Source organism: Gymnodraco acuticeps, unplaced genomic scaffold, assembly GCF_902827175.1.
Source record: "Gymnodraco acuticeps unplaced genomic scaffold, fGymAcu1.1, whole genome shotgun sequence".
In the NCBI taxonomy this organism is placed as follows: domain Eukaryota; kingdom Metazoa; phylum Chordata; class Actinopteri; order Perciformes; family Bathydraconidae; genus Gymnodraco; species Gymnodraco acuticeps.
In genome coordinates, this window is record NW_022992111.1 from 364,288 (window position 1) to 433,921 (window position 69,634).

General features: G+C 40.1%; 1 protein-coding gene and 1 pseudogene across 1 annotated transcript; one reads left to right on the top strand and one right to left on the bottom strand.

Annotated features, from left to right (window-relative positions):
* Nucleotides 1-4,358: 4,358 nt before the first annotated feature.
* Nucleotides 4,359-16,780, bottom strand: LOC117537748 (probable E3 ubiquitin-protein ligase HERC4). Its single transcript, XM_034203080.1, is given in 25 exon segments — nucleotides 4,359-5,182; nucleotides 5,306-5,408; nucleotides 6,005-6,188; nucleotides 6,569-6,639; nucleotides 6,740-6,797; nucleotides 6,888-7,054; nucleotides 7,463-7,606; nucleotides 8,161-8,199; nucleotides 8,201-8,264; nucleotides 8,300-8,409; nucleotides 8,549-8,668; nucleotides 8,996-9,147; nucleotides 9,611-9,791; nucleotides 9,987-10,083; nucleotides 10,206-10,265; nucleotides 10,386-10,477; nucleotides 10,616-10,674; nucleotides 10,919-11,073; nucleotides 11,232-11,359; nucleotides 11,461-11,552; nucleotides 11,896-12,123; nucleotides 12,497-12,576; nucleotides 12,679-12,826; nucleotides 13,788-13,827; nucleotides 16,595-16,780. Coding segments are annotated over 25 exon segments (2,988 nt in total). The 5' UTR covers nucleotides 16,775-16,780; the 3' UTR covers nucleotides 4,359-4,946.
* A 9,467-nt stretch (nucleotides 16,781-26,247) lies between these two features.
* Nucleotides 26,248-50,336, top strand: LOC117537747 (annotated as a pseudogene).
* The last annotated feature ends 19,298 nt before the right edge of the window (nucleotides 50,337-69,634 follow it).

Sequence of the window (69,634 nt, forward strand, 5' to 3'; positions counted from 1 at the left end):
AACTGTAATGGAAACGCTGCATAAAGTGAGCCTGGCCTAACAAGGCCTAACGAGGCCTAGCCATACCGTACTAAGCCGAGCGAGGCCCTGCAGTGGAAATGCGCCATAAGTGACTAATTGGGGTGTGCTGCTATCACCCTGGAGTTAAATAAGTCTTTGATAATTGACAGTTTCTGTTTTATTCTTATCTAAAAACAGATGGACGATAGCCCATATGAGATTTCAAAAGTATTTTATTTTGAAACTCCTTAAGTTTTACATTCACTCAGTTATAATGTGGTAGTTATACGTAGTTTGTTTTAAATAATTGTTGATCACATTATATAGTAGGCTACATATTTCTTAATTTAAAGTGGACCTATCATGCTATATTTGAAACATATATTGTAGGGCCATACCTATACAAAACATGTCTGTGAAGTTTTTTTTTCAAAATACCAAACAGTTCACCCATGCCGCTTACTGCTCATACCCCTCTTTTGCAGCCCTGTTAGAGAAACGCGGATTTTGGGTCCTTAGCTTGAAGAAAAGAAAGAAGAGGAGGCGGAGCTAATGCCTGATCAGAATTCTACCGAGGATAAAGTTAAATTCTGCTGAGATAAAACGCCATCCTTTTTAAACCACGTCAAGGATTAATTCTGAAATAGTATGGAGCTCAAATGCTTTTTCTCTTGCAGATTTATCACAAGGTGCATTCTTTTTCTATTTCCTGCTTTTTGTGCTCTACACAGTACAGGTTAGCTCTGAGTGTTAGCAAGGCTTGCTATTGTCAACAAAGACGTGATTATGTCCAAAACACGTCAGGCATTGTTTCTGATAGCAACTTTCTGTGGGTCCGCTGCCGATTTTGACGTCAGTTCGGATGGAATCTGTATCCACTCGAAGATTTGGGTACGGAGGAAAAGAGAGAGGGTTTTATTTTCTGACGCTGCGTGAGTTCCCCGAGGCACCGGAGACACATATGTATGTATAAAAGACTCACAAAGTGCATTTTGCATGATAGGACCCCTTTAAGCTCCAGTATATGACTATATTTGGTATGTTTTGTAGGTATATTTGTTATTGACCGAGTAAGCGTTTTTATTTTGAAGGCAGTTTTTCCAGGCCTCTACCGTAATGCATAGGATATTCCATATTCGTGCACCGCAATACAACGTGCGGCCGTATTCCGAAGTGGAGGCTGGTGGCTTGAATGCACTGATTTTGAGTGATTAGGTCACGGAAGTTATTGAAGAAATAAGCTAATTTTTCCATTAAAATATTAATATAAAATATTTAAAGTATTGAAATGCAATAAAAAGAGGTGTGTCCTATGCAGCAAGTGTAGTTATTTGATCCAGCACTGATTTTGAGTAATTAGGTCACATGACCTAGCAGTTATTGAAGAAATATGCTAATTTTTCCATCAAAATATTAATAAAATGTATGTAAAGTATTTTAAAATGTAATAAAAAAGGAGGTGTGTTCAATAAATGTATGCTCTAGAGCAGGGGTGGCCAACCAGTCAGAGGTTAAGAGCCACATTTTTTCTATGTTACTGCAAAGAGCCACATCAAACACACAGTCACTGATACCGCTTGTTTCTGTTTTTTGTTTTCTGGAGACAAGATTTCAACCACGTCACTGATGCATTTTTGTGGCATTGGGATATATATTTTTTAAATCCTCTGGAGCAGAGAGAAGAGCTGTGGATTATTGTTATTGATTATTGCATCAGTGTTTCTTAGGGTCAAAAACACTAAACTCACAACTTCAAATGAAAGCGTTTAGTTTATTTAATAAAAGAGCACATGTTCAATGTGAAAAGTGACAGTAGTTATAGATTATTTGAAATTTGGTGCTATATATATATTTAAAAAAAAATTATATATATTTTTTAAACACCTTGAATTTCAGGGGGGGGCGCGGGGCTCCGTTGGCGGGGTGCAAGACAATGGTATGGGAAACACTGGATAGTAGTGTTTAATCAACGATAGGTTTTCCCCCCCTTAAAAGGTGATTGGTTCACTGCATCGCAGGTATTATTGTGATTGGCTCTTGGGCCACATCAAAATTAGACGCGCTGTCATCCTCTCATACTGACACCTGACACCACACATACACACGTAGGGAGAGCCCGGACGAAAGTAACACGGGACGAAAGTAACACGGAACGAAAGTAACGGAGCAATTTTATCCGAGCCCAAACAACTTTGACCGGCCAAATTACGTCAGAATGATCAGCATTCAATACTTAACAGACCTACTAAATATCAGGTTTAACTGTCAGGAGTAGCTGGTGTTGTCACGATACCAACATTTTGGTTTCGATACCAAGTCAAGAATTGCGATTCCGATTATTTTTCGATACTTTTCTTAAAAAAAGGGAAACAGTCTTAAATGTAATTATTGTGCTTTATTTCACACCAGAACCAGAACCATAACACAAACTTTTAAACAATGAGAACAATAAATAAAATAAATGACAAGAATTCGTATTAAATACAATTAATACATCTCTTACAGACAGGCCTCGTGGTGTCCGTAGGCTTGCCCTCACTGTCAGAGATATAGCTCAAATACATCAAAAATGTCGCTTCTGGCGTCTTTTTTGTCAACAAGCCGAGGCGCAGCGGCAGTTGCACTCCCACTTGCAGCCATGCTTCTCGTTTTCTCACATGCTCTGGCAGCTAGCGCGTGCACGTTAGCGGGGAGGCACTTGAGCGTGCTTGAGAGGGGCGGGACTGCAGGCACGGCTGCAGTGCAGGGAGTGGAAGCAGAGCGCTGAACACACACAGCTCTTATTTAAACGGCGCTTTCTCACCGTCATTCTTAAACGGAGGAATCGTAACTTTTTTAACGGCAGGGTATCGCGGTATACCTTTCAAGTATCGGTACACCTTGCACCACTAGTCAGGAGTCAGTGTCTCTCCCCCAAACTCACACATATAAAATTCAATATGAACTGAAGAGCCGCATGAAACTAGGCAAAGAGCCGCATGCGGCTCGAGAGCCGCAGGTTGGCCACCCCTGCTCTAGAGTGTATTTGCTTCACATTCACACGATCGGGAAGCTGTCGATTTATTAAAAAGAACATTGTTCTTGTATAATTGAAAAGTCATTTGTTGATGGTCCCTAAGTGAAAGCCTCGTTTCACGGAGAAGATCTCCCCGTCGTAATACAGCCAGCAGCAGGGGAAACTGACGCTGCTGGCAAGTCCGCGAATGTCTGTCGAATATCCAACCTAAAACTAACTTCACCGCGGTGTTGAACAAGGCTTTTTAAGCTGAACATCGCCACAATTGTTCTGTCACAGCTGAAGTAAAAACAATAAGTGTGGCTTGATATTGAGTAAGAAAAAGGTTTATAACGCTGTGAGAATGGGTCTGCGGAGAGCATTTCTCCGCGATCCCAACTTAGTAGCCCGAAAAACATTTACCCATTTAAACAATCTGTTTTAAACATCATAAATACAAACAACAATGAATACTTACAGGTTGTGTACCCGAATCTCCCGCTGGTCCAAACAAAGTAGGAACAGCATCGTTCTTCAGTGCCCTGCGCTGTACGTATCTGGCATGAATCGCTGAAAGGTTTGTGAAGCTTTGTTTCGTGAAATGCTGGCAGAGGGTGTGGCCTCTGGGTATTCACACGTCACAGTTCCCAGGAAGTAAACAATGGAAAATGAGAAATCTCCAACGAGGTGTTTTGGGGCAGCATAGACTGTGTTTTACTCACTACAGGGTGTACTTTGAGGGTTTTTGACTCAGACCGTTTACATGCATAAACCCTTCATAACACACAAGGGGACGGGTAATAACCGGAAAAGCATGACATGGGCCCTTTAATTATTGAAAAAATATGAAAAACTCTAGTCTAAATGACTCTTTATGTGTACTTAATTATACATATTTGTTCCATCTCTAATGTCTGTTCATATAATTAATTTCTGTTGTTGGATATGAATTGGAATTCAAATCTAATGTGAGTGTCCCATTTCACTTCAGTCCACTGACCTGTTGAGTTGAGCACAGTGTGCCATCAGAACGGTCTTTCCTGTGCACGGGCCTCCTGTCACCACTAGGGGGCGCTGCTGTTCACTCTGCTCCACATAGGCTCTGACTTCCAGCAAATACAAATACCATCCTGTAATGCAATGTGACTGCAAATGTTGTCTATATCAGAATGTCACAGGGAAAATAGATCATACAATATCCCCAAAAATACATTTAAAGTAGTTATAAAAACGTAATTGACTAAATTGTAAAGTAATTATTTGACTTAGAAGAGATATTCCTTTGCTCTTAATCCTTTACGATGCCAAAGGTAAGATAAAACAGAACAAGTAAAACATATATTGAATAAACTGGAAACCGGTATTGAATAGAAAACACATTTATTTAGTTTGTTAGGTTACAAAGTTAAGAAAATACATTTCCTGATTAACAAAGATTTTGTTTTACTTTGATCACACAAACATAAAATATTAACTTACATTTTAAACTTGTACAACGTGAACGGAAGAAGTCTTTAATGCTAAGAATGTCATCATAATGTTTCAAAAGCATGGTGCTCAATCCAGAGTGGACCTACTGTAACAGTGACAGAAATGGCAGTAGCCTGATTTCTGGACACACAATTTGTGGAGAATGATTTTAAAATGTTGGCCCACTATACACTTTAAAGTGTTGTGTTACGTCAGGCAGTTTTTATTTATTTTTAAATCTTTCTTCCCTATTCAAATGTGTGTTTATGCTAAAACACCGGTCATACCTATAACAGAGTTCCCAAAAAACTGATTTCTTAATATGTCAACATGTTTAAGTACAATCAAATAAAATACATGCATAACTGTTTCTCAAACTACTGAATAATAGAATATGGACTGCTGATGAAGCTTACATTTGGCAGATTATTCCGACAAAAATAACAACTCTTTAAATGATAATAATGCGGACTTCATTACTTCATTCTGTAATGTCTGCTTTCTTTCAGAAGCCTCTGTTGTGATTAATAGCCTGGAGGAGCCTGGTGTGCATGGTCCTCTCGGCCGGGTACCTCTGGTAGACAGGCAGTAACAGCAGATGGTGGCAGGTGAGGGATTCTGGCTTATCGATCTCGGTGGAATCGGGCAACACCGCGACTTTCATCTGAACACTCTCCATACCCAGGAAGGGAACACGGTAGGAGCCGGTGACGAACACTGATAACAAATAAAGAATCTTAAATTAATGAAATACAACTTCATAGAACACCAAGGAAGCTAATACTGATAGGGACTCCACTTGAAACGGAATAAATTATGTCAATCATTTCTGATACTTACGAAATAATTTTTTCTTCTCCTCCGCGGTCAGATTCTCAAACACCTCCCAGAAGGTCACGATGTTTGGATGCCTGTCATGGTAGTCTCCTTCATAAACTGTGTTCTGTTTGGAAATGACATGTGGAAAGTTACTTTACATCTCCCCTACAAGCACTTAAAAACACACAAAACTGTATGAACAAGCAAAGTAACTGAGCATATCTTAAAGGTCTCATGTTATTTACCTTTTTAGGCTTATTTAAATATTTTTGGAGACTACTAGAATATGTTTAAATGCTGTAATGTTCAAAAAAACCATTATTCTTCTCATACTGCCTGCAAGAGCTGTATTCAGCCTCTCCCAAAAGCTCAGTCTATTCTAATTGGTCAGCGTTTCCCACTAGCTGTCGATTGGTATCTCAAATCTGATTTGCTCTTTCTTAGACAGGATTTTAAATATGTGGATCAGCAGAACATTTGAATTATTTATTGCTGAAACTTTCCGAGTATCTTTAGTATATATGTATATGTCTGTGTAAAAAGACATGAAAAAGTGCATATTGCATAATATGTGACCTTTAACTGAAACAGTCACTTAAACAAATACCTAAAAAACGGGTCATCTTGTTCTCCATATTTTTGTGATATATTCTTGTTTCAAATGAAATATCCTCAGACATAAGATAAAACATTATTCTGAATATCTGAACTTCAGCAGACCTTCTTGAACACCTCCCAGTCGTAGTTCTCCTGGCCCACCATCACTGCCTGCAGCTCCTCGGGCTGGAAGAACTCCACCACGTCGATATCACACACTTTGAAGAAGCCTTTCTTGAACGCTTCAAACACTCCCTCCACTGATTTGTTGAAGGCATAGTTGACGTAGGCATCTACAAACTCTTTCCTATTAAAACATTTAATAAAAGAATATACAAAAGATTAAACCGAGTGCTGACATTGAGTATCCCACACCTAAAAAAAAAAATTCTAAATGTTTCTTCTGTAATACACTTTACACAGTAGAGCAACTCAACGCTACATCTTTAATGAAAATAATGTATTTTTTTATGACAGGTTTAACTGCTAGATGGCAGCAAAGATTTGCAGTCGACGTAAAAAAGAATGGATCATTGTGTGTTTGTTGACAGCATGTACTGCTGAATGGCAAGAAATCTGGGAGGTTGTCAAAGACACAGACTGACAGAAACTAAATACATGTTTAAAGCTTGTGAGGCAGACTAAAGCTGTGCAGATCAGATTGTTAAATACAACAGTTAACCGTACCTGTTGGACGCTGTCACAACTTTCCCAGTTTCTTTCGGATTAAGTTCAGCTGTCTCTCCGCCCCAGGGCACCTGGTCAAACAAACGATTACAGCCAGAGTGGAATATGCAGAAACACATGTGGGCAACAGAGCAGAAGAATGCCTTTCGGACTGCGATTGAGTAAACTTACAGTGAAAGTAATTTTGTTGACCTTATCAGGAGGGCAGTCCAACAGGATCTGCCAAGACCTGTAAACAAGAAAGTCAATAATACAAAAAGATCAATCTGAAACAACTATAACCTGCAAACATTTCAGAGAAAGAATATGTGAGTCTTACTCTCCCATGACAGGGTCGAACTCCTTCATGTCGTCCAGTGAGGGTTTGACCTTGAGCAGCTTCTTGAAGAGAACCAGTGGGAAGCGCAAGTGGACAAGGTTGTGGTGGTAGAGAGCCAGGCCGCACAGAACGCCAAACAGGAAGTAAGTCTTCTCCTCTACTTTTGGCTGTTTGGTTTATGCCAAAACACATTAAGATTTGGTAGGATTCAATAACGATGAAAAGGTAAAATGTACAGTACAGTATATCAGAGTTATACATTCACGTCTTTGTTCATAAGACTTTTATAGTAATCACCTCACTTGTATGTTAAATTCATTCAAATGAGGAATTTAATAAGTAAATGTATAGAGGACTGGGCAGTATATCGACAATATACCAATATATTTTCAAATGTACCAAGCAGCCCCTCCAAGAATGAGCAGCGGGACCGCCCCATCCACACAGCTATGGGATATGTTAAGCAAGAGAGGAAAACCAGAGGTCTTTCATTTTGCGCGAGCAACGCGAGAAATGGCCATGACATGGGCCCTTTAATTTAATTAATGGTTTTGTGTTTAAATATCGTGTCTTACCCTGACAGGGAACCAGGCCAGAGTGTTGCTCTCGTTGAACATGAACATTTCAGACTTGGGAGACATCAGCTCTTCAAACACTTGCAGGAAGAAATCTCTTTTGTAGACATCCATCACCTTTGTCCTGTCTTCATCAAATTGCACCTTCAAAGGATCAAATAATGTTTTCATTATTAACAGTCCTTAAACTAGTATCAGCTCTGGTAAATAAAACATCCTGTCATCCATTGTGGGCTTAGAACTAAGACACTCCAAAATGCATAATTACTACACCAACAACTCCCCTTACACAATCCACTAATTCATGCTATTGATGGGCACATTTTAAAAACTTAAATGTTTACTGTATTGACATTTTGCTCCAAATGAAGTCAACTGATTTTACACATAAAGTAAAAAGTATTGAAGCAATGAAAAATATGCTTTTAAGTAGCATTGTGGGGACTATAGGATCCAGATGTTGTTGATTTGTGACCCATTACAGAGAGTAGATCTTCAGATATCTCAGCCTACATTGCTGTGATTTTGACAATTTTTAATTTCTTGTGAATCCCACAACATATGGAAGTGCAACACTAAATGGCTGAAGTATCCATAAAATAACTCTGAAACTAAGTATAAAAAGACAAGGGCTACAAAATGTTGCCTCAGGCAACTAAACATGGCAACATTTTGTAGGTATGTTGTAGTATGTTTACCAAAAGCTCCCTCTTGAAGGCGCAGTGGTCGGCCGCCCCCCAGCTGTCTGAAGGTGTCCTCCACCAGATGAGAGCGTCTTAGGGTGAAAATAACTAAATAAGAACTTCAATAAATTGATTAGAAATGATCTAATGTTACGAATACTGTACCTTTGAGATAAACGCATAGTGATTAAAGACTGCCACCTTTTGAACCAGAGTGAACAGGAATGGGTAGCGGCAGAAAATGACGGGTGTGTCGACATCATCCTTAAAAGGAAATAAATTGATAATAATAACTAAATAAACAATTTCAGCATGAAGCATTTCAACAGAAAATGCTCAGGATAAAATCACAAATAGTTAGAAATAAATGCAATATCTCAAAAATGGTAAGATATGTTTTTACCTCCTCTTTGGAAAATCGAAACCAAAGAGCAACGTCCTGATTTAGCAGCACACTGTCACTGATCTCCTCTACGCAGAAGGTGCTCGGTGGGACTTTGTAGGACTTTCCAGCTTTGTTTGCCTATAAGTAAAACACACGTTTAGCCTCAGAGTTCATTCTGATCACCCATAAAGATTGAACAATCATTTTTCCGACCTCTTCTGGGAAACGAAAAAGTTTGCTAGAAAGGGCCGAAACATCTGCCTCGAAAGGTAGCAACATTTCAGATGAGTTACAGGGCAGACTGTAAAATAACCTTTCTGACACCAGCAAAAAAACTAAAAAACTCTTTGGGGCTGGTTCAGATAGTGGGGAAAAGTCTTTTTATCCTTTTATAAGGATAAATGTTTTCCTTTCATGTTTGGTCCTGAAATAAAAAAAAATAAAAAAGTAAAAAACGGCACTCACTTTGTACAGCATCTTGAGGACCTCCACCAGGTATTTGACTCCGGGGTTATGAGTTACAAGGAGGCCATTTCTGAGCAGGAAGGCCAGGGCCTTTTTGAACACCAAGATGTGCTTCATCAGTATGGAGGGTCTCAGGGTGGACCACCAGCGTCCTGAGAACAAAAGGCATTGTCCGTCTTGTATTAGAGAGCTCAACACACTGCAAGTAAATAGCAGATCTTTACCAACTTGACCAAATTAGCAAAACATGCTTGGACATGCTTGTTGTTGCCATGTTTTTTTGGCAACAACAATGTGTACATTTCTTGATCTGACAAAGTTATTAATCTGACACAACAATACAATATATAATATAATTAGCTGGCTAATGCTATGTTGATTGTTACTTTCAGAAAACATGAAAACCAGTTAATCTGACATTAATGATAAAAAAAAACTATTTTCTGAATTTGTTTATCAGTTAACAATTAAGTAAATTAAATAGTATTTATGCATGTTAAAAATCGACTGGTTTTAAACCAATAAACTATTTGCAGTCTATTGTTGTCTTTGAAAGTACCTTGGATCATTACAAAACCAAACAAAATACTTTAGAACATTTTTGCTGTCGTTTACTTAGTGTATCTTGAGTCTTCTCCTGCAGATCTGCAATATTGATCGCCAGCGCCAACACCGGCTGCATGACATTACACTCCTCTTGGAGGAGGGGACACGTCAGCAGAATCAGGAAGATTTCTGGTGATTTTAGGAGATGGCTTGAATTGCAGAGCAAATCAATCAGGAGTGTAAGATTTACCTGCAAAAAATAAATTGAGATTACATTGTAATGTTTAAACAGCATGAATAAGTTTGTGAAAAAAACTGTTTAGTGGCTAGTTTGAACCATTTCCATGCATAGAAGGGATTTAGAGCCTTGTGGGTCACAACTGTATCTCAGTTTACGTCTCAAGCAAAAGAGAGTAATGCTTGGCAGTAATTCAAACGTCTTAACTGATTGTTTGATCCATGGCACTGCCAGCATCTGGTCGAAAGCTTCGCTAGCTGCATCAAGGTCCACAGTTAGAGCACCTGCTTCTGATGGAGGCCCACTGATATCAAAAGCAAAGCATTACAACTAAGTAGCAGAACCAGAATGAGTTGATGGGATTCAGAAGATCTTATAATTCTTATTTTTTTAATTCATGAGTTAAACAATAGAAAAATAACTCACTCAGCCTTCGTGAAACTTGCAACAAGACTTGTGTTTGACTGAAACATGGAAGATATTTCTCTGTTGAATAAAAAGAAAAGGAGGGAAACCATGAAAACACTGCATCTGCTGCTGGATGTATGATATTTTATATGTGCAGCTACTTAACTCCAACCGTAATTAAAGTATGAAAATAATTACCTCTTTGCCTCTACGTTGCCATGTGTCATTGACAGCCATTGTTGAAGTTTGGTCTCATCAAGTCGCCCAGTTATCTGTCCTTTGTCCAAACGCTTAAACGACAGACATGAGATTTAACGGATTTAAGCTCTGGTAAAAAACTAACATTAAATCAAGGTAAAACAAAAATCAAATCTGTACCTATAGAAATTATTCATGCAATATGCACAGTGAGTCTCTGAACATATTACCTGTGGAGGTGAAGTGTAGGTACAGCTTGTATTCCACCCAGCTGATATTTTCAAGTCTGCTTGAACCAGGAAAAAACACATTTGCAAATGTAATTTATCTCTGTTAGTTTGACACTACTTCTACCATAAAAAATACATTGATTAGAACTGCTGCTAACTAGACTTATATTCTCTGCTAAGGATACTATTTCTCCAATATGCCTTCACAAAGCAAATAGTTGTATGTTGCTATATTAATGTTCTGAATTTTTTATTAGGGAACTTACAAATATACTAAACACCACCCTGGCCATACATACATACCCTTGGGGACAGCTACCACACTTTCAGTGGTCCATGGAAGAGATACCAGAGTGGGAGTTAGACTATTTTCTGTTCGTCCTGTCCCAATTTGACCTTTGGCCCCATCGCCAAAAGCCCACAGCTGGCCAGAGGAGGACAAAACCAGTGTATGACGTCTGGGGGACAAAAACAATTGTGATTGTAAATCAATAATAATAAAAAAAATGGATAGACGTGCAATAGGTGTCCTTTTTTTATTGTAAATGTAATGAGCTAGTCACTCTAAAACGCCACAATACATTAAGCCTTTCTTAAATGAAAACACTGTTTTCACCTGCCACAGGAAATGTGTGATGCAGGTCCATCCAAACCGTCCACCAGTCTGGGTTTCAGTTCATTATCAGATGAGTTGTGACCGAGCTGACCGTAGCTTCCCTCTCCAAAAGTGAAAACCTTGCCGTCCTAGAAATCACAGCGTCACATATCAAAATAAGCAACATCCTAATATTTGTATTATGTTTACAATGGAATTTATGATTGGTTAAAATCTGAAGATTCAGTACCTTAGTTAACACAGCAGAGTGTGCTTCTCCACAGCTTATGAAGGAGACACCCAGAGGTCTGAGGGCGGGTACCATGAAGATGTTGAACCTGCCTGATAAATATGATAAAAAATAGAATAAAAGATTCCTGTTTCCAAAATAATTATACATACAAGCTATGATGGTCTGTACAATTTCAATATTTGAGGTTAACATTTTAAAAGCCCTCTTTTCTCTGGACAGAAGGCTTTTATTCTGAAATGTTACCAGGCTAAGGTTGTGGAAAATGCAGTGACTCCAAAAATTAAAAGAATACTGGCTTGCAATGGGCAATGACTATTATTTATAAACAAATCCATATTTCTAACTCTAAAAATGACAAAAGCCCTCCACTTGCATGGACAATTTGCTGCTTGCTGAACATCACATGACACAATTGAAGTACATAATTGTTACCCTTCTCGTCCACCCTGTTGAGACCCAGCTGGCCAGATTTATTGGCCCCACAGCAGTACACCAGGCCTGGGAGTGTGAGGAACAGGGAGTGGGTCGCTCCGGCCGTAACCTGGGTAACCGCTACGCCGGTCAGAGCGCGCACCAGGTCAGGTACAAACTGCAGCGACACCTCCTTCCCCAGGCCTAGCTGACCATGACTGTTCGAACCCCACGAGAAGACATCGCCTCCTGAAAAGTGAAATAATAGACTTTTTATTTTTACAACACACAAAAATAACTGTAAGACTGTGGGCTTGTTCAGAAGATAATGTCACATTAATACTGATTTAAAAATGAAAAAAATTGAACATTCAACATGTAGGCCTATATTCTCTTTTTTGAAATGTGTTGCACCTTTGTCTGCCTTAAGCTCCCACTAATTAAAGAACATTTACTTTGCACTAAATTGTCGGTGGGGAATAGGGAAACTGGCACAGTGATAAATTAACATTAAAATCGAAATCATTATTACACATAACTAAATATAACAAACTGTGGAACAAACAATGTTACTGTTGCATACCATATCAGAAAGATGGCATCAGTATGTGCATTGTCATACCTTTAGTCAGAGCCAGAGAGTGGGAGTTTCCACAAGCAACTTGAATCACAGGTATTGGCAGTGGCATCTGCACATGACTGCATGTTGACGAAACAATAGCAAGTAAAAATTATCAAACAAATGCCTACTTTCAGACCTAAGTATACATATTCATATATTCCTGCTTAGTGTGAGATCGTACTGGTCTGTTGTGGAGTAGATTTGGTAAAAGGCCTCTCTGTCCGTCCTCTCCTGCCCCCCAGGAGAACACCTTTCCAGATGCACACACAGCCAGGCAATGGTCCTGACCACAAGCTATGGCCACCACATCGCCCAGCCCCTCCACACGACCTTATACAGGGGGACAGAAAAGAGGATAACATATCAGGCATGTGGCGCAATGGACTAGGGCATTGGTATTCAGATCAGGGGAGCACAGGTTCAAACCCCACTGCAGTCAGCATGTCGTTGTGTCCCTGGGCAAGACACTTCACCCCAAGTTGCTCGTGTGGGGATTGCCCACAGTATTGAGTATGTAAGTCACTTTGGATAAAAGCGTCTAACAAGTAACATTGTAATGTATATTTGGAATAACAATATCGCCATCTAATACTAAACAAATCAAGCAAAACGGTTCCAAACATGCTATCAACTATACATAAGAAAAAGTGACAATGCTCATAAAAAAAATGGTGGAAAAGTAGGCTACTACTAACTAACTACATTGCCTTAAATGTAAAAATGTTGAGTTCATTTACTTACTGGTTTCATTTAATGCAATGTTATTCTTTTACAATTTAGGTAATCTTAAATGCAGGACTATATTACACTGTATTTTTTTACTTTAAAGTATCTTAATTATTGTACTGCCACTAATTCCCACAAACCCGAATACATCACTGTAATGAATGTTCCAATTTCCCATCTGCACAGTTTCGTTTACCCCTTGTCAGTGAAGACAACGAAAGTTATGCGTGATGTTCTCACGCATAACTTTCGTTGTCTTCACTGACAAGGGGTAAACGAAACTGAAACGTAGCACAGCTGATTGAGCTGCACAAGAAGTTCATTTATGGATTTCGATGCAGACTCATAAGATAATGATTAAACACAAGATAAAGTCAATGTAATTGTCTTGAAAGACGAAGAACCATCAGATATTCCTCATCCTCAAAATATATTAAATTTAGATAAAACATGTCATGATAAAAAACACTTTACGTTTTTACTAAAGTACTAACTGTCTAAGTTGTTATTATTTTATGGGCTACTACATGGCTATTTCTTGTTATGTCGAGATTCTGCAGCCTACCTGTTCTCCCATCTTTACGGTTCTTTCGTCCAAGTTGTCCCTGAGAGCATGGCCGTATCCACCATTGAGGTCACCGAGGTCCGGACCTCGGTAATATTTTCCGAGCTGTGTATATAACAAAACTTGTGAAATAATTGCACTAAACGGGGTTATTTGTAGTACTTCCAATTACTGCCGATGGGGGCGCTGCATAACTACGTAGCCTCGATTAAAGCAAACAGAAGAAGACGACATGTATCAACAAACCACCGCAGCCCGGACTTGTACCGGAGCAGCGAAGGAGTGATGAGGTATCTAGAGATCTGAGTCCAGCAGGCTGCTTGTGTTTCTGTTCATCAGGACATCATATGACCAGCAGATCCTGTGTGAACGCTCTACGTTAGTCAGTGGACGTCCGACAACATGCACACTAACTTATATTGCAGCTATACGTTGGTTTTAAATTGCGTGAATAAACTAGCTAGAGAGCTAAAGTTAATTACATTCATCCAATGTCAGAAGGATTACCTTTTCAAACGTTGTAATGCTTTTCTTTCATTTCAATTTGAGTAAAACATTGAAGATATAACATTGTATTGTTTTCTTTTTACACTGACTCAGATATAATGAAAAGACTACGTCAGTCGAAGCTCAGCTTTGGTAAGGAAGAGAGAGAGAGAGAGAGAGAGAGAGAGAGAGAGAGAGAGAGAGAGAGAGAGAGAGGAGGAGAGAGAGAGAGAGATAGAGAGAGAGAGATAGAGAGAGAGGAGAGAGAGAGAGAGAGAGAGAGAGAGAGAGAGAGAGAGAGAGAGAGAGAGAGAGAGAGAGAGGAGAGATAGAGAGAGAGAGAGAGAGAGAGAGAGAGAGAGAGAGAGAGAGAGTAGAGAGAGAGGAGAGATGGAAGTCATGGAGGAACTGCAGGTACAGTCACACAAAAATGTAGGCTTAAAGGAATGGTATGCTCATGACACTCATTTTTAAATAATTATCATCCGATAAAACAGACCAGTCTCTGCCAGTCTCTCTCTTTTTTTTTTTTTTTAATCCGATGACATTATCAGTGATTTTAAACTGATTAATTACCGAAATAACATCAACACTGTGGACGGCGCCATTTTACCGGACGTGACGTAAACCATGCGTTTGGTTTCGAGGACACGTTGATGTTCATGTTATTTACTGTAGTTACTCTCTTCAAATATGCCTCATTGTATCGCGAAACATTGCCACAATTCTGATAGGAACAATCCACGGAATGCTTGGTTCCATCTGTTGCCAAAAGGTAAGCGTAGGAAGTACGTTCGGAAGCAGTGGCTAGCGAAATGTGGCCGGCCCGAACCGAAAGATCCACAGGCGCATGTATGCAGCGAACATTTCAAGTTTCCGGACGACTACTATGAGTATGATAAAACATAACATGGGATTTATTGAATAACCATTACTTAATGGAGATGCAGTACCATCGGTCTTTCTGGTGTCATCACCGACCAGGACACCAGTTCGGCCAGTTGAGAAATCGCCCTCTGCAAGTGTGAAGCGACGGAGGACCAGAAGTAGTGCTCGGAGTAAGAATAAGGTATGTTATAGCGCATTTCCATTGCAGCGGGTAGCCCCGTTTAAACGTCCTTTATCGTCCAGGCCAGGCCAGTTTTTGGTGGCCTTTCCATATAGCGTAGTACCAGCTAGTGGGTATTTCCCCCCAGTTTTTCCGGCCCCATAAAATCGTGGTTCTAGGGCCAGGGACAACGAGGCTGAGTATGCTAAACTAGAGAGGGAATCGCTAGCAAGGGTGGTACTACATGCATACATATCTAGTATTCAAAATCATTGTATCTACTAAGTAGTACTAAGTAGGCTCGAATCTGTATGGCTGAATTCCCCCTTCCAATCTCTTCATATTGCTCAAAACTTCGCCATGTTTTCGTGTGTTTACAAAGTGAACGCATGGATGACGTCACGACCATCACGTGACTACTGAACATGGGCAAAATGGCAGCGGCCTGACGGAATATACAGGTTTTGATAAAAAAGAGCTATAAAATCATTATTTACCGGGGTATACCGCTGATTTCTTCAGGGTATGGTTTAAACATAATGTTTCACTAAATACTGAAGTTTTGATTAATTATCTAATGAGTGGAGCATTCCTTTAATAACCCCATCTATTTATCTATCTGGTTTATCTATAACAATAGGCATCATTTTAAAACAACATACATCTATTGCAGTTATGATGTCATAATAACATACAATTGTATAAAACATAATTTACTTACATCTTCTGTTCAAACAAAACAGATTTAAATAAAAATAACAGTGCAAACAAACAAGTGAAATGAACAAAATGGCTGAATTGCTTTTAATTCACTGGCAGGAGCGACAAGTGAGGAGGAGCAAAAAGTAAACAACAAGGGAGAGATTGAACAAAGAGAAAGAGTAGAGGACAGAGAGAGTAATGAACAGGAAGAAGACAGAGAGACTAAAGAAGATGGAAGAGAGGGGGCAGGTTATAGAAAGGAGAGAGACATGGAAAATGAATGTTGACAATGTTTTGTGATCATTTTAGCCTCTTCTGCATGTCCAGATCATTAATAGTAAAAATCAACTGATTCTTATTATGTATTACACTTTAAAAAATAATTGATGCTGACATTGTCAGTCCACTGACATGGTTTGAAATCAATATATTATCCAATTTGTGACCCCTCACAGGACTTAAAAAGCACCTAACTAGATCATGAAAATCCCCAAAATCTCGGGGGGTATCCCCCGAACCCCCCTAACATGTTTGGACCTCGGTATTTAGGAAATCCTGGATACGGCCCTGCCTGAGAGTTGTTTCCACATGACAACACGCCGCCCTCCCCGTTGAGCAGTAAAGTGTGCTGGTCCCCGCAGCAGATGTCGGTGATAACCCCGGGGACCGACCAGGACATCGGGCTGAGGGCTGTCTGTGGACCGAACTGTCCACTGGAGCTGTCTCCCCAACAGTACAGCTGCACCATCATGTAGTCTCCACCTGGACTCTGTCTGCAGCATTTGCGCCTGCAATTTATCCCCTCTGATGTTACCTTCAAGTGCTGTCGGAGGTATCAGAATGACAATAGTAAATATGCATCTTTACTTCTCTTTCTGCAGGTGTTGCATATTAAGTAGGCTTGCTTAAAAAGTCTAGCACGTTAACTAAGTTTGTAACTAGCTTAAATGTGTCATTTATTTTTCCAACAAAGCAAGCAAAAGACAATTTAATAGAAACAATGATGTAAGTTGTCTAATTTACGAGCCTGCCAATAAGACAGGAAGGTAGCATGAGAGACACCAGCTACCAGAAGAGATCTCTTATCTTTTAAAAGTCATGTTGACCGAAATGCTGAAACATAATGTAGCAAAATATAACTAGGTATATCTGCAAAAGGAATAAGTGGATTTTTTATGTTTAGGGTGTTCCGACCAAATTGATTAGGTTCTTGTGTTGTTTTTTGTCTGACATAAATGGCAGAAATTCTTACAAAAACTAAAATGTGGACCTTTGAAATACAGAAACAGAGATATAAACAAGGCATTCATTAAACATTTTATTATTACATAGATATTTGTCAAAATTATAGTAGATGTGCATTAAACTGACTCCTGTTTGGTTTAGTTTCACAGAAAGTCGGTGTCGGAAAGTGCACATTATTTTAATGTTTTTTAATATTTTAATTTGATTTAATCATAGATTTTCGCTTGTAAGGAGTAGACATATGATTCAGATATCTGCGGAATCGCTAGAATCGTAGCTTTTCAAGAGTATCTCCTGTGAGACTGTACCCAGGGCACAGCAGCCAATATTGCCGCTCAAAGCAGCTTGATTCGGCGTTACACTGTGTGTGATTGGTGGATTTGTGTGTCAGTCAAGGACATCTTGGCCGGCCGGCAGCCATGTCGGTCTGAAATGACCAATGGACACTCTAGAAATCTAAGGACCTACCCACCAATACAAAAATATATAACAGGTGTCTCCCATCAGTTTCAGTCTTTTAGTCTGTGAAGAAGATAGAGAAAATGGCTCGAAGGAACTTTACCGTTGCGGACGCGCTGGATTTTATTTTCGCGAGCGGCAGTGAAGAAGATGGCTCATCAGAACCTGAAGGCTTCGACTCTTCTGAAGAAGAAGAATACAGGGACAGCAGGGATCCATTTGAGGATGGGTAAGTGTAAATATAACTTGTAGTGCATTTGCCATTTTGTGAGGAGTACCGCGAAAATGAACAATGGATTTATCAACCTTTTTATTTTCCCCTCATGAACTTTTTCTCGGGACAAAATAGACTCTTGATTAGTAAACGTTTACTCTGTGTAAATGTTATTTATGTGTAAACGTTATTTTGGCATGTATAAGTAAGGTTACATGTGTAGATGAATAAAAAGAATCCTTTATTCGTCCCACAACGGAGACATTTATAGACATGTATTTTATTTGATCATACTGTTCTGTACAGATGAGACTTTGTCATAGACTTATTTACATGTGTGTCTGTGATAAACTTTATTTATGTGTAAACGTTATTTCGGTGTGTATAAGTAAGGTTACATGTGTAGATGCATGAGATAATCCTTTATTTGTCCCACAACGGAGACATTTATATGTGTGCCTGCCATTTGTGGGGAGTGCTATGTAGTAATGGGGAGTTGTGTGTGTGTGTGTGTGATAATTGTCTCACAATTTTTATTTGTTTTACAGAGAGGTTTCACAGCTGCCTGGGCCTAGCGGCCCACAGATGACATTCATCCAGGAGCCTCCAGCACAGTGAGATCTACCGTGGATCAAGGGCCTTCACCACTGCCATCCCCACCAAGCACTAGCGGACCAGCATCACGACAGCTGCCTCCATCTCTGCCTGCAACGAGGTCAAGATACACCTCAGCTCCGCCACAGCCATCACCATCAACCCGGACAGCAAAGAGGTCTCGTAGAGCACACATACCTCCCACACAGCCACCAGCTGCCCATGCACCATCACCCCCACCTGCACAGCAGCCAGCTCCACTGTCTTGGAAGACAGGCGAAGACCCTGACACTGCTCCCCCTGTCTCCAGGTTTCAACCTGCTCGCACACCCGGGCCACAGCTCAGCTCAACAGTATCAAACAAACCCCTTGACCTGTTCAAGCTGTTCTTCAGTGCACTAACAGTACAGACACTCTGTACCAACACAAACAAGCGGGCTGCACAGGAGATGGGAAAGGGTAAAACCTACAAATGGACTGACTTGACTGTAGAGGATTTCTATAAATACATGGGGCTGCTGAAACTGGACAATCTACTGGAAGAAGGATCATTTTGTCAGTGTATAATGAATAGTTGGTTGAAGGAAAAAAAGTTCTGATGTTCAATATTGTAAATAGTGAGATTTTGCAGTTATATTTATATACATTGTTGGTATTATAATAAATTGTTGGTTGAAAAAAAAAGTTCTAATGCTCAATTCTTTTTTTTTTTTACACATCACATGAACCTTGTTATGTGATATGAAGTCATTATTCAGTCCTGATATATCTCAGTCCCTGCTGTGGTGAAAGTAGAGTGATTGACAGCTGTTTTACTCAGAATTCGAATTTTATAAAATTTCATTTTAGACATGAATAACACATTTATATACAGTGTAATTCAAATATTTCAATACTTTTGTAATCCTAAGACTTTGGTAACCAAATCTAAAACACCAAAACAATTCGATCACATGAGTAAATTTGTGTTTTCACTGTCAATGGGTGCGATCGTGCGATATAGCGTGTATGTAATATTACATTAGGCTACAAATACTGACTTGAGCCCCACCACTGTATGGGTTAGCCCTACCATAGACTACCCAACAAAAATACTCTGGCGCCGCCACTGGCAGTGTGTCTTCCACATAGTGATGGTAAGTCACATAGTGCATAATATTCTCAATTCTTAACTAAGCCATGGCACAGGGAACAACATGTAGAATAACGAACACGGATGCATGAACCTTTTTGATCAGACACAAGAGGTACAGATAAAAGAGTTTGTACAGCATTGGATTCTCTTCAATCTCAAGAGGTACAACCTTTAAACTCTTTGATAACTATTGGAAGGCATTTTGGTGACAATTAAAACTAAATATATAAAATTGTCAAAATTATCGCGTTAACGGCGGTAATTAATTTTTTGAATTAATTGCGTTAAAATATTTAACGCATGTGCAGAATGGCCCGCCCCATACATCCCAACAGTGGCAGCGCCAGGGTATGGCTGGGGTAGGCTACACCCATACCAAGAAATGGCTTAGCCCCACCATGAAAAATGATGTTAAAGTAAGCAAAATAAAGTCCGCCAACTCTCGCCGAGAATTGCACAGACAGCAGTTGGTAAAATTGATTTCAGTAGCCACTTGTCTGGAAATACCGAAGACCAGAAACGGTTTTGAAAACTTTTGTCACGTAGTGATCGTCTTCTCAATAGAACATCTTTGATAATGTCTTCTGGCCAATCAGAATCAAGATAACGGCGTGGTGTTGTTGCAGGAAGTCCTGACGGAGAATACTTTTGCTGTAGTACAGGCAGGGGCGTAGCTGGAAATTCTGGGCCCCATGAAAGAATCTATTTGTGGGCCCCCAATCCATGCGAGTGCGCGTTAGCGCGCACGCTAAAACAAATTTGGCCATTTATTTATTGCATTGCACTAGCTTTTTTGCTGTAGCGGCCGGGTTGCTGCCTTTCTCAGCAGAGTGCTAAAGCCCTACCCGTTACACGCGCAAGTAATTCGAGGAGGCGCGAGTGACAAGTGTTGAGCTATTGGTGGGGACAATTCAGGATTCTTGGATACTGGTGGGGTCATGACCTTGCGTCCACCCCCTAAACGACACGATGAAACCCAACCTCGAAAACCCTGTTGAAGTTAATTAACTGTAATGGACTGCAAGAAATCAACATGCACTGACTATCGACTTTATCTTCTGTCTATTTAATTGAAAATTACACCCAATACAGGAATGAACAAACGAAAATTCTCAACATTCTTTGACTTATTAAATTAAGATTTGAACAACACAAGGACAAAAGTATAAATTAACTGAAGATTTGAACACAATTATAAAACAATAAACTCTCAGGACATGAACACACTTACAGCAAACAATGAAAAATGTAGTGCTAGAGGACTATGCATCAGATATTAATTGTTCACAATGTGGGCTGTAGCCTGTCAGCTTACTATAGGGAAACATCCCACAATCCTGTCATAGACTGGATTTGTATCCCTAAATCCCGAACGCCAATCGCCGGACCTTCTTGGTGGCAACATCTTTTACGAGCTCTTTGAAATCAAGTGACAGAGCCAGCTTGCTTTCAATCGATAACATTGCAAGGCTGTTCAACCTCTCTTGCGACATGGTAGATCTTAAATAGCTCTTGATAAGTTTCAACTTACTAAATGATCTTTCACCACCAGCTACGGTAACTGGGAGCGTCAAGAAAATTCTGAGGGCAATGCAAACGTCTCCAAAAATGCTCTGGAGTTCCATCTTGTATATTGCATTCAGTAGATCAAGAGAGCTACAATAAGGGGGGAAAGTGGCAGAACATATTTTATTGAGATGCCTTATCTCACTCTCAAACTGATCTGTGAGATCCTGTGAGTATTTCTCCCTCAGTGGCTGACACACAGAAGCCATGACACTGTCACTCAACTTCCCAATTTTAAGTATGGCAGCAAATTCTTCAACAATATTTGCTGTTGTTTGGAACCGAGTGTCCAAGTCACTTATGATCTGGTCCATGGCAGTGAAAAACACAGTGTTACGGAATGTTGTTTCTGGCCTATCCTCCTGACCTGTTCCTTCAGCAGTTTCATCATGAAACCTCTTCCACCTCCTCTCACGGCAAAGTTCTTTTTTGAAATGAGGTGGAACCTCCATTTCCTTAGCTACCATTGATGCCTCAGACAGAATAGCATCCCATCCATTTCTGAGAGTCTGCATCTCATCTCTTAGTGCAGCAACATTACCTGCCTCCACCTCTATTGAGATTTTCCCTGACTGGAGTATCACATTTCTGTCATCAATAGATTGCAATACTTTCACCCAAATGGTGAGAAGGACAATGGCATCAAATGACATGAGGTAGTTCCTCAGATCAACAGCTTCAGATCTGGCCTCACCTGTGAGACTGCATGAGCTCAGTATGGTAGCAAGGGCTTCAATGACACCAGGTAGGTGCTTTGCTACAGGTTTCACAGCATCAATTCTCGCACTCCAGCGAGTGTCAGATAGCCTAGGTACAGAGCAACCTGTTTTCTTTTTGTATATAGACCAACGAGATGGACTGGCACTTACAAATGTGTAGAGGCGGTTAATGTAACCAAAAAAGTTGGACACTTCAGGGCTCGATTCTGCAGCATGCACGCCTACCAGATTCAACGTGTGGGAGGCATAAGGTGAGAAAGTAGCAAGATTATTATTTTTCAGTATTTGGGCTTGGACTCCCTTGATTTTCCCTGACATATTCGCCCCATTATCATACCCTTGCCCCCTGCAATCACTAATGTCTATCCCTAGATCCAGAAGCACACTCTCCATCATGCCTGCTATTTCACATCCTGTTTTTCCGTTGAAATCTTTGAATTCAATAAATCTTTCAGTGATCTCCCATTCGCCTGTGTCTTCATTATAATGTACATATCTTATGAGCACAACATTTTGCTCGGTGTGGGAAATGTCAGGCGTTGCATCACAAATGATTCCATAATATATGGCATCCTCCCTTTCCGTCAGAATGGTTTTTAAAACCTTTCCCCCACACAATTCAATAAACTCGTTCTGGATGTCTGGGCTCAGATAATGAGTTAGCTGGCTTCCTTTTTTGGATGTCCTGATTTTGTCTAAGTGGTCTTTCAAGAGTGGATCATATCGTGACAAAAGTTCTAGCGTACCTACAAAATGTCCATTGTGGACATCGCCCAAAGCATGCGTTTTACCTCGGAAAGCTAAATTCCTCGTTGCCAAGTGCAGAGTGACATCAAGGAGTCTCTGCAAGATAGCTTTGTTTTTCTCAATTTCAGACTGTAGCTCTCTCTGCAACTGATGATCAACGCCACATGCAGTCATAACCGAACACTGTAGGTGTTTCCATCGCAAATAACAGTCCCTGTGATTCCTACTTGTTTCATGGCTTGGGAATTTATCATACATGCGACGCCACTCGACGTCACACATCTTGTATCCCTGGTCACTACTCAAAGCACTAAGAGAGGGTATTTTTTGTTCCTTGGAGAAAAGAACACATGGTATGCAGAACAGTGCATTTGCACTTTCACTGTGAATCAACCAGTCCCTTTTCCCCTACCCTTATCTGCTTTGGTGTATTTCAAGTAATCTGGAAATCTCTTTCCCTTTGAATCATGTGGAAATTCTTGATCTGTTTCTCGCATTGCTAATTTATTTACAATAGTTGCCCTGTCCTTGTCACTCATCCTAGCTGGGAACAACCCTGGGTCAAGTGATAGCAGATCTTCTACCTCAGACACCACTACAGGTGGCATCCTGTGTCGGAGCCTCACTTTGTCCCTGACATTGACTGTCCATAGCTGCTTCCTCCTCATCTGTGCTGCTTTCATGGTCCTCGACCTCTTCTTGTACTGGTACTTCTGCCTCTTCACCTCTGCTCTCCTCGTTGGCTGCCTTGCTCGAGGGCCCTGGCTCTAGAGTATCCATAGTGTACATAATTTATAAAATGCCCTATAATAGTAATAACTTAATTGTTATAATAATAATAATAATAATAATAATCATTTGTATAGATATTTTCCAATTGCTCAAATCTAGCTATAGCTACTGTAACAACCTCAATTTAATGTGCCAGTGGTCAATGGTATTGCAATTACTGGAAGAACTAGAGTAACTAAATGTGAATATTACCTAAAGTTGTATTCAATGCATGGTAAGCCTATTTAAAATCTGTTTGTTAACCCCAAGCCCTGCTGCTTTACCTCCCTCTCCTTCAACTGGGAGCTGGCCTGAGGGAAGGGGTACTGATCCTGAAGCCGCATCTGTGCATTAGAGCAGATGTGATTAGCATGTAACATTATACAGGTTAGGTTAGCTAGCCATAGCAAAAGGGCATAGCTGCTGGATACAAATTCACTGGGCTCATCTACACTCATCTAATTTTTGATAGCAACAGGTAGCTAACGTCAGCCACAAAATGTTGGCCAAGCTGTTATGGGCTTCAAAACAAGTTCTGTGAATAAATACCTTTCTTGTGAAAATACTTGGTGACTAGCTGTCGACCTCTTTTATTATTTTCCTCTTGCTGACGTTTTTTCTTTCGTTTCTGAGCTCCTGATTCATGAGCTGTAGAGGACATTTTCCTGTCAGTCTGTTGAAGCTGCAAGCTGCTGGTGCGCTGCTGTGCCGCCTAGTTATAGTTGAAAGTGGGGTTGCAAGATTAGTAACTGGCAGGCAAGGGGTGGTTTGGAGTGGGTCAGGCACGACCACCTCCATGGCAGAATTTAATGAACACCTGTACGTGCAATTTCCTGCAATATAGAGCACAGAACTGTCTCAAAATCCTATGGGATCCTAAAGGATTCCTATAGGGTTCCAAAAACGTATAGAGATTCCTATAGCATTTTTTGACTAGGGATGTTATCCTACACTTTAAGCTGTCTGATATCCCATTACCTGTAACTCTTGGGTCTCTTTCTCACTTCCTCTGCCTCCTCCCTGAGTCTGCACATTCACCACATAATTCTACATTAAGGAGAGCAATACACTTATGAGTACACTGAACTGGTTTGAATACACAATCTTTATGCTACTCTGTAAAGAAAGGGAGAGGGGGGAATATATTATTCAAGTATTTGTGTCTTAATTTGTTATGTTATCCTACACTGTAAGCTGACTGATATTTCCATTACCTGTAACTCTTGTGTCTCTTTCTCTCCCTCCTCCATGAGTCTGCACTGTCACCACCACATCATTCTACACAGGAGAGCAATACAGTATGAATACACTGAACTGGGTTGAATACATGATTTTTTCTTTTTTCTGCCATGTTCTACCTGGTTGGCTGGCTACACACACACACACACACACACACACACACACACACACACACACACACACACACACACACACACACACACACACACACACACACACACACACACACACACACACACACACACACACACACACACACAGTGTGCAGGTTAGTTACAGTAGGAGATGGGCTTCTATCATATTATCTTCTATCATTCTATAATTCATTCTTCTTTTATTTTCATTTCAGGTAGTTGTACCTTAAGAGAATTGAAGGCTGGCATCTGTAAATGCAGATAGATATAAGTACTTTATTCTTATTTTATTATCATTATCATTATTTTCTTTCCAATTAAATGAAATCAGAAAATAAGTGGTATATGATGGAAAATATGAAAGTCAATGCTTGAAGGAAAATGGACTTCGGAAATCAGTTTTTTATTTACTGTTCTGTAAAAGTCTTGTCGAATGTAATGTTTTATGTTTTGTGTGGACCCCAGGAAGACTAGTTGTTGTCATGCAACAGCTACTGTAATGGGGATCCTAATAAACTCAAACTCTAATGGGCTTCGATCTACCAGGTAGCTAGCTAGTCAAACACACACACTGGTTGATGTTACTAGCTAGCTAGCAAACGTCAGCTAACCGCTAGCTAACATAAAGAATGACCTGTAATTCAATGCAGCGAAAATGAAGAGAAGGTGATGATTATAAATGTGTTTTATTGTATTGAGTGGTAGAAGTAAAGACATGTCTAACATATTCTTTGTTTGAACAACTTACTGAAAAGGTCTGCCTCTGCCACCAATGACAGACTGGTCGCGGTGATTTACACTCAGCCTACCTGCATGGACTGCTGTGGGTGGGAGGCAGTTGATCAAACCATTGTGAGCGAAATGCGGGGGGGGGGGGTCACAATCTTTGGAAATTTAAAAACTCGCTATTAAGTGTCTATAATCAGCACAAGTTCTTTCATTGCGTATTATTAATTCGATTGAAATTACATACTTATGTTTACAGTGATATATTGGGGGGGACATATCATATTTTTCATATGATCAAAAAGTGGGGGTGCAAAAGCACACGTTTGCTCCCCCAAGGTCAATAGACCTATCGCTAAACCACGCCCCAAATAGAATTTGTCCAATCATATCACAGCGAAAATCCCTCCTGACAGAAAACTCGGACATCACCAGAAAAGCTGTTTGTGGGGCGCATCAAACCAAAACCAGACGTCTGTGATCGAAACCACTGTGAAGAGTTCAGTTTCTATGTTTATTATCTAGCTAATATCTGATGGTGAAACGCTGTGCGTGGGGTACCTGTAATTTCGGACACCAGGTACCCTGAAAGACTGGATGGAGGAGTATATTTCGTACCTTTTCCGAAGCCCAAAAGAAAACTCGACAAATGCAAGCGGTGGATTATGCTGTGTCGTCAACCACATACACAACTGAATGTGAAGACAATTATCAAGGACACTTATGTTTGCTCAAAGGTAAGGTCAATTCATAAAGACATCATATTTGACGGTATGTATTAGAAACGTAGACCAAACTATTAGTTTGCTAACGATTGACTTTGACTGCCAACTAGCTAGCGTATATCCAGCCCAGCTAGCTAACGTTAGCTGCCAACTTGTTAGCCAGCTAACTAGCTACAGTGTTATCAACATCAACGTTTGCTGTCTGACTTTTCGTCCTCGCTAGTTAGCTGGTGTTTTTAGCTAACTTTTGCTAACTGTCTTTTCACCTCAAAGCACTTCAGAGATGGGAAGCCAACTCTGGAATATCAGATCCCATCCGGGCTCTCGTGTGTGCTGCTCCGAAAAGACACAGACCCTCACCCAAAAAAAGGTAACGCTACAGTCAGCCAGGTGCATAACAGTGAAAATGATGACCAACAAGGACAGTTATAGTTATAGATTTAATGTAGTGACCACCACTGCTAACATTCAACATCATATTATCATTTCAATGGTTACACAACAGTCACCACTACACACGACAGGCAACAAGATTAGATATTTTATATAAAGAAATACATGGCTACCTTTTTACCTTTTAACTGTTAACTTTCATCTGCTGTTGCTTTTATTAGCTCTTGCTTCTATTTTAATGTTATTTTAACTTGAACTCCCCCCGCGGCCATTGTCAAGAGTCATTCACGGTCGGCTTTGTTTGTCCGAGTTTTCAAAGGGGGCGTGGCTTAGCGATAGGTCTATTGTGGGGATGCACCTGCTCTGCTTGCTCCATTGCTCAGGCGCCCATACCATGCAATGAATGAAGGGAGGGGTGCTCATTCTGTCAAACAGAGTAACAAGCACCGGTTTGTTTCTTTTGTGACGTTTTTTTTAATACAGGGAATTATACTTTTGAGTCATCTACATTAACTTACTTTAGGATAATAATAAAACCATATTAATAAAAAGATAATAATAGTGTTCTAATAGAGGTCATCTGATGTCTTGTGGGGGAGAAGCTTGGCTCATGTGGGTTTACAATGCAACGAGTCTTTGTCTCGACATCTGGCATGCATTAAAGGAAAACCCGCGTGTTTTAGGGCCCTCCTCTCTTTTAGAGTATAGATGTGTGCTTGGCGCTTTTTGTCTTCAGAGTTTGCTGGGATCTTACATGAGAACTGTGATATGCTGTGAACTCTCCGGCCGTTCAGGCTCTCAATAAATATCAGTGTATTGACAGGCGAATCCAGTTTCACTCATTTCATGATTGGCTCAACATTGCTGCAAAGAAGTTTTAACTTCACACTGAGTGTATTCCCTCAGTTAAGGTTAGTTAAGGTTTACAGACAACTTGGCGCACCTCTCATTCAGAGGTCTCAAAACAAGAGCTATGTCTTAACCTGTGTCTCTCTTCCTTCTTTCTCTCTCTGATAAATACATCTCCTTTAACAGTCAGCATATTCCTGTGGATGAGGAAGGACACCAGTATGCTGTTGTTTACTCCTTGTTGCAGACAGTCAGAACATTACTCCAAGAAAACTCGAGCTAAGACAACTCGCACAGGAGGCATGGTAGCCGGGCGTCTGCCTAATGAATAAATGTAAATGTGAGAAGACGTCGGAATCAATGAGAAGGGATATCAGCCGTAATGCTAGCCGACAGTGGATGCGCCTCACATGCAAATTCTGGTGACTCCGGTAGACCAGGCTGTGCACATGGCTGTGGAGTGTGTTGGGCCACAATGGAGCAGATTTGGGAGGCAGAGGAGTGAGGCTGTCTCTGGCAGGTGACCCCGGGTGATGCACACAAGTGGTGGTGCAGTCACCCCTGCCTGTTACCCAGTGGAAGCTGGATGTCAGGTTTGTTGAAGGCTTGTACTCACAGCTTGAATCCCTGTTGATGTTCCTTCCCTTTGTGTGGAGCCCAGATAACTCACTGTATTTATTGACTCGCTTTGACATCTACACTCTACTTTCTTCCCTCAGAAGTGAACAGCTTTAAAGGGATTTCCCTTTTGTTTCAGATATCTTCAAAGCTTTAATTAAAATACTTTATAGTTATATGCATCCTAATCTTATGCAGACACATTTTCCTATATTGATGGAGAGCTAGTCTTTATGAACAACAATAAAATAACGATAACAGTTTGGACTCCAATGGACACATCGGAAATACTAAAATGGAGCCTGACTTACATTTTTTAAATCTTAGATTCAACCTCTGCAAATCACCCATGAAGGGTAGGCCCCTTTGGTGTAATCCAGAATGTGTCCTTGTATTCAAGTCAAAACATCGCTGCTTTTAAAGAAACAAACAACATATTTTTACCAACATTGAAAATGAGTACAAATATACACAGAACATGATGCTAAAATTGTCCTGCTAGATTCACAGGGACCTGAAGGAGAGCGGAACTTTGCCAGGCTTCCATTTGTTAATATTTATTTTGGATTCAACACCATGTAGCCTGTCATCCTCGCCAACAAACTGGTCACTCAAACACACTGAAAACCAACACAAGCTCACTACAAGGGTGTTTTCCTATCCCTCCTCCTGTTCATGCTCTATGGTGACTGTGAAAGCATCCATCCAAACTGCCAACTCATTAAATGTGCTGACTACACAGCGCTTCTCTCAGGCTCTGAGCAGGAACACGGTTCTTCTCTATGATTTTAACGTTAAATGGTGCAACAATACAATGCTGGATTTCAATTTCACTCAGAGGTGGTTGGTGGTTGATTTCAGGATGCAGTCCAGACAAGGAGTTGGATGGTGTGAATATCTTGGAATCATCTTTGACATTTGAGCAAAACACAGAAGCCTTATCAAGAAAGCAAACCTGCATCCACATGCTTTCAAGAACTGAATTCCAAAAACCCTTCTACAGTTCTTCAGCGAGTACATTCCGTGTTTCTCCTTCACATGTTGGTTGCCATCACTCACTGTCATAACCAGAAACCGTCTCCATACCACAATTAACACCTGTTCCTAAAACTGGAGTGCACATTACGAAGCCTCATTACTAGCTACCACTGCGTGTGCCTCGCATGTTTTAATGTTGTGAGACTATGTGTGTCATCACAGCGTTAATTTGGCTCTCTGTTGAAAGATGCTGTCACCTCAACAGTGCGCAAGATTCACAGTCACGGAACTTAACAGGTTTGTAGTTCAGATCAAAATGTAGAGCCAGTGCAAAGGTGAGCATGGCAGTGGTGCATATAAGTAAACGGAAAGGTAATGAGGAAAGGACCTACAATTTATGCCATGGCCTGAATTGGTATTGCGGGTGGCCTCTAGGTCTGTGAGCAGCAGGGACCATGACATCATGTAGGATAACACCCGTAATCTCCACCCACAGATCCAGATGCCTTCTTTCGTGGTGTAGCCTACGCAGTTTCTCTAGAAATGGGCACAGAGCTCTGTTCATTCCATAAGACCTCCGCTGGACTAAGGATCTCAAGAACAATAATTAGCTCTATCTGGATCTGCCATGTAGTCTTTTCCCCTACTTATTATTTAATTTATCATTATTCTTTTTAATAACGACCTACTTACTTTTTAAATATAACTGTACTATCAGCTCAACACTGTTCCATACAGCTATTTGCTTATAATTGTCTATAATTACTCAAGCCTAAAATGGGTTCGCTTTCTTGGATTTATGACGTTTATTGGATAAGGTGAATTGGAAGAGCCAGATGACCGACATGTATTCAGTCCAGTCTATGACACTGTCCTGCAGTGTGGGACAAGGGGTCAACATTACATTTGTATACACTTTCCCTCTAAACCAGTGTTTGCATATTTTCTTTATTGTAAGATCCCTCTTGTACTAAAAGGGTTTTAACATTACCAGATTGTTTGTTATATAATTGTACGATGAAGCTGTTTTGAATTAGATTCATAACAAATCAATTGCTCACTTTGTGTAAAAGTTCTAATGCTGGGATTGATCATTCCACAACTCATTAGCGACAAAGCCCTACATTTGTGAAACACAAAGTGACAAGTTTAACAGCTTTTAGGGGATGGCAGTGAATCACTAAACTGTCCAGGCTGACTAGTGTCAGATCATTGCAGAAATAGGTTTTGTAGCAAGCTAACATTAGGTAGACTTGCACGTCTATTTTATCGAGATAATCTAAGTGAACTCCATTTTTGTGGCTTTAATTCAGTTGAACAATTATATTCAGTTTGCTTAACAACAGGTCATTTCATCACCGCAGTAGAGATGGAGATGAACAATAGAGATGAGATGGAAGTCAAGCTCGAGATTCTGCAAAAAGAAAATCAGGAAATCAAGTTGTTGCTGGAGGAGGAAAGGACTTTAAGGAATAAGCTTGAGATTGAAGGCGCTAAGAAGAAGGAAGCGATGCTGAAAGCATATACAGAGAATGCAGCTGAGCTATCTGGGCAAAATGTGAACGTGAAAGCCCAGAAAATTGAGCACAACGTCTTGCGCGTCAACAATGAGGACCTGAACATGAAATACGGAATGCTCCAGAGGTCACACAAGAAGGTCGAAGCAGAGATGGCTGCCTTGAGAAAGGCAAACCAGGAACTCAAACAACTGAAAGAACCCTGTGTTGAAGAGAACGCTGTAGAGATAGCTTCTTTGCGTGAGAGAAACCAGGAACTCCAACAACAGAAGGAGCGTTGTCTTGAGGAGAAATCTGTAGAGATAGCTGCTTTGTGTGAGAGAAACCAGGAACTCCATTTACAAAAGGAACGTTATGTTGAGGAGAAATCTGTAGAGATAGCTGCTTTGTGTGAGAGAAACCAGGAACTCCATTTACAAAAGGAACGTTATGTTGAGGAGAAGGATGCAGAGATAGCTGCTTTGCTGAAGGAAAACCAAACACTGAAACAAGAGAAGGAGCATTGTGTGGAGAAGGAGGCGAAGGTGGACAAGAAGGAAAATGAGGTGAAGGTGGAACCAGAAGTGAGGCACAATGTTAAAATGAATGCCCTGAAAATTGAGCAGAAAGTTTTGCGCGGAAACTATGAGGAACTGAACATGAAATATGAAAAGCTCCTCAAGATGCATCATAATGACAAAGCAGAGGATCTCAAACAACTGGAAGAACCCTGTGTTGAGGAGAAGGATGCAGAGATGGCTGCCTTGCAAAAGACAAACCAGGAACTCAAACAAGAGAAGTTGCGTTGTGTTGAGGTGAAAAATGCAGAGATAGTAGTTTTGCATGAGAGAAACCACGAACTGGAAGAACAGAAGGAACACTTTGTTGAGGAGAAGGATTCAGAGATAGTCACTTTGCATGAGAGAAATCACGAACTGGAACAACAGAAGGAACGTTTTGTTGAGGAGAAGGATGCAGAGATAGTCACTTTGCATGAGAGAAACCACGAACTGGAAGAACAGAAGGAACGCTTTGTTGAGGAGAAGGATTCAGAGATAGTCACTTTGCATGAGAGAAACCACGAACTGGAACAACAGAAGGAACGTTTTGTTGAGGAGAAGGATGCAGAGATAGTCACTTTGCATGAGAGAAACCACGAACTGGAACAACAGAAGGAACGCTTTGTTGAGGAGAAGGATTCAGAGATAATGACTTTGCTTGAGAGAATCCGTGAACTCCAACAAGTGAAAGAACGTTGTGTTCAGGAGATAGCCGCCTTGAAAACACCATGGTGGAGAAGATTCATTAATTTCCTTTCTAGTATCGTCCCAGATGTCCCCGACGACTACCAAGAAGGCAGCCTTGACAATGAAACTTTAGAAAACATGATAAACAACAACAGATTTTAGTAAGACATAAAAACATTTCCAGAACAGACTAAAGCTCAAAATGAGTGAGCAATAACATATAATAACATTCAGTCAGGATATATATTTCAACAGTTAACATTTATTAGATCAATTTATTAAACATCAACAAAGGTTCCAGAAGATACTTAAGCGGCTAGAGTATCATTAGTATAGTATAGTAGTAGTAGTAATAGTAGTAGTAATAGTATAGTTTTTTTTAGGCTAGAGTCTAGCCTCTAGGGGCAAAACAATTACCTTCATTTTAAAATTCCTTCGCTTCTAGCACTCCTAAAAAACAGGAAAAGGGTAGCAAAATAAAGATCTGGTTAAATTTAAAAGGTCACCCAGAACATACTGTAGGCGATTTCAAGCCATTACAGTTAAAAAAAAACCCTGATCCATTACGCATACAAATAAATCCAGTAGAGACTTAAGCGGCTAGAGCAGGGGTGGCCAACCCGTGGCTCTCGAGCCGCATGCGGCTCTTTGCCTAGTTTCATGCGGCTCTTCAGTTCATATCGAATTTTATATGTGTGAGTTTGGGGGAGAGACACTGACTCCTGACTAGTGTTGCACGGTGTACCAATACTTGAAAGGTACCGCAATACCCTGCCGTTAAAAACGGTACGATTCCTCCGTTTCATTAGTAACGGTACTTTAAGAATGACGGAGAAAAGTACTCCGGTGAGAAAGCGCTGTTTAATAAGAGCCGTGTGTGTTCAGCGCTCTGCTTCCACTCCCTGCACTGCAGCCGTGCCTGCAGCCCCTCCCTTCTCAAGCACGCTCTAAGTCCCTCCCCTCTCTCGTGCATGCGCTAGCTGCCAGAGCATGTGAGAAAACGAGAAGCATGGCTGCAAGTGGGAGTGCAACTGCCGCTGCGCCTCGGCCTGTCTGTAAGACATGTATTAATTTTATTTAATACAAATTCTTGTCATTTATTTTATTTATTGTTCTCATTGTTTAAAAGTTTGTGTTATGGTTCTGGTGTGAAATAAAGCACAATAATTACATTTAAGACTGTTTCCCTTTTTTTAAGAAAAGTATCGAAAAAGAATCGGAATCGCAATTCTTGACTTGGTATCGAAACCAAAATGTTGGTACCGTGACAACACTACTCCTCAGAGTTAAACCTGATATTTAGTAGGTCTGTTAAGTATCGAATGCTGATAATTCTGACGTAATTTGGCCGGTCAAAGTTGTTTGGGCTCGGATAAAATCGCTCCGTTACTTTCGTCCCGTGTTACTTTCGTCCCGGCTCTCCCTACGTGTGTATGTGTGGTGTCAGGTGTCAGTATGAGAGGATGCCAGCGCGTCTAATTTGGATGTGGCCCAAGAGCCAATCACAATAATACCTGCGATGCAGTGAACCAATCACCTTTGAGGGGGGGAAAACCTATCGTTGATTAAACATTATCCAGTGTTTCCCCTACCATTGTCTTGGAGGGGCGCTGCACCCCGCCAACGGAGCCCCCTGAAATTCAAGGTGTTTAAAAAATATATATAATTTTTTTTTTTTAAATATATTATATAGCACCAAATTGCAAATAATCTATAACTACTGTCACTTTTCACATTGAACATGAGCTCTTTTATTAAATAAACTAAACGCTTTCATTTCAAGTTGTGAGTTTAGTGTTTTTGACCCTAAGAAACACTGATGCATTAATCAATAACAATAATCCACAGCTCCTCTCTCTGCTCCAGAGGATTTAAAAAATATATATCCCAATGCCCAAGCCCGCCTTAACCTGCCATCAGGCCCTGGGGCTTTTATTTTTTTTTTTGGTTTTGTAGGCCCCCTATTTAAACAACAAATCAAAGTCATTTATAGCCTCGGCAGGCTCTGTGATCGCACTTCTCCACTCTGCCACGCGCGCCTGGTCCTCTCCTCCAGATGAGTGACGTATCGGGCCTCCCTCATGTATCTGTCCGGTTGCCGTTGGCTCCCCTCCACGTAGCAAGTCCTCGTCGTCCTCTCCATCTCCTCCATCATCCCTCCTGTCTGTTTTTCCTCTCCCGCTACTCCATCGCTATCAGAAGCAGACGGCCTACTTGGCTCCGAGGCCCTGCGGCCGGCACCGCTGCCGCTCGGTACAGAACTCATCTGTCCTTCCTCCTCATCCTGGCCTACAGGTTTAAAACAACCTGTAAGTTTCGGCATTTTTTGTAATAGCTGCTTGTCTCAAAACTACTTTTCCCTCAACAATTTCCTTTTCCGAGTGCCACTCTCAAACTTTTTCTTCTCAAACTTTTTCTCCTAAACAACCTTCATCTGTCACTCAATCACTCGCAATTTCAATAAATCACATGTGAAACATATTCTCATTCTGATTGGCTGTTAGGTGGTGCCCACTGACTGTTTCGGAGTCATCATTTTTGAGAAAAATCTCTGGAATCCATCGATCTGATTGATTAGCGGAGCAAATTATCAAAATACTACGGAGGGAAGATATTTTCGTTTGGATTACTGGTCTGGGGGAAGCTCACAAGTGTGTGTGTGTGTGTGTGTTTGTGTATTTTTGCGTTTGTGTGTATTGTGTTTGTTTCCCGGGGAAAACACTCACGAGAAACACCGGCTGTTGTCATGCCTGCTGTTAGTATTATGCCGAAGCTTCAAAGTTGTATTTATCATCTGAATTTGCCGAAACAAGTTTAATATTCTGAAAGCCAAGACTTTGTTTATTTGAAACCAGATGAAAACAAACTGTCACGGACCCTGCCGTGTTATCTAAGATTACTATACGCCTTACATTCATAATTTCAGCGGAGGGAGGGGAACAGCAGAACAGCAGAGTGGCGAGGGAGAGCTGTCTTCTTCCCTTTACAAGCTTCAAAAATGTATTTATCGTGTGATTTTGGAAATAAAAGTTTAATATTCTGAAAGCCAAGACTTTGTTTATTTAAAAAAAAATTAAAAACATCCGAAATAAAAAAAAAATTGGCTCATGATAGGCCCCTGATCTCCGTAGGCCCCTGGGCATCAGCCCAGGTCAGCCCGTGCATTAAGGCGGCCCTGCCAATGCCACAAAAATGCATCAGTGACGTGGTTGAAATCTTGTCTCCAGAAAACAAAAAACTGAAACAAGCGGTATCAGTGTGTTTGATGTGGCTCTTTGCAGTAACATAGAAAAAATGTGGCTCTTAACCTCTGACTGGTTGGCCAACCCTGATATAGGCTAATGGAGATGCAGTTATTTCCAGTATTCTTTATTTACCATTCATTATGTTATGCCTTTTATCTGCTAATATACAGGAGGAAGAGTGATACTGTCTGTCTACTTGGCTTACATAACAGTTAAAGTTTACAGCCTAAAAAACATGGAGCATTTGTTCCGCTTTTATTCATTTTTATGTCAATTTGCACATTTCATGGTGATGCTCAGCCTCTCCCCTTAACTCCTAACAGTCATCATCATGTCAACCACAACACAGAGAAACACTGATAGAAATGTGTGTGTAGTTGTTGATACATTGCTGACAGAGGGAACTAGAATACAGATTTAAGAAATATCAGTTTTTGAGCATGTCATAAGCATGTTTTGTCTTGACTATATTACAACTATATTATAATAAAACAATATAGTATTTTTATTATTGAATTGATTATGATTATGATTATTAGTAGAAGTAGTTTATTTGCATTAATTATGTTTTTATCTTTTTGAGGCTAGTATTTGGCAGGAAATGCAAAATACACCTGTAAACGCATACTGAGCGACATACATGCACATTTACCATTTACCTCACTGTATAAAAAAGTAACCGTTGATAATAATAATAAACAGGAATTATATTTGCAAAGTAGCCTACTTTGTTTCCAAAAAAAATGTTCACTCCTGTCGGTTGGGGGGGGGGGCTCATCTCACAATGTCGCTTGGGGCCCCAAGTTGGCCAGGGGCGGCCCTGACAATATGTGACACTGTAAGTGTTGCACGGCCAGATACGGCTGGAGAAGCTGACTCAGATAAGGAAATATATGATATATTATGATATTATATGATCGATGATCTGATTGATGATGTAATATGAATGATAAGTGCGACACGTCGGCGTCTTCTCTGCATACGGCAGTTTAAACTGTATTTCCTTTAACCTGTAATATGACTTGAGAGATTTAAACTCCGCACACTGAGTTGATCTCTTTTCTATAGACGCCGGAGGCGTAAAAAAAGTTATTTAGCCTTCCCAAACCTGAGCCTCACGCGCCGCCTATGGGGGATGTGCTAGTGACTTATCCGACCGGCCCACTTCGGTACCGGCCCATCGGGATTCGTCCCGATGGCCAGTCCGCCACTGCACCCAGCCCATGTAAACTGTCAACGGGGGAGCCTCGCTGCGGGGAAACGGTGGACCTAGTGTCCCGATCGGAGTGGGAATAATAATAATAATAATCCGTGCATTTTATCCATTAATTTCCCCAACATTGTGGTAAAATAAATCACACGTTTAATCCATGTTGGTGTACTACAACTACAAAAAGCATGATTGATTGATTGATTGAAAAGTTTATTAACAGCTTGTATATTGGGTACAGTACAGTACAGCTCAAAACATACAATTGTTAAGGGGATGCAGACCAGAGAAAGACTTTCGTCTTGTTTACATCAGGGTCCCCCATTTCCAATTCATCAAATCATTTAAGACATATAAGACATATTTTACATACAGATGGCTTATTTACAATTTACATACAGGTGGTTTTTTACATACAGATTGCTTATTTACAATTTTCATTTTAGATTTTGTTCTAATACATCCTAACCGGACATTTAAGACATACCAAGTCTACAGATATACAGTTAGAAACAGAGTCTAAAATGCGAGTATATACATAGAGGGGGGGGGGAGGGGGAAGCTGTCCATTGAACGACAGGTTGAGATTTGTACCATTACCGGGGCCAGTTTTGCAATGCTCTCCCCCGAAGGTGCTCTTTAAGAGAGGTTTTGAAGGTAAGTATAGTTTTACTTTCCTTTACAGTTGTGGGAAGAGCGTTCCACCTTGATGTGGCATAATTGCGAAACGTGTATTCCCCCTTTTTTGTGCCAAATCTGGGTTTCACATGATTTGTGGAGCTCCCTCTGGTGTTATGATCATGGTATTCCTTGACCTTTGGGAAGAATTTTGACATGTACATGGGTACCATAGAGGTGTAGTGGATCTTGTAGACCAGGCCCATTGCAAGTAGCTGTACTCTGTCGTCTACTCTAAGCCATCCTAGGTTGTCAAAGTGGGCAGAGGTGAGGTGGGTTCTAGATGAAAGGTCAAGCAGTAGTCTGACCAGTTTATTTTGCGATGTTTGAAGTTTTATTTTTAGCGCCTTGGAGGCGCTATGGTACCATGACGTGCAAGCATAGTCATAGTACCCTTGAATGAGTGCTCCTGCTAGAGTTTTCAGGGTGTTTTTGTTTACCAGAGAGGAGATCCGGTATAGGAATCTAGTTCTTTGATTGACTTTTTTTATTACATTGGATGGCATCATTATACATCATCATTTCTTAGTCTGTTTCTTTCAATTTTGAGTTCAGTCACGTGGGCCTGGAGTTCACTGCTTGTGCTTTTGGAAAGCATTGACTGACTTTTATGAAACTCAGAGCATTTTTTGTCTCTGGTTTTCATGGCGGTCAGTATGCCGGAGTGCATCCACGGCTCAGCGCGATTTTTTTACCCTGGTTGTTCTTAGGGGGGCCAAATCATTGAGTATTGCAGAGAATTTGTTTTTGAAACCAAGCCATGTTTCTTCAACTTGTGTACCACTGAGCTCATCTGACCAGTCCAGGCTCTCCAGTTCTAGGTTAAAGGCCTCGCTAGAGTAGTTTTTGAGGTCTCTAGATATGACTGTTTTGTGACAGCCGGCCCTTTGATTTAGCTTTTTGCGGGTACAGAATATCATATAATGATCACTTAACCCGCATGCTATAACCCCTTTACTGGAGATCCTGGACTTGTCAGAGGTCAGAATGAGATCAATGGTAGTTTGTGTTGTTTCACATACCCGGGTGGGTTGGGTGATTAGCTGGCTGAAGCCGTGCAGATCACAAATCCTACTGAAGGACTTGAAGACGGACGTGTCTTTACGTTGCATATCCGTGTTCCAGTCTCCAATAATAATTGTCTCTACATCCCCCACATCAGCCAAACACCCATCTAATGTATCATAAAAGTCACTCTGTTCCGGTGGTCTATAGATTGTCCCGACTATTACAGATTTAGCATTGTCAAAAAGAATTTCAACCCACACAGATTCAATATTTTCATGATGCAGGTCAGTACGGTTTTTGAAATTGGTGTCTTTATGTATGAACATGCAGACTCCACCTCCATTCACGTTCCTGTCCCTTCTCACTACAAGATAATCTTCAATTTCAATCTCTGAATCTGTAATGGAATTGTCCAATTTGGTCTCAGAAAAGCATAATATGCTTGCCTTACCGTTCATGAATAGCTGCCTGAGTTCAGCCAGTTTGTGTCTCAGGCTGTTAGTGTTCAGATGAAAAATATGTAGTCCATTTTTGTTGCTTAAATGCACAATGTCGTCAGCTTGCAGATATTTGTCTTTGTCCGTTACAGCAACCGGCTTGCGGCCTGCCGTGGTGTTTGGAGAGGTGGGGTGGTGGGGGGAGGGAGGCTCCGTTGTAACTTTAGCCGTTGATATGCTAGCAGGGTGGCTAACAACATGGTGGATATTTGTTCCCTCGGATCTCGGTTCTCTTCCTCTCGTCACTGCCTCATGCGTGTCTGTCTGTCAGGGGAATGACGAAGTCTCCGTTAATTCCTCGGTCTCCGCTGTCTCCATGGTTTCTGTTGTCGTCGCGTAGTTGTTGCTGCAGCGGAAGAGATGCTAGTTGTGATGCTAATTGTGAGCATCGGTTTGTTTTCTCATCAGGAAATACAGACCGGCTCAAACAAACCATTTTTAATCATCATTCTCACGATCATTTAATGTATCATATGTTCGCCGAATTGACATGAAAGCACTAATACATGTAGTTTCATCCACTTGAGTTTACAACTACAAAAATAATCGATTTGTTTTTATATCACATCCGACGGGAGGAAATTCAGTAGCTCTCACTACCGATTTTTAATCCTAATGTAATCATTATCTTCACCACGATCATTTATGTTTATGTTCGGCGAATTGACATGTATGACAAATATGAATATACTGTAGTCAACTTCATTAAAACGTTATTAACGTGCCTAAACTCAGTAATTCACCATTTCTACGCATGACAACACACTTTGTCCGTGTTTGGCTCTCTCGCCGCACAGTGAAGCGTTCCCGCATTGACGTCACTTCCGGCTTCCCCCAAAACTTCAAAATGAGTCGAAGGAATTTCCCCGCGATGTTCGAAATTATTGATATTTAACGGAACGGTATCGCTTTTTCTTTTTTAAACTGACAGTTCGAGATTACTAGTAGCCCAATATTTCATTGCACAACAGTTGTTGGGATGCTGTCACAGGCTCTTTAAAAGTGTTTAAAAAATGTGTGTACATAGTTTTTGATCTAGTGACAAACTTAATGTTGCACTTCTGATCATTTAAATGTGGTTTCACCTGTGATGTACTACACTTGACTGCACTTCCTATAGTTAGTGTTTTGTCCCTTTCTGTTTACAACATGTTTGTTCTTTGTTCATTTAAAATAGTTTAAAATGGTGTGTACATAGTTTTTGAGCTAGTGACAAACTTAATATTGCACTTTTGATAATTGTATAATTTAAATTTGATTTGTACTGTATATACTTGACTGCACTTCCCATGTTTCGTCTTTCTACTTTGATCCTTGTTTTTTTCTGGGCAAGCTCAAAGGGAAGGTTGTTATGGTGAGAAACCTAATTGCTGCGATGCACTTTTATAATTAAATAAATATTTTCATTTTAAATTCATGGTGTGTTGCATTCTTTGTTTATAACTGTAGATATTATGGAAAATCATGACATTTTTTGAGCTTGGGTCCCTTAGGACCACAACATTTCTGTTTTGGGTCTCATGCTGAAAAAGTTTGGGAACCCCTGCGTTAGGGTATTGTTCTGCACGGACATTTTAGTGAGCCGGACTTCCTGTCTCCGCCTTCGCTTCCCGGGCATGAAGCTGTTTACATGTTGTTTAGATGCTAAATAAAAGTCTAGCTTGTACCTTTGATACCCCGCCTCCGACTCCCATCTCTCGGCACCACACTATGCCACAATTTTAGATGCGGATTTTGTTAAACTAATACGTTTGCACTGTGGACCAACACTATACATTGACGGGAAAGGGGGTAGCAATAAAGATAACACCATTTTACACAACATAACATAAATAATATCGATAGCAGCGTCCCTAGCAACCACCTTGGTAACAATGAAAACGTTGTATAGACACAATTTCCTGAAGTAATCTTCGTAATAACTAGCAAACTAAAGATCGTGTACATCCACTGCACACATAATCTGAAATAACAACTCATATTTCTCGCATCAAATGACATCAAAAGGCATTTTAATCGCCAAACTAACCTTAAAATAGGCATTTTCCACCGAGATTAAAACGAATGTCGGCCATGTTTTTTTTTTCTGCAGAGAGAATTGTGAAGATCACGTGACATAGACGCCAGCCATTGGAATGAATGGTGAAAAAAAACGTAGGGATCCTACAATTTCAGAGGCGTTTTTGTAGAAATACTACGTCCTACGTTGTGGACCAACGTAGTTATTACACGTTTTTTTATGAGACTGGGTTGGCAATACGGGAGTTTCAATATCCCATAGTGAGACATCGAACGGAGTGTTATGAATGAGAACTATAGGTTTGTTCTCAGAGTAACATGAAGTGAGATGTCTCACCAGACGGCCCTTCTTGCTAAGGCGAAGCGAGAAGAGGTGCTTATTTTGAATGACGCTGCGACGTAGCGCAAGCTACTTAAAGGGTGGGTGGATTCCCTGACGTAGACATCAAGATCACCAGCCAATCATGATTGGCGTAATGAGATTGATGCTTCTGTTTGCATACGCGTTGAGGCGCATCCCATAGTGAGACATCTCACTTCATGTTACTCTGAGAACTGGGGTTACGTAAGTAACCTATAGTTTGTTTTCAACTAACAAGTCCTTAAACAACCCATACCGTGTTCATGTTAGTGTTTACCGCCTGTCTGTCTTTTTCTGTTGACATATCTGACGTCCAAAGCTCTGTCTTTCGTTCTCTTGATTGATCCTTCTCGGCAACGGTCATTATTTTGCTTAGCAAAAGGATAAAGGTGATGTGGTTAGAGGGATGAGTGGAGGTGGAGCAGAGTTTTCAGCATGTTGAAGTTTTATCAGAATGTAGGCAGGTGAACCATAACGAATGCTGTTGCAGTAATCAAGTTTGAAATTTAATGGATGAATGGATCAAAGTTCCAGCACCGGTGAAGGAAAAAAAGGAGGGATACAGGCGATGTTCTTTAAAAATAGGTCGTTTTCATTATCTGGTTTACGGGAACAAGGAAAATGAGGTTGGGGGCCAAGATGATGCCAAGATGCCAATGCACCAATCTCAGCTATGGAGCCCTGTCGCTCCTTGGAGGTCAAATGATATTAATCCTAATTTTCACAGATTTTTCACATGTTCAACAACAATACACGGTCAAAGATAAAATAAACATATTGTTGTGGTTGACAAACAGCAGTAGGCCGTCGTGAAAGACATAGCCATCCCAAGCAGCGGCAACATCAGGGAGAAGGAACATGAGTAGCTAGGGATAGAAAGGTTGAAAGAATATATATATAATAAATATATATAATAAATATAAAACATCTTAGAATATATACCTTATACATATATATTTTGTGTGTGTGGCTTACATCCTTGTATGTAAATGTGTTTGTACGAGTTTACTTCCTTATTCCCCATTCTTCTGGCTGTGGGTGGCCAAATTGATTTAATCAAATCATCAAACATTTTTTCAATCTGGCAAAAGGTCAGATGATGGTAAATGGTAAATTAACTGCATTTTGTTATGGAAATCTAAAAACCCCAATACTGTAGAGTACAAGTCAGAGTGATCAAAACAAATAAATGGTGAATCAGACAGAGTTGTCTTTCTGGTGATGTTTATTTGAAGCTTCAAACAAACATTAGATACAATAAAATATAGACACAGGTCTCACAGAGTATAAAATAGTCTGCGCGAGTGTGCGCAGTTCAATATGGTAGCAAGGCTTATATACAAGAAATGGTGGGAAGGTAAGAAATCTGTCTTCACATGGTCACATTGTTATTAGACACATGTCCTTGAGCTGTAGATCTCAGGAAAGGCAAGTTCTCGTGTGACTATGTGTGAGTCCATTCATAATAGCAGCTGTGGCCTTGAAGTAGAGTAGATAGAGGCAAACAGCACATCTAACCAAATGAGAAGCATTTGGTTACTTTGAACATATAAGGATATAGTAAATATTTCCACTACATTACCGTTCGTTATGACTCCTCAAAGCACTTTTACATAACTCATCGTTCACCCCTTCATACACATCCATACAAGGTGCCACCTGCTCAAGGGAACTAACATGCACTCAGGGATCAACCTGGGGAGTATCTTGCCCAAGGACACATCGACATGGAACGACAGGTCTTTCAAATTGGAAGACCGTCTACCTCCTGAGACACAGTCGCATGATTTGTGTATTTTTTTGGAATAGTTGCTTTGTCTTTGCCAAGCTGGCATTCCTTTTGTGTAGCACCTTGGCAAATCATTTAATTCCTACTACTTAACCTTCTTTTCACCCATGTCCGGTATTGTTGTACAAAGGGTCAAATATGTATGGATATCCTTAGTTTCTTAAGACACACAGATAACACATATACGCACAATGAGGTCTTAAACTCCTGGATGCTAAAACCACGTTTTTGTCAAGTTAAATATGCAGGAACCCACGACCAATAAACATCTTGTGAATACACAAGATACGTAAAGTCATTATAAAATAGAGATCGTAATGAGGAAGCACTTTTCTAACAGGACTTTCCCCATACAGGTAGAAAGTATCCAACATTCCACCACCATAGCCAATCATTTCTATCACTAAGGAGTGGACACACCCATACACATATAAAATGAGAAATCAGCAGAGATGAGCCATTCACCAAAGGATTCTTGGTCTAACAGGTAACAGAGATGCTTTATGATCTTTTTCTTTTAGCAAAGATTAGACTTATAAATAAGTGAGAATTGACAAAAATAGTAGTATTTGTCATATTATCTTTTTTGCGAATGCCATTTTCATTGTATTACCAGTATTAATCCCAAATGTTCTGCCGTCAGGTTTGTCTTTTCCTTTCCAGGGTAAATATTGTTATATTTTGCATTCAGGTTTATCTAGTCACAGTCAACCCAAACTAGTGCTGAGCAACATCTTTATTATTGTCTCCCTTACAGGATTCTTCCTCTCTCCAGTGGGAAAATGGTTGATTATGAAGTGACAGTATTCACTGCCAATATCGACTATGCTGGGACTTTAAACAATGTCTACATTAAGCTGGTGGGAACAAATGGGAAGAGTGAACGTGAGTTGCTGATGGACTATCTTCGGACCTGGAACTTTATAAGAGGAGCAGTAAGTCTGTTATATCACAATCAATGTTTAAATAGAGACAGGCTTGTTATAACTCTCTGATAACTCAGGTTTAGTTTTCTTCTTGAATTATGATGTTATAAAGTAATATCTGGTGGTTTGTGAATATATGTTAATGTGATACCTGTCCTGCTTCCACCAATATAAGAAATTGCCAAAAAATGTATGTTCTCAAATCATTTCTGTCATTACTGCAGGTGTCTAGTTTTACAGTGCCTTGCCCTGTCTCCATTGGAGATCTGATCCAGATTGAGCTGGACAAACCGCGTTTCCTGTTCTTTGAAGACAATTGGTTTCCTAAAAAGGTGGAAGTGAAATCCCCTAAGGGAAAAACCTACAACTTCCCCATCTACCGCTGGATCAATGACAGCGAGGTGCACTGCTTCAGAGAGGGAACAGGTTTGTGGAAATGTCTTAGTATGACATTATTTTATCCCTTATGCATGTCCCATCTACGCACACACTACCTAACAACAGGATTCAGAGATCTTTGACGTTAACGTTAATGTGTTTTGCTGATTTATTTGTATATTCTGTCTCTTTCCTCAAAAAAGAAAACTGAAACAAATACAGAATCACAATTCGAGTCAAATTACAGCACACATGATTTTTCATTAAATACGGAGCCTCTATGCACTCAACATGAAGCTACATTTAGCTCATGGTTTTTTACCTTAGCTCATTCAATTACCACAATGTAGTAGTATGCATTCAAAATGATTTAAAGGCCGATTTGCACAAAACACAGAAGAAATAACCAATTCACCAGCAAAGGCTCATAACGTGGAGAGAAGCTATTCGTCCGACCACATGGTGATTTTCTTGAGATATAGTCATCATGATATTAATATTGATCCCTAAACTAGAAATCACATGATCGGAACAGATCAGAGAGAAAACGTTCCTTCTGTCATTACAAAATCTTACACCAGATGGGGCCAAAATCTATGAATTTGCAGGCAGCAGTGATGTAGTCATGTGCTATGACAGACATCCTGTCTGAAGACATTTGCAATCTGCTCTTTTAGGCTTCATTACATTCATGCCCACACTGTATAAGTCACACATTTTGAACCTTGTTTAATCTCTTTCTTTAAGCTCTGACAGCCTGTAAAGACTGCAATCCAAAATCCAAGACAATACGGGTGCAGGAGATAAAACAGCGAGAGATTGACTATTGGTGAGCGCTCAGACCCCTTACAATATAATATATATAAATATAACCATGATATGACATTTTTGCACCCGCCAGAGATCAGTAAAATGCGTTATACATTTGCACAAGTTTCATAATTGCAATATTGAATACATATGAGGTATATTAAGCATGCATATCCTAGATTAGAGACTATCCAAAATTCATAATCTTCTCCTATTTCCCAGTTGGCATGATCATGCAGAGGGATTACCCCATTGCATGAAGGCAGATAGCCTTTTTTCCCTGCCTTCTGCGCTCCACTTCTCCTACACCAAGGACATATGGCTCGCCTTCACTCTAGGGACAGGGTAAAGTCCTCAAATTAGATATCCATCCTTTTATGTACCTGTTTATTGAAAGGACTTTAAGATTCATAATAAAGTTACTCTTTCCTTTTTGTTTAGGCTAATTGAGCTCAAACTTGAGGGAGTGGCTGATTCCGTGGATGACTGGACTAAGATTGATGATATCAAAACAGTGTTCCCTTTCAGATCAACACAAATCTACGGTACTTAATGGTAGTTTAATAGACTTATATTCGATGAATACAAAAATTAAAAATAACATTACACTTTTCAATTTCACTTAAAATCTAAACAAATAATAAAATAAAACAAAATCACAAAATAAAAAGCAAGATAAAAATTAAAGCAGCAAGCAGTTATGAACAGGCCTTTGGACCTTCCCGCAGTTATGACAACATTAAACAAATGTAACACCGGATAAATCTAGAGACTTTGAAAACACCAACCGCACACCAAATCTGGAACGGGATGTGAAGAAGCGTGGGGGGCTTCCCGCTCCCCCTTTTGTCTCCTTTCCCAGAGATTGTCCATTTATTGACCTTTATTTGGGGCTCAACTACACACCTGTGTACAAATCTGTCCACAGACCGCCTTAAAGCCAGACATATAATACTCCGGGAAAACTACTCAAAACTGTGACTTTGAAACAACCAGAAAACAGTGTCTCTGATTTTGAATTTAGTGTAACACATTTCAAATGCATAGTAATTAGGCTGATAATAGTTGAAGAGTAAGATTTTGTAGAAAGAAAATTAGAAACTCAACTAAGTTCAACTCTTTCATTTTTCCAGACTATGTCGAGGAACATTGGAAAGAGGATGCTTTCTTTGGCTACCAGTTCCTAAATGGTGTCAACCCCATGTTGATCCGACGTTGTTCAGCTCTGCCCAAAAACGTTCCTGTCACTGATGAGATGGTCTTCCCCAGAGGTCCGTGTAGCTTGGTAGAGGAAATGAAGGTGATTGTCTTACTCTTAGTATTAGAAACGTGTTTAGCCCAATGACATGTTAAATTAACACTTGCATGTCACAATTACATGTTCATTTAGTATGTGTAATATCATCCTGTATTATCCTCTCGAAAACAGAAAGGCAACATATTCCTGTGTGACTACAAGCTTCTGGATGGACTGAAAGCTAACATCATCAAAGAGAAGCAGCAGTACATGACGGCTCCCCTCGTCCTGCTCCACAAAACACATGATGACAAGCTGATGCCACTTGCTATTCAGGTGAGATTAGCACTGAGGTATAGTCAATCGTTAAGATTTGGTTTATTGAGTAAAGCAAAAGGTGTCTAGATGACAGAAAAGTCCATTAATTCACTATTGCCTGACCCTGAAGCATGTCAATATTCCCCTTAAAGCCATATTCAGTTTCACTTAGGTGAACTAGACAGTGACAAACTGAACAGTGTTACTGTTACTTGTGATTCAATGCAAATGTGAATTTCACATGAAAAACAAAGAGAGCATGTAGCTAAAAATCAGATTAAACCATTAAACCTATAGTAAATTCTTAAAATGTAAATGTTATTCCTACATAAAATAAGAAATCCAACACAAGTCAGGTCAACTTCCTTTCCACAACATAAAAGACCAAGGAACGTAGGGCTGCTGCTCTGAACCACACCCCCTTCCTTCTCCTGCAGCTGAAGCAGACTCCAGCAGGAGACAACCCCATCTTCCTGCCTACGGATTCTGAGTACGACTGGTTGATGGCCAAGGTTTTCGTGAGAAGTGCAGATTTCAACCTGCATCAACTCAATTTTCACCTGCTGCGCTGCGCACACATCTGCTGGCTGAAGTCTTCACGGTGTCTCTGATGCACAACATTCCCATGGTGCATCCACTGCACAAGGTAGCTGAAGAGAGAAAGCTAAACTTATTGTTGTCAGTTTTTGTTGTTGAAGGTTTTTTTAGTTGATGAGCTTTTGCGTCTTCCTAATTTAATGCATTACATTGATGTCTATGTATTTCAAGCATTACACACAGCTAAATGGTATAGTAGCAACAACGTTTCTTAATTTGAAATAATTATAATTTCACTAAAGACAGTTCACTCTGTCCTTCAGCTGCTGTTGGCTCACACATGGGACACCTTGGTAATCAACTACTTAGCTCGAAATCAACTAATATCTAAGAATGGAACTTACACCGAGGTATGAAAGAAAAATCACACCTTCAGTAAACCATTACCTAAGCAATGTTTTACTTTTTAAATGTACAGTATATGTCTCTTACTATATTCCTTACATTTTTTACATTGTTTCCTAGTTTGCAGCGGCTGGTGGGGAGGATATGATGAAACTCCTGAAGCGATCACTGTCCTCATTGACCTACAGCTCCCTCTGCATACCAGAGGACATCACTGAGCGTGGCATGGAGACTGTGCCCAATTTCTACTACAGGGATGATGGACTCGAGCTCTGGGATATCATCCAAAGGTAGTGTCTTAATATTAGAAATATCAAAACCAAAATCCTGCTGTCGGTTGTAGGTAGCTTTTGTTATAATCTTCATCATTACCACTTCAATCAAGAAAAAGTCACAGAACGTAAAACCATACATTTCCCTTTTTAAATGTCTGTTTATGTATTACTTGAAAGAAAGAGATAAATTGTGTTAGTGCGATTCAAGAGGGGCTGGTAGGCATATATATTTATATAAACTCATGATACTAAACATGTTGGCATTAGTTGTCTTACAACTACAGTGTGTAAAGAAGTATAATTCTCAAGGCAGGTGTTATAAAAACATGTCTACATTTTCCAAAGCTTTGTGGATAGAATGCTCAAGTTCTACTACAACAATGATGCAGAGGTCAAGAAAGACACTGAACTGCAGAAATGGATTTCGGACATTTTTGAGCATGGATTTCTTTCCCAAGAATCCACTGGTGAGCTTTAAGAATAGCAGAATATACATCATAATCAATGTGCACATGTATGTGCCATTATGTTATGATTGTTTAAACCAGTGTTTCTCAAACTCTTTCATGCCAAGGACCACTTAACCAATCAAAAAACACTCGCGGACCACCTAACTCCACAAATATCCCAAAACACATTGTTTTTTACAAATCGCCTGAAAATGCTACAAACAAGTGGCCACATGTGTGATGAAGGTGTTTATCTGGGCAATATCATGCAATTGAAAGTGAAACTTAAGCTCGCTCCATTATGGAGATATTCCCGCGAGAGTGCGGAAAACTTTAATTAATTAATTAATTTCAAATGTGAAATGTTACCAATATACTCACGGACCACTAGGGGGCGCTCACGGACCACCAGAGGTCCACGGACCACACTTTGAGAAGCACTGGTTTAAACTGTTAGGCATCTTTTAGTAAAGCATTTACTTCCTTCTGGTTCTCAGGGATCCCACAGAGATTCAACACCGTGAAAGAGTTGGTGAAGTTTGTCACCATGGTGATCTTCACCTGCTCAGGACAGCATTCAGCTGTGAACTCTGGACAGGTGAAGCCTCTTAATATACCCCAATTATTATGTATTTGTGTGGAATGGGTCAATGAGGTTTTGTAGTTTCTTTACCGAAAAGAGAGTTACATTTTTTTTTTTTAGTTTATTAGGATCCCCATTAGCTGGTGCATAACAACAGCTAATCTTCCTGGGGTCCACAAATAACATAAAACATGACATTCGACAGTACATTACATGACATTAAAAAGAGTAAACGACCATGTTAGCAGGTCTGGGAGGCTGCACGTTGGTTCAAATATGCTTCAGATACTCACAACACGCAGAATTTTCAAAGGTATAATTTTTACTAGGATCTAAATCTTAGTTTTTAATGTAAGCTTATAGGCACAGATACAGAGTAAAGCTGAGACTGATGGGAATATCATTAGGTCTGCAGGTCATGAATCAAAGTATTTGACAACTAAAACATTTTATATAAAGGTGGTGCTGGATATGAAAGGTATCACGTCCATCCTGAGGTCAAGATGAATATCTGAACTTAATTGAATCGCAACAGAAGTCAATAAGATCCTTTGGGCTGTGCAGATGTTGATTCCAATCAAAATGTCATGGCAATACTTCGAATAGCTGTTGAAGTAGTTTAGTTGGCTCAAAGTAGTGGACACACTGACCAACAAAGTGGGATGGTGTGGCTTCAAAAAGTATTATTCAGTCTTCTGCCAATCTTTTATTTATTGCAGTATGACTATGGTGGCTGGATGCCCAACAGTCCCTCCACAATGCAACTTCCTCCTCCAACCAGAAAGGGGAAAACAAATCAGGACACGATGCTGCAGACATTGCCCAACAAGGGTGTAACAGCTAACGCAATGTCTGCTTTGTGGCTACTCAGCAAATCATCGTTGGACTACGTAAGATTAAGATCATGATTTGTGTATATTTTGTTCAAATGTGATTAATCGTCTTTTAGCTACTGAAAATTGTGTACACTTCCCACAACGGCAGTATATCTTACCCATAGTCTTTGATTGATAAACATTTGAATGTTAGTGGGAAAAAGTGTATATGTGTATAACAATGTGTCATTGATGTCATCAGGTCCCTCTTGGCCAGTACCCAAATGCCCATTTCAACGAGTCGAATCCCTGCGAGCAGATAAAATACTTTCAAGGAATGCTTCAAGCGTTAAGTGCAAACATCAAAATCAGAAACTTGCTCCTGGAGGTCCCATACACATACATGGATCCAGAAAAGGTAGAAAATAGTGTGGCTATTTGAATATCAGAAGGTGTATGTTCCCGAGGTGCTGGCCAAATTCACCTTCATATTAACCAAAGTAGAAAAGGGAAAAATAATTTAGATCATTGAGTGATGATCTGGGAAATGTTTTAACAGCCTGATTGATAAAGCAGAAAATGTACAGTTTTAAATCATAATTGATAGTTATTTCTTCTTATTAGGCCATTAATCAATACACAGGGTATCTTAACAAAATAAATAGCTCCTGGAAAAATATTATTTTGCATCACAATTGTAAGACTTAAATAGACTGTGCCTTATTACTTATGGTAATAATGAAAAGATAAATATTTGTAGAGGGAATTTTGTTTTGCCATATTCACTACAGTGAGAAATGTATTTCTTATGATATCCATCTTTCATGGACGAAATGGGACAATTCCAACTTGTTTGTTTAAACTTGTATGTGATATGGAAAATATAATAAACATGGTGTGGGTCATCTGAATATAAAAGTCATGTGGTGGATTTTTGGTTCCCGAGAGAGGCAACTTGGTTGAATTACTTATACTTATTTATATGATTAATAATGATATTAAATATATTAATTAACTTTTTTTTGTAATGATTATTAATTCCTTCTGATAGTCCTTTTACATTACATTGCATTTAGCTGACGCTTTTATCCAAAGCGACTTACAATAAGTACATTCGACCAGGAAGACACAACCTTGAAGAAAACAGAATCATATAAGTACATCAGGTTTCATAGAGCCAAACATTTCAAGTGCTACTCAACTGGCTTTAGGTAAGCCAGTCCTTTATTAGTATAAAAGTACTTCGTTAATAGTTCTAACGCTTTTAGTTCCCTTATTGAGCAAATGACCCTACTGTGCACTTGAAGCACAGCTGAAGTAAGAAACAATGCAAAGAGTGCAAATACAAAATATATAAATAAGGTACCATTATTGCACATAATGCATGTCCCATATTATCCCCTAAAATAAAATAATAAAATAAAAGTGTGAGTGATTAGCAAATGATGGAGAGGGTGACGGTTATTGTCACATGCTGCAACATGTTGTGCAGCAGCGACGTGCAGTCAGGGGAGGCAGAGCCTCACCTGTCATACTCCAATGTAACGGAAAAACAACTAAAGAAAAACTAAATAGTAATAATAATAAAATGTCTCCACTGATCTGTGTTGTAAGTGTGATTTCTGTATGATTCCAATCGCTTTCTATAGTCAAAATCAGCAAATTGGCCGAGCTCCGCTACAACTACATGGGAGCGATGAGGAGTGAGGCAGGGACGAGCTCTGCCTCACGTAAGCCCACAGTAACTGGCTGGAGCGCGGGCACTAATGTAGCGCGGGCACTTATTTTGTGAGCGCGCTCAAGCCAGTTACTCTAGACCAGGGGTACTCAAATACAAATCTTAAAGGTCCAAAATAAATGTTTCAATAAGACAAAGGTCCGTTTATCACGGTCATTCAAACTTTTAAACAATTGCAACAAGATTCTTAACACGAGGTTGCAAAAACAAAAATAATCTGTATGCAGCAGTTTTCATTGTTATTGTGTCTGTGCTTGACCCCTCAGAGTCGCAGTGTAAGAGCTGCACAGTTATGAATAAAGGTAGCTGCACCCTCTTTCATTCAGCATTCCCATTATTGCTTTATAAATGTATTCCCCCTTGTGTGTCCACTGAGGTTCGTCAGGCCCAACACATCTTCAACAAACTCCCCCTTTGCCTCATCATAAAAACTCACAAACACCAGCAACTGAGCATTGTCAGTGGTGTCAGTGGACTCACCCACAGCTAAGGAAATGCACTGTGCATTTTTTATTCCATCACAAAGCTGATGAATCAAATCACCAGCCAGTATTTATGTTCTTCTGGTTGCTGTGCAATCTGAGAGGGGATTTGCTTGATTTTACCTGTTATTTCCTCTTTTTGTTTGCCTTCAACATGGTCTCCATCACTTCAGTCATGCATTCTTTTATACTTCAGTTATTATCCAGTGGAAAGTCCTTACCTACTGGCCTAGTTAAATCAAAGTGGTTACTTTTTTTTGGCTGGGCAGTGTAGTTTTACACACCGTCTTATTTGACTTTCTCAGGACTTAAAACAGTTTTTTGGGGGCAGACCCCCACAAAGAAGACAATATATTTACACACGTAAGGTCATCATCTTAATAGTTGTGTATGCTCATCCGCATCAAGTTGACATGTCTATTACAGCTGAATGCGGCGATTACCATTTTGTTCAGCAAAACGCCTCACAAACAGATCAACAGATCAACAGCTTTAGTGCGTTTTGATTCAATGCTGAGTACAGCCACACTGACAGTCTCTTCTCTGTCAGTGTAGACCGCAAATACCTCATTCCTTCAGCGCTTGGGTCCGAATGCTTCTCGTTTTGCGCCGTCCAGTTCAAAATGAAATCGCCGCCAATCGTATGTCCACGCTCGCGCCAGGACCGGGGGAGGGGTTACATGACGTGCATCTTGTGCTGCATTCACTTGCACTCGGACATTAGAGACTTTCTCTCATAAATGTCCGATGAGCCACAACTTTTCTTTCAAAACAAAGCTGCCAACTGGGGTGGCAAGGCCTATTTGTAGGGTGTCAGTTGCCACCCCGGTAGGTGAAACTAGGCTACTAGCTACAGTACAGATGGAACTAGATGAGCTGTTAACTCTCGCTCTGAATGTATTTATTTAAAATTCTCGCTCTGACTCAGACAGGTTGAAAGAGACACACACATTTTTCCCACCCGCATTCCGCGAAGACCCGCCCTACTGTGCCTCTGATTCGCAGATTGTTTGGGGGAAAAAAACGCTGACTGGATGCTGAATGTGATTGGACCAAAGCGTTGACACACACAGGTGGAACACAGTGAGACATGCAGAGCGCTGTTTGCAGTGGACATAGCGGAGAATTTTGACTCGTTGCGAATGCGTTGTGGCGATGTCTCACATATAATACAGAGAGATAATACATATGAAAAGTATAATTTGCTCAGAGTCCGGAGACAGTGGTGGTTCGGTCCGGATCCGGACCGGAGTCCGTAGTTTGAGGATGCCTGCTCTAGACTCTAGAGAACTAAATCTGTGGATGTGGGCTGCCCTCACCCTGCCGCCCAAGCACATTACAAAGAAGACTACAGCAACTGGCTTAAACAAAAGGGTAGAACATCCTCCACACTCAACCACTGTAGACATTGAAAGTGGACTCGGCAGTGATTTATATGGGCATAAATATGTCTCATAATTATTTGTGTGAACATAAAAATAATGTGTGTGTAAATATGTGATATGTAAATGTCAAACACCATCCACAAATGCAATTAAAAGATTTGCAAACTCACAAATGAATGTGCAAGTGTAAAACGGATCTGCAAATACGCTAAGCTTCACGACGAAGGTACGTTTTAACCGTTTGTTTTTTCGTTCTAATTGGAAAAAAAAAAAAAAGCAGAAACGGGTCGTTTTTTTGTTTTTCAATTTTGCCCCAAAACGAAAAAACGGAAATTCAGCTCGTTTTTTCGTTTTTCTGTTCTTACTGTTAAAACAAGTATACCACTCAATGTTTCGTTTCCATAAGTGGGTGTGTCTCCAGCGCCTCCTTGCTTCTGATTGGCTAGTGTGCCCTATGCTTGCGCTGTACTCTTCAAAAATAAAGGTCCTACGTCTTTGCCTTTAGACTGCGTTACAAAATGTACGTATATTATTATATTCATACATACAAGCAGTGGCGACTGGTCATTAGGGGCAGGTGGGGCACAGCCCCACCTAGTGTCAGCAGAAAGTATTAAAAGTAATGATTACAAAAAAATGCAAAAAATAAATTAAAAAATATATAAAATATATTTTAAGATCATGTTTAATCATCTGATTCGTCTGTACATTGCTGTTTTAGTCTGTGTTCTTCTAATTAGTGTCTACAGTGTGTGCCTATTGAGCTGTTTTGAGCCATGTGGGACAAAACCCGATCCTGCCCCTCCCTCTCCCTGTTTAAGTCAATGGTGACTGTAAAAACTACACTGCGCATGCTCAGAGTATTGTCCTATTTAATGTGTGTGGCAAAAAAATAATGACCATAGGGGCATAGTGCTGCCATCCCCACCATACGTCATCTCACATCATTCAGAGCTGATTGGCTGTACAAGTACGTGTGCCGCGAAAAGTGTGGTGTGTGAAGAGGAGGAGAGAGAGCTGCAGTGAGGCGTCCTACAACCCGGAAATAAACTGCGCATGGCTTCCCTCCACAAAAAAGCAATGATATTTCTCCATAGGATTTTAGAAAATAGCTCCAAATAAGATCTGTGGGAAACAAACCTGTTAGATAAATGCACGTTTTGTTCAGCCGGATAATATCCACATGTCTACCCTACTTTTATAATTTTCGAATCATAAATCTATTGATTAGATCAGATTTATGATTTATAATTTATGACTTTTACAAAAAAGTAATAGAGATTTTTGTCCAGAAGGATAGGCAAATGGACTTCATCTTCATGTCAAGGTAAGACTGCAATTTGATTGAAAATGGGATCTTACTAAGAGAGAACAATTCAATATTTAAATGATACAATTACATTTTTTGGGTATCCTTTTGTTGAACTGTCTGTTTAAAATTAATTGAAGCATCAGACAAAAAAAGCTTTTGAAAATAATATTATATTTAGATTTAGGTCAAAATATAATATTTGTAAACCTGAAGAGTCAGCCTCACCAGCCATGAACCTCACTGCAGAAGCTTATATATAGACATCTAAGTTTTGTGTGCCCCACCACTTTTGTACATATAAAAACGCCACTGGGTGTATGGTTTAACCATGTCCTGGATGTAGGAAGGGCCAGATCCATTCGCAGCATGGTAGCCTACGCAAGTACCATTGTCTTGAAGTGGATTCTAGCAGTTACCGGAAGCCAGTGAAGGGAGCGGAGGAGCGGCGTGGTGTGGGAACATTTAGGAAGGTTGAAGACCAGACGAGCCGCTGCATTCTGGATGAGCTGCAGAGGGTCGGATGGCACATGCAGGTAGACCAGCCAGGAGGGAGTTGCAGTAGTCTAGGCGTGAGATGACGAGAGCCTGGACCAGAACCTGAGTCGCTTTCTGAGTCAGCTGGGGACGTATCTTCCTGATGTTGTAAAGCGTGTATCTGCAGCAGCGGATTGTAGCAGCTATGTTTGCAGTGAAGGACAGGTTGTTATCTAGGATCACACCCAGATTCCTTGCAGTCTGAGTCGGGGAAACAATAGAGGTGCCGATGTTGATTGTTTTAAGTTCCGTGCATTAAAGAAATCAGCTAACCCGCTTCTTAAATTTAGCCTACTGTTCAAAACCCTAAAACATTTCCCATCTAAAGCTAAGAATTGTTGAATTTATAAGTTAAATCTCTCCTCCCAAGAACATACACAGAATCTCCCTCTTTGACATGGTTCACTATTCCCCGCTCACTTTGCATGTGACCAAACTAACACATTTGCTTACTCTTGTGTTGTCCTACTTCATGTTGGTTACCAAGCTGTAACACTGAAACAAACTTAGATACAGAATCGTTTTTTAGGGTGTAGGTATGCCTGGTTTCAGAGGCTCATTGCTCAGTGTCTCTGGTGATACTTAATTCACCTCCAACATATTCATTGTAACAAAAGTACCTGAAACTAATTCTTTACATGTCTTCTTTCTTTCTTTCTTGATTTTATGCCATTTCCGTCTGTATTGGACAGTTAGAGTCAGACGTAACAAGGAATAGAGCCGCGGTTATGTGGCATCCATCTTAACCACTCACCAATTCAACACCTCCCCTTTAGTATATTCTGGATAATTTCTCAAGAAGGACACACAAATCAGCATTAATATAGCTTTTTAACCACTGCATTAAAACCCAGGACACATTTTTAACTACTAACAAATATTTAAAAACTACAATTGGGTAATGTTACCGTTTTTCATTTTATGGAAGTTGAAAAATTGATTAAATTTTTTTTTTTGCATTTTCTTTTAAGCTAAATTTAAAGTGTACTTATTTACTGTGCTGTGTGCCTTTTTGTATAGTTTTCACACCTTGCAGTATTAGAGCTTTTACTGTCTATTTATAAAAATGTGTTCAGTTTTGTTCTTAAAATGTCATGTTCAAAAACATTGTATCATACCATAGGACCTCACGTAAAGACCTAACTAATAAAACATGTTCCTTCTTCAGAGGAACACGACGATCACGACGATCACAGTGTTCCAGTCAAAACTTGACTGAGCAGATCTATAACATTTCTACATCATATTTTGTGATATCACTGAACGTGCATGCTTTTATAATGATTAGACTGTCTATTGCACGACCATCGGCTGTGTAATGGCTGTATCTCCCTTTCACACAGACAAATGTTCTTTTCTAGTATACAGTAATCTGCTAAACATGATTAAAACCTAATCTTATTAAAACACTATGTGATGGTAGCCACTGTTTAGAAAAGGCTGATCGTTTTTCAAATGAGATTGTGGATGAGTCATCCCTGAAAGACTATGAGTTTCAATCAATAACAGAAACTGATGTGGGAAGCGAAGAAGAAACTATTAGGTTTGAGTCGATGCTCCCCTGATCTTAAATGTTTTGTTCTTAAAACATTATTACTCATCAATACATCAGTGGAGTGGTTTTAAATGGAAAATTCCCAGCAGCTTTCTGTTTTTATTGACTGTATTGAACTGAATGTTCATTAACCTCAAAACCAACCCAAAGTATTGTCATATCTGGAGGAAACTTAACAACAGATGCTAAACACGGCTCAACTAGTTTTAGTGTTTTTAGTTTTTTCCAGTTCAGCACCAAAACTATTGTTAAGACAAACTGTCCGTTACTGTCTGCAAAAGAGAATAGAAAGGGAAGTGAAAATATCTTACTTTCAACACTTCTTAAAACGGGAACTACATTAGTAATCTTTCCCTTTCCAGTTATAAAGAGCAGAGGGCTGCTGTGATATTTCATTTTTGTTAGGGTGTTGTCCCTTTCTAATTGTGAAACATAACGTACCTCATGCGTAAGAGTTCGGCAGAAATTATTTGGAAATTTGAAATGTCTTAATACGCAATACAATAATTGCATTGATGCAACAAAGATCTGCGGTTATAGCCTATTCCAGGGGGCATCCGAAGACCTTTATTATATCTTCCCAAGAATTGTATTTATAGTGTGTGTCTTAAACTGGATATAATGAATTTAACTTAACATGATGAGGGGGAAACTGTGACCATGACGTCTCTTCCCCGAAGCAGGGCGTTTCTTTGTAAAAAATGAAAAGTGATGGCAATAGTTTTGTGAGAATAGAAGAATAGAAAAAGGTCTAACTTCATCACACCTCAACACACATCCAAGGGCTTATTTGGTTGTGTGTGTAGACGGTGGAAGCAGGGAGAGGCATATACGTACGTGCCTTGATCCCTGCCGAGCCGACGCACAACTGTTGATTGGTGTCGGTGCCAAAAAAACTTTTTAGGAGCAATGCGCTCATAGTTTAGATGTGGCGCATACATTTTAGTTTATATACTGGCCCCGTGTATCTCCTAATCGCTATAACCGGCCTGCTCTCGTCTATCCCACATGCTCCACTGAGATCCAACATCTAGTTTCAGGTGGCCTGTGGAACTGCCAGTCAGCTGTTCCTAAGGCTGACTTCATCTCTGGCTACGCCTCCCTGCAGACCCTGGATTTCCTTGCTCTCACTGACCTGGATTACTCCATTCAACCAACACATCCTCACTCCCAGGTCGGCCTATGTTGACGTTATGTCAAGTCCCCTGTCGGCTTTTTCCAACGCAAGGGGGGGGGCCTTAGCGTCCATTTTCAACGCAAGGGGGGGGGATCCTTAGCGTCCATTTTCAGCTTTCCGGGATGTCCATATGCTTCTATGGACGCTCATGGAAGCACGGCGTTCGTTTGTGTCGGCTGCCCTTAAAGGCAATGTGAGCGTCCATTCTCATTGGATAACGGAGAATTGTACACCCGGAAGTAAGTATTCCCCTTACTGTCGATTGATTTTACAGTGATATCTGCACTACTCATCGACTAAAAAACACCAGATTATCCTTGTTAATTACACAACATCGATTGGTTTAAATTGTGTGCAATGCTTTTGTATTTTTCCCCTTCGATTCGGAGAAACAAATATGTTTTCGGAGTAAAGGATGGCAGAATACACTACACTACCCAGAATCCCCAGCTATCGTTTGGACTACACCATGTGCTCTGTTTGACGTCACGTGATCTTAAAATTTCTCCCTGCAGAAAAAAAAAACATGGCCGAACTTCGTTTTGTTCTCGATGGAAAATGCCTATTTTAAAGTTAGTTTGGCCATTAAAATGCGTTTTGATGTAATTTGATGCGAGAAATATGAGTTGTTATTTCAGATTATGTGTGCAGTGGATGTACATGATCTTTAGTTTGCTAGTTATTACGAAGATTACTTCAGGAAATTGCGTCCATAACGTTTTCATTGTTACCAAGGTGGTTGCTAGGGACGCTGCTATCGATATTATTTCTGTTATGTTGTGTAACTGTTTAATGGTGTTATCTTTATTGCTACCCCCTTCCCCGTCAATGTATAGTGTTGGTCCACAGCGCAAACATATTAGTTTAACAAAATCCGCATCTAAAGATAGCCTACGTTATTTCCCCCTGTGCAATTCCAGTCTCACATCTCACAGCACATCGTCATGTTAACAAATAACGGAAACAGACCGAAAACATTTTAAAAAAAAATACAATAATACTTTATTCCGAGTGTGCTTGCTTTTCTCTTTGGAAGTCATCACATAACGGCATGGTAATACACGGTTCGGCTGCATTAAATATTACATATCTGCCGTAGTTCTGTATTTATATTGCCCTGATGAGAAGACTTATAGACAAACATGAGGAACTGAAAACGTGACGTGGATCATAAATATATCAGCCATTAAACAACATCTTACATTTCTTTTCACACAATACGTCTCCTTGCAGTATCAACACTAATTCGGCTGACTTTTATATTTGATCCAATTGGTAGATAGGCTGTATTTACGCCATAAAGGTGCACAGCTGATATAAAGGGACACCTAGTGGTTAAAGCATGTTATTGAATTTCATTATTTTTATTATTAGATATTAATAGGATCCCTATAAAGTATATTAATTACTCGTTATTCTCTACTAATAGTTCATTAAAGACTGTATATAATGACTATTTTGCACATCCCTTTCAAGATTTTCTAAGGTTTATTGACATATCATATAGGCCTACACAACTATGGTGTAGTTATGCATTGAATGAAAAACTTGGGTCGCAGGTTCCTCAATAGTGCATTACAAGACATCTATCAATATTTGTGCGTACCTCCAGCAATGTTAACTATGTTGAAGCACTTATTTTAACTGATATTATACATAATGTATTATACTCTTATAAGATCTATGTAGATATTTCATCTCCGACCTTGTCAGGTATTGAACAATCAATAAATAAAGAACACAGAATTGTTGAATATAAAACACAGAATTTGTGTGATTATACTAAATGATTTACAAATAAACACCACTGCATATTTAACTGTTACACATGCTGATGTAATGCAAATGTTCCAACTTGAGATCAATAAAGTATATCTTATCTTAAGCTGATCGATGGCTACTGCCATATTTGCAAAATGTGCCTCTGAACCTTAACAAGTGCATGTTTCAGGCTTATCAATTAATGTAATGTTATCAATTAACAACAGGGGTCACAAACATAAGACCAGCTGTTAAATAAAGCTCTTCTGACCTTAGCTGGCATGTGTGTATATATATATATTAATGCTGCCCATTATGGGCACAAGCAATTTTCACCCATTTATTAATTATATGTTTTAAATGTGAGTGTTTCCTATCCCCTAAACCTCCAGGGATGTACACAGTTTAATACTGGCAACTTCTTATTATGGGAAATACGAAAACGTCTTTTAAAACTACAACTCCCAGTAGAGACGTGCCATAGATACAGAACATGTTGCGAAACAGAATAGCCAGCATTTGTAGTTCTGGGGACGGGGTGGGGGAGGGGGGACGCGGTGGACCCGTTAAAATCCAGTTTTGGACAGTCTGCCGTGATTCCATCCCATTTCAAGTGCTGTTCGAGGCTCGGCGTAACCCTCGGACCACACTCTCCAATCACAGAGCTTGAGGACTATCATGGGGTTTGTCAAACAGAGCACATGGTGTAGTCCAAATGATAGCTGGGGATTCTGGGTAGTGTAGTGTCTTCTGCCATCCTTTACTCCGAAAAAACATTTGTTTCTCCGAATCGAAGGGGAAAAATACAAAAGCATTGCACACAATTTAAACCAATCAATGTTGTGTAATTAACAAGGATAATCTGGTGTTTTTTAGTCGATGAGTAGTGCAGATATCACTGTAAAATCAATCGACAGTAAGGGGAATACTTACTTCCGGGTGTACAATTCTCCGTTATCCAATGAGAATGGACGCTCACATTGCCTTTAAGGGCAGTCGACACAAACGAACGCCGTGCTTCCATGAGCGTCCATAGAAGCATATGGACATCCCGGAAAGCTGAAAATGGACGCTAAGGGCCCCCCCCTTGCGTTGAAAATGGACGCTAAGGCCCCCCCCCCTTGCGTTGGAAAAAGCCGACAGGGGACTTGACATAACGTCAACATAGGCCGACCTGGGAGTGAGGATGTGTTGATTCAACACATCCACCCCAGCAGCTCTCTCCACAGCATATTGCTTCTCCCATACATCCAGACCCACTGGCAGAGGAGGTGGCACTGGTCTCCTGCTCTCTCCCAAATGGAGCTTTTCCCTCTTCAAGCTACCTAACTTCACTCCTTCCACCTTTGAATTCCATGCCGTCACAGTAACCCATCCTATACAATTAACCATTGTTGTTCTCTACCGTCCAGGCGCCTTGGGGGACTTCTTGGAGGAATTAGATAATCTCCTCTCACACATCCCTGAAACTGGCCCTCCCGATGTACTTCTCGGAGACTTCAACCTCCAGACAGGGAAGATAGACGAACTAACATCTCTGTTAACCGCCTTTGCTTTCTCACTGTCTCCGTCCCCACCAACACATAAAGCTGGCAATGTCCTTGATCTCATATTCTCAAGGAACTGCACTACTTCTAACCTCTGTGTAAACCCGCTCCACACATCCGATCACTTCTTCATTTCATTCTCTCTACCCAGGGGCGGATCTAGGGGGGGGGGGCAAGGGGGGCAGCTGCCCCCCCCCCCCCCCACGGTAGAGCCTTGCCCCCCCAGCTGCCCCCCTAACTTTTGTTTCCCTAAAACTGTACTAAAACAAACCTACACTATTTCCACAAGCTTCTCAAGCAACAAAACAAGCATTACATTAGTTAAAAGTGAATCATTTTAAATATCATTTTAGGCCCGTTAAAAACGCAGCTACGGCCCTGCATTAAACTGCGGAGCGGCGTTCACACAGCCCGCGGCTCACACCGCTGCAGAGAGGGAGTGAGCTGTCCCAGCACCTATGGATCAGCTTCCCCTTGGAGCATTTCCCTTTCCACTAGTTTTGTTTTTACTAAGGACAAGAGCTTGAAACTAAATATTAATAAAACGCTTTAGTTTGAATCGATAGCGTTTAACAGACGGGCGCTGTTTCGGGCGTTACGTTACAAAATACTACGCAGACAGCGTTAGCTGGGAGATCGATCACTTTGCTAAACTACGCGGTAGCCTACTATTAAATCCACGTAAACTACACATCACAGCAATGAGGCCAGATCAATGAAACCAGGATACATCCTTTACCGTAAAAACTGGATCCAAACACAGCTGCCTGTGTGCGCTTGATCAATACTTTCTGATGTTATATTTATGATATACTACATATTAGCTAGGCTACATGGCCCTAACGTGTAAAGTTATACAAGCATTTGTACCAGTGCTTTTCACAAGTAGACTCTTGCAGGCCAGAGTATAGGAGTGATTCAACAACAACAAAAATACATATGAGAAGTGATCAGGACGAACAGAAAGAGGAAAAGGAAAAGAGAGATGAAGAGACCAGGAGGGTCAGAGCGGGAGGAAGAGGAGGAGATGAAGAGACCAGGAGGGTCAGAGCAGGAGGAAGAGGAGGAGATGAAGACATTAGTGAAGAAGAAGAAATATATGTGAGGAATAAAGATGAAGTATCAGAAAGAGGGCCAGAGGCAGGGATCAGGAGGCAGATGAAACTCCAGCTGGACCACATGGTATGTTCTTATTCTCGTTACATATTCCATTACAGCAGCACAATCTAGCAGCTCTTAGTATTGACAAATATTGATTTAAATGTGTTGCTGCACAGGTCACCTGTAGCTCTCTGAAGAGATGGGTGATGTCATTTGTGTACTTAATTATAATTAAGTACTTACAGTATGCAGAATTCTGAGTATTCTCTGAATCGGGTGCCTTTTGGGTCTTTATATCTTTGAAATATGAAACCAAAATGTTTGGTCATAACATCTGGTAGTGGACTACTTACATTTTCCCACCTCAGGCACAAAATATAAATAATTACTAGGAATTTCCTTGAAAAAATGTAACAGGGTTGACGTTTTTGACAAAAAGTAGGCATGATACCTTGTTTAGCTAAGATATGGCACCACATGGAAATCAAGGACATTACAAAATTGTAATATTTTGCAAAACTATTGTTTATTTTTGTAATAAACAATTATTTACTATTATTAATTCATACAAAATAGTTGAAATGTTGAGCTTGTCAATCTTAATCTGAAAATACAAAAACTGAATATATATATATATAGGTAAGAGAAGAAACTGACACTTTTGTGATGTAATTCCCTCAATGCAGATCACACATGGACTGATCCATTATTTTAATAGGAGGGTATGGTATGGCGTGACGGGGTTGAAACAAACTGAGGGACAATATTGCAATTTCATAGATAATTCAAGTATTTTTTCAGAATTGATTTTTGATCAGTTAAAGTTGACAAGCATGTGATTATATTAGCAGCAACATTTTGGGATAATTGGCCATTTTGATTTGTTTAATATTAAATTAATATGTAATAATGCTTAGTGAGGACATGCAAATATGTCTGTCTAAGACAACCAATTTTTGTGTCTGTCTAAAACAAAATATATATTTAATTTTACATTGTAATGCAAAACAACCTGTTCCATTAATTCATTGCTTTAAAATACATTTTGTAGTTTCCTTTCATTTAAAATGGTTGAGGTAAGCTTGGGGGACTCAAAGGGCACCCGATTGTTTGGCTGAACACCTTGTTTCTCTTGTGCATTAAGAACACTTGTGTTAGGGCATGAATTAACAATAAATAGGAGTATAAAATACCACATACTGTCCGCCATCCTATGCCACCCTGGCATGACCTCTTGCCTCCCCTTTGCCCCCCCATGTAAAATGTTCTAGAACCGCCACTGCATACAAGTACAGAAGACAGCCTGTCCGTATGTCTGTCTTTTTATGTATATGTCTGTCTCGATGTCTTTCTATCTCGATGTCTGTCTGTCTGTCTTTCTGTAACAATATTTTAGAGTTTAAAGCGTATAGCCACTTTTACTCCACTACATGTATTTAAAACCTTTAGTAACTTTACAGATGTGGATGAATTATGTGAAATATAATCAAGTGTTGAATCAGACTTTAGTTCCACCTGGAGTAAATCCACAAGCTACCCTGCAGTATACAAAGTCATTCAAACAGCTGCACCTTTACCAGCTTTGAGAACACTTTCATGATCAATCATTAAAAAACATATCATATATTGTTCTGAAATGGACCAATCTGCACAATCACTACTTTTACTGTCGCTACTTTCACTATATTTTGATGAGAATACTTTTCTACTTTCACTTGAGGAACATTTTGAATGCAGGACTTTTACTGTAACAGAGTATTCCTACACTCTGGTACTTCTACTTTTACTCAAGTACAAGATCTGAGTACTTCTACTTTTACTCAAGTACAAGATCTGATTACTTCTACTTTTACTCAAGTACAAGATCTGAGTACTTCTACTTTTACTCAAGTACAAGATCTGATTACTTCTACTTTTACTCAAGAACAAGATCTGATTACTTCTACTTTTACTCAGGTACAAGATCTGAGTACTTCTACTTTTACTCAAGTACAAGATCTGAGTACTTCTACTTTTACTCAAGTACAAGATCTGATTACTTCGACAACCTCTGATTAATGGTTGATTTCCAAATGTAAGTATTTTTCCTCAGTGACTTCCATGTCAATAAATATAAGTACAAGAGTGTCTAATGTCTGCACACTATGACAATGCAATTTATTTATTTTTATTGCCTGAAAAAAGTGTCAGCATTCTCATATTATTTTCACATTTCCTGCTTAAAAAAAGCCTGGTCTTCTGCAAATGATAGACTTGCTCACCATTGAAGAGCTGCAGTGTTCAGCCCACTGAAGCCATGCCTCTGGCTCAGAGCTTTAGATTAGAGATTTTGTTTTCATAAAAAACTGGTTTCCTAGTTTTAAAGAAACAACGATATCAAACCTGTCACTAATGTTTCCGTCTTTCTTGTGTCATTTTACAATGATTACTTATCCATATTGCATCATACAAATTATATTTAGTAATTCTCTGAAAACCTGCATTACAATTTTCTCCATCTTCATCTGATCTCTCATCACATATTTCTAGTAGTCTCAATAGCCTCTGGCGCTGTGTGACCTTAAAGCAGAGAAGTAAGCAACTAATTGAACAATCTGAGCCGTGGTTGGCAGGACCAACTGGCAAGCCCAAAATGTTGCTTTGGACATCCGGAGTATAGAGATCTTATTATTCATATGTCTGTGGAGCTAGGATATTTACTTAACTGGTACCACCTATACCTAATGTTTTAATTAATAATGAATCGGTAATTGATTCTCAGGAATTTGTGAACAATGGATGGTGTCCAATGAAAGTAAGGGTGGATTATGGTAAGGTTTTCCATTTTAACAAATCTACAACTGATATCATGCCAGGTTGCATAAAGAGAACACTGACAGCACACAACATACAAGCCTCGACTGATATTTGCATATTTGGTTTGCTGAGAACATAATGTCATGTAAATGGCAATACAAATGTTTTACTGTACATTAGTGTGTTGGGTAGGTCAGCTCAAAGGATATTGTAACACTTTGGACCCGTCCTCCTTTTTAAACACTCACAAATTAAATAAAACAATGTCTGACAGTGACAACTAAACTTGAACATTACACACTTTGCAATGGCAGAATTCATGGCATTGCTTACATGATATTGTACAGGTAAATTAAATAAAGTGTCTATTTAAATGTTCTCATTATATTACATAGCATATAGCTTCCACTCCTCTCTGAAGATCCTCTCCAAATCCTTCAGGTTTTGAGGCTAATGCATCTCGAAGCTTCAGCTCCCTCCACAGATTGTCTATGGGATTAAGGTCCGGAGACTGGTTAGACCCCTCCCTCACCTTAATGTGCTTCTTCTTTAGCCACTTCTGTGTTGCCTTGGCCGTATGTTCAGGTTTATTGTCCTGCTGGAAGACCCATCCATGACCCATTTTCAGGGTCCTGGCTGAGGGAAGGAGGCTATCGGCCAATATTGTACGGTACATGGCCCCATACATCCTCTCCTGGATGCAGGGAAGTGGTCCTGTCCCCTTAGCAGAGAAACACCCCCAAAAGCATAATGTTTCCACCTCCATGCTTGACGGTGGGGATGGTGTTCTGGGGGTTATAGTGAGCGTCTCTCTTCCTCCAAACACGGCGTGTCCAGTTTATGCCAAAGATCTACATTTTTGTCTCATCTGCCCACTTCATCTTCTCCCAAGCCGTCTCTGAATCATTCAGAGGTTCAGTGTCAAACTTCAGACGGGCCTTTCATGTTCTTCTTGAGCAGGGGACCTTGATCCATTATGGTGTAGTGTGTTACCAATAGTTTTCTTGGTGACTGTGGTCCCAGCTGCCTTGAGATCATTAACAAGATCCTCCTGTGTAGTTATTGGCTGATACTTCACCTTTCTCATCAATACCCCACGGGGCGAGATCTTGTGTGGAGCCCCAGACCGAGGGCGACTGATGCTCATTTTGTGTTACATCCATTTCAGAATGATCGTACCAACAGTCGTCTTCTTCTCACCAAGCTGCTTTCTGATGGTCTTGTAGCCAATCCCAGCCTTGTGCATGTGAAGATAAACTTCTGTTGTTGCAATGTTGAGGTTGAATGAAGGAGTCTGGAACGTCGTTAGCCAAAGCACTGAGAGTTTTATTGAACACAGTACAGACAAATACGGCCGGGAAGATCACTTTAGTTTCCCACCCTCCTCGTGGTCCACCAAAATCATTTCTGTCCAAAAGCCTCCAAACATCGCAGCTACACGAGGAGAGGCGGCCCACAGAAGCCCGCGTTTACCTAATCAATAGCAGATGGGAGACAATAACCTACTTGTCTCAAAGAGATGCAGACAAGCCTCAACCCTCCCCCACGGATATAGGAGAAGCGTTTGACCTGTGACCTCAACCTACAGAGGAGTCTTTGACTGATAGTTACAAAGACATGTTTGCAGTATCACAGAGTCTAAGAAACTATAAGAAACTCTATAAACAGATCAGATTAAAAATATTCTCTTACAGATTCACTCTTTTTATCAATCTATTGATAACCAATTAACATTAGTCTAAGAATATTTCAGTCAATGCGTAAAATCAATAAGCGTCTTCAGAGTTGGGTGGGCTCAGACACATTCATTACATTAAAAAGTAGAACAAGATTGAAAACACTTCAATCACCATGATTGAACACAGTCAATCATAATAAAAAATCATCTCTCTTCAGTGCTTGGCATCTTTTGTCAAAAGGCACAATAATAAACACATGGGATACAAAATATTACAGCAAAATATATGTTTCAAAAATAAGATCTTTTATCATTTATCACTCAGTTAATCTCATTCATCAAACACAAATTCTAAAATCAGCTTACATCTCAAAGATTTACTTTAAGGCAATTACTTATTAAAAACACAATTAGAATTTAGGATTATAAGAAATCAATTGAGGTATAATTTAGGATTATGAGAAATCCAATTGAGGTATAAATCAGAATCATGAGAGATCCAGCTAAGGTTCCTAGTTTAAGGTATAAATTCACAGTGATGAATCGATCAATCTGTAATCTATAAAGTTACAGTGTCCTCAATCTTTAACATTACTTTACGTTTACTTCATTACGCTTTATTCAAGAGTAAGGCACTTAGTAATACATTTATTTCATTCAAATACATTTGTTCAAAATCTGAAAAGGAAAATCAGACATTTTATTTGTATAACAACCTGAAAAGGAAAAATCAGACATTTGTCCTTTAATCCAGTGTATCAACTGTAATCAATTATCAAAACATCTGTTCTTTATTCAGAATATCAACTTTAAACAACATCTCAATCGCTGAATGGATGTACCCACGGGTCAGAGATCACGATAGAGACCCAGGGGTCCGGAAGCTCGGCATTGTACATTAATATTGTGTCCTTTACAGTCGAATACCCAACTAGCCTCTGTGGGGCTTGGAGGGCGGTCTTGGCAACCCTTCGTATGGCTAATTTAACCACAGTGATCAAACAGATCACTAGGATTAGCACAACCAAGATAAACACTGAAACAGTAACAACAAATTTAACCAGCCCCGCTCCCCAAGATCCAAAAGTTCCACTTAATTCCCCAAATGTAAACCCATGAGTTTCATGCAATTCTTTTATTCCCCTGGCAGTATCATGAGCCATGTCCATAACTTCAGGTGTGGCATCAGAAATAAAAGAACAGCACTCACTTCCTATCACCTTGCATGTTTCTCCTTGGGCAGCTAAGAGGAGGTCAAGCGCCATACGATTCTGTAGTGCTACTGTCCTAACTTCCTGCAATTATTTGTGTTCAGCTAACATCGCTGTGTTGGATACATTTAGATGATGTTCTACAACTTTAGACAATGCGACAATTTCCTGCTGAGTAACATAAATACCGTACCAAGGCAAGAATAGGCTAGCTATCTGTTGTCCTTGTGTAATAGACCTGCTGTTCCTGTGTAGAGAGGGAAGTATTGCTGCAATCTCAGTAGCCTCTACTTTACGGATTAAAGGGATTAGGTAGGCTAGATAACAGGTACCATAAAAAACGTCATATGGCACACAGCCATAGGCCCGGTCCCCACAAACTAAGTAAACTCTCTGTGGGAGGGGAATTCTGGCTAAATGTACTCTCACTATGGCGTTACAGTCGCTGTGTCCCACATCAGGAGAGGTGTGAGATCCTACTGCATTCTGGAAGCAGATGGACACATTCTTCCATTCATGCACAACAATTGGGGGAACATATACTGAGCAGTCACGTGTAGGGGGCTTGCCTAAGGGTATTGGCTGCGTACAGTCATGTATTTTAACCTCAACGGAGTCCACTGTTCTAGAGCCAAACCAGGGCACAACTGTTACCAAAGCTTCAACTAACAAAGCGGGTGTGTGTGGTTGCATTATGCATGGACTTGTGACGTTAGCCGAACAATTAGTCTGAGCTAGAGCTAACTGGAATCTATATTCAAAGGCTAGGTTAACGTATTTCTTCATATATATTAGTTTTAAAAACATCAAACGTTTGAAACCGTCAGGCAGGTAATCTGTATTTACTGTATCAACAATGAGAGAGACTAAGCCCTTGTACTGTAAAGGTTTTTCAGAGTCTATGGGGTAGGAAGGAGTGTAACAATCCTCAGCCTCATCGCTAATTATGGATGCTATGTCATTCCAGTTTACTAAACCGTAATCAGCTTTTGTGAAAGGAATTGGGCTAAACATAGGAGAATGCATTGATTCTGGCATATTTTGGCACAACCAACAGTTGCTAACATTACGTTCATGTGCGTAGTCTAACATTAAACTTACTGCAGAATTAGTTTTGGTTTGTTTAAAAGGAGTAATTAAGGCCTTTTTTGAAGAATCTACCTCGCCTCCTGTTGTTTAAGTGGAGTAGATGGAACATTTGTTTTGCTATTTGGTCCAGTAAATGTGCATGCAGTATCACCTGGATTGGGAACCCGGTAATCTGGCTTCCGCACTGTACATTTTACCTCCTCCCTTATCAGTGTCTCGAACTGTTCTATAGTGCTACACCACAGTTCTGGGGGCATTTCTTCGATGGTGTTAAGAGCCATCCTTACCCCCTCTGGTGCGACTCTGAACCAAGAGTACTGGCTTTTTGGATATATCTCCCATGTTGGGTAAACTGAGGACACAGGAAACACAATAATACAGTTAGATGAGTCACATATTGAAATTGGGCAGTTAAAGGCAATAGTCTCTGACTTATGATCAGGGAGGGAGACAATCCTCCTTATTCTCCCTCCTTTTCTCTCTCTTTGTGTCTCTTGCACCATACTGAATGTCTGTGTGGTGTTTGGATACAACCTGTCCTGTCGCTAGGCACTGCTTTGCCCGTTGGTGTTGTTTTGCCCTCAGGGTCTGGACCCTGAGTGGTCAAGTCGTCTGCGCTCTTAGATAAGAGCACCTTATTTTCTCCCTCAGACGGGCGAGGTCCCTCGCCGGTACTCTATAAACAGATCAGATTAAAATATTCTCTTACAGTGCAGGTCTACAATCTTACCCCTGAGGTCCTCAGACAGCTCTTTAGTCTTTCCCATGGTGAGGAGGTTGGAATCTGATAGATTGATTCTGTGGACAAGTGTCTTTTATACAGGTAACAAGTTGATATGAGTACTTTTTT